The sequence below is a fragment of the Panthera uncia genome, assembly GCF_023721935.1.
Source record: "Panthera uncia isolate 11264 chromosome C1 unlocalized genomic scaffold, Puncia_PCG_1.0 HiC_scaffold_4, whole genome shotgun sequence".
Classification (NCBI taxonomy): domain Eukaryota; kingdom Metazoa; phylum Chordata; class Mammalia; order Carnivora; family Felidae; genus Panthera; species Panthera uncia.
Window position 1 is genome coordinate 12,738,249 of NW_026057585.1, and position 69,705 is coordinate 12,807,953.

General features: G+C 52.4%; 1 protein-coding gene across 4 annotated transcripts; it reads right to left on the reverse strand.

Annotated features, from left to right (window-relative positions):
• Nucleotides 1-6,434: 6,434 nt before the first annotated feature.
• On the reverse strand, nt 6,435-25,147 carry CSF1 (colony stimulating factor 1). 4 transcript variants are annotated; one of them, XM_049616623.1, is made up of 10 exons: nt 24,709-25,147; nt 21,381-21,503; nt 20,081-20,143; nt 18,079-18,249; nt 14,158-14,305; nt 12,231-12,974; nt 11,908-12,038; nt 11,267-11,319; nt 10,873-10,931; nt 6,435-7,502 (listed from the first exon to the last, which is right to left on the reverse strand). In XM_049616623.1, the coding sequence occupies exons 1-9, from the start codon at nt 24,745-24,747 to the stop codon at nt 10,886-10,888; spliced, it is 1,518 nt and encodes a 505-aa protein (XP_049472580.1). In that variant the 5' UTR covers nt 24,748-25,147; the 3' UTR covers nt 6,435-7,502; nt 10,873-10,885. The 4 variants fall into 4 exon arrangements, with proteins under 4 accessions (XP_049472580.1, XP_049472579.1, XP_049472581.1 ...); XM_049616622.1 differs by having other exon boundaries at nt 11,908-12,974; XM_049616624.1 differs by having other exon boundaries at nt 11,908-12,449; nt 24,709-25,145.
• Between the last annotated feature and the right edge of the window lie 44,558 nt (nt 25,148-69,705).

Below are 69,705 nucleotides of genomic sequence, written 5' to 3' on the forward strand. Positions count from 1 at the left end.
CCCAGTGTTGAGCTGGACTCAGGGCTGGATCCCACAACCCTGGGATCATGACCTGAGTCAAAATCAAGAGTCAAACACTTAACCCACTGAGCCACCCAGACGCCCCCCACCCCCTTTTTATAATTTCTATACATTTGTTGACATTCTTCATTTGGTGAGATATTATTCTCATATTTTCCTTCAGGGCCTTTTTTTAAGATTTTATTTTATGTTTAAAGTTTATTTATTTTGAGAGAAAGAGAGAAAAGGAGCATGAGTGGTGGAGGGGCAAAGAGAGAGGGAGAGAGAGAGAATCCCAAGCAGGCTCTGCACTGTCAGAGCAGAGCCTGATGTGGGGCTCAATCTCAACTGTGAAACCATGACCTGAGCCAGAATCAAGAGTTGGACGCTTAACCTACTGAGTCACCCAGGCGCCCCTTAAAGATTTTGTCTTTAAGTAATCTCTACACCCAACATGGGGCTCAAACTCACAACCCCGCGATCAAGAGACATATGCTCCACCAACTGAGCCAGCCACGCACCCCTTTCTTTAGTCCTTTACACTTGGTTTCCTGTAGTCTTTGAACACACTTAAAATACTTGACTTAATGTCTTTGCCTAGTAAATCCAATGTCTGCACTTCCTCAGGGACAATTTCTATCCATTGCTTTTTTCCCTTATGTCTGGACCAACTTTCTCATATCTTTAACACACCTTGTAATTTTTTGTTGTGGTGGTGGTTAGAACCAGACTTTCAAAACGATCTAATGCAGCAATTCTGGATATCAAGTTCCTGCTCCCTCCCCAGAGTCTGTTGTTGTTGCTCCTATAGAAAAATACTCCAAACATAGCACAGGCTTTGGGCCAAAATTTCTTCAAGACAGAGGATGTTCTTTGGGAGAATGGACAGAGAGAGGCTTTTGCATGTGGACATGGAACTCCTCTGAGGAAAACCTCCATGGACTGAGTGCCTACAGTGCACTCTGAGAATGATGCTCTTTGAGTCTCCCTCAAATATAGGCAGAAGGAGGGTTCTGTCCCTAGCCATTTCCCGGTCTCCCCAGAATCACTAGTGTGTTGAACCTGCAGATGTCACACTCAGTGATCCTGATTCAGCCTCGGTCGTGCCATCCCAGCCTGTGACAACCTCCTCCGGAGATCTGGCTGGTTGTATGGTGAGCAAATGCCCAGCCTCTTCGCCCAGGAAGGTCAGGATCAGGCAAAATAAGAATAACACCAAAGCTTGTTGCCCCCTAAAGTGATCAGTGCCCAGATGTCACCTTGGCCAAAAATTAGAGACCTGGGAGAAGCCCAAAGGGTGGGCAGGGAAAAAATACATGGGTCATAAAGGACCCAGCCAAAGGGAGTCTGTGGAGGGGCTGGCAGTCAGGAAGGGACTCTCCCAGAGGCCCAGGTGGTGGGCACATCACCCTGCAGGGGCTTTTTCTCTTTTCCTGGAGGATTTAGGATTAGCAGCAGGGCCGAGTATGAATCTGGTAGGAATCTGTCACAGGTCCTCCTGCCCTGTGCCAGACTAAACAATCCTGCCGAGGGAGAGAAGAAGAAGGAGGTTGCTAAGGCCCTGGGAGCCCTCCAAGCCTGCCAGACTGGAATGAAGTGTCCATTTGTGTAACAAGCATCTGCTAAATGCCTACTAGAGTGTGATGTGACAAGACCATGGGCTTTGAAAACAGGCAGATTGGGGTTGAAAACTAGGCTCTGCCGCTTACCACCTGCTGTGACCTTGGCCAAGCAGGTTTTAAGTGTCTCTAAACCTTAGTTTCTACATCTATAAAAGAGAATATTAGCACCCACTGACGGGGCTATTGTAGGATGGAATGAGATGACATTTTTATAGAGTGCCTCACCCATACCAGGCAATTAGTCAATGAAAGCTATTCATCTTGTTGGCAGCATTGGATAAAGACTATTCCTCTATGACTTCCTCTGCCTTGATTTTCCTAAGGGCCTGCACTGCCCTGCATCCTTGACCAGGTCCTCTGTTATAAGCTCTCACAGCACCTGTGTCTTTCTACCTCTGTTTTGGTTTCATAATTACTTACTTGTGTCACTGACCTATCTCCCCCACTGACGCTTTTGCTCATGATTTGGTGCTCGGTTTCTAGCAATAAATGGGGAAATGAATGAGTAAGTGAGGATGAGGCTGTGGCCTTCACAGACCTCACCAGGTGCGCACACACAAAGAGACTAAATAGCAGAGTGGCTGGGACAGGTGTCCAGGACCTCTGAGCAGGCCTGGGACCTGGGAGCTGGAGTGGCTGGAGTCCAGCATGGGGCTCTCACCCAGCTCTCCTCCAGGAGCTGGTTCAACAACTCCCTTGACCCAGCCTCCTCCACCTCCCCCACCTGTAACCTCTCCTGCCCCACTGTCACCCAGTCCCAGAGCTGCATCAGTGTGGACTCTGGACAGGGCCATGGGGGTCAACCTGTGGGCCTTCCCGTGGTCTCAGACCAGCGATGGGGCCATGGCAGCTGCAGCCCCTACAGGCCTCAGAATGAGCCTCTCTGTGGTTTGGTCACTTTGCCATGGGGCTTTCCAGGCTGACAGGTCCACCTTGTTCCCTCAGGAGTCCCAGCATCCAAGCCCTCCCCCTTTCCCAGAAACTGAGGTGGGAAGCCAGGGGACAATTTGCTCTGCTCTGGCAGAGGGGCAGTTCACTGCGGGAGGGGAGTGTGGGCTCTTTCCCCACAGCTGCCCAGCAGCTGACCTGGGCATTGCCCATGCCTTTATGACTTTAGCATCTTGTTCAAGGGGTCGCCAGACGCCCACCCAGACTCCAGGCCCCTACCAGCCCTTTCCTTGCCATGGCCCGCAGTCTGCATGAGGTTAACCTCAGGCTTCTTCCTGGTTGTCTCTGATTCACTTTCCTGTCTCTGGCCGGATAATGGTTTGGGGTTTGGCTGGGCCCTTCTGCTCACATACTCGAAGACAGAGTTCCTGACCCTGCCTGCCAATGGGTACCTACTGCCTCCCAGGGCCACTTTCCCCTGGGTCTCCAACCTGTATCCTGCCTCCAGCCGGAAATCCTTGAGTTACAAGGTATCCGAATCCTCACCCGGGTGGGAAACACCCAGTTCTACCACCTTGGGCTGAGAATAGCCAGGGCCTGGTAGCATCCCGCCTCCCTGGTGCCTGCCCCGAATGGAGCTGTGTTTAGCCTGGGCCCCCTGGGACCACTCAGCAAAGGCAGCATCAGAACACATTTTGTTTGGGGACAGCCCTTTGGAGTCCACCTGGTGCTCTGTGGTTTCTCCCTTCAAATCATGTATATACCTGGCTTGTATTCTGAAACCAGTTGTAAGGATGAGGAGAAACCTGAGGTTTGGAGAGGTTGAATACTTGCCCAAGTCTGTACTGTTAGGCAGTAAGAAATCCAAGCCAGCTACCTAAATGCTCTTGCTCTGAATCCAAAGTGACTATTGTTCCATAGATATGACCCTTCTCCAGCAGCCGCGGCAACACGTGAAACCCAGGAGAAGCCTGCTGAGGTTCCCGGGCCTTTCTTTCTGGATACCTCCTGGGGCTTCTGGAAAGGCAAGTGAGGGGCAGGGATTTTTGTTTGGTGGGTTGGTTGGTTGGATGGCTGTTTTTTGTTTGTTTGTTTTGTCAATCCTTGCCTTGAAGTATACATTCCATCCATAGCACAGTGATTAGAGAGAATTCTAACGTAACTTCATCTCCATCAGAAGCCAGAGAGAACCTTCTACTGAAAATCCCTTCTCTGCTTGGCTAATGAATTAGTATAGTTATCCAGTATACATTCCACTGGTTAATACCAGTGAGGCTCTAGAAAAGGGCACCCATGAACTCTGGTCAGAATTCGTATTATTATGCCTTCATTCACACATTCAGTATTAACCTTTTGACACGCGTTTATCGAACACCTACTGTGCGCCAGATACTCTTGGGTGTTGGGATGAGAGAGGGCTGTAGCACAGCTCCTGCTACAGTTCACGGCCTGGTGGGACAGACAGACCCATTAACAGGCTCTCAGTCTGTTGGAACACAGAGGAGGAAGGAACTAAGCCTGGGTGGGCCTCAGAGGCCTGGGTCAGGCTGGGAAAGCATCTCAGAGGAGGGGACTTTTAAGCTGGGCCTCGAAGGAAAAAATATGAATAAGTTTCTTCAAGAATCTTTTCTGAGGGGCTTTTCATAAATGATAGGAAATGCTTACGAGAAATGATGAGGGATAGGGTGGTAGCGGGGGCTAAGGGTATAAAGAGGGATAACAGAGACACCTGGGAACTTAGTCCCTGGCCAGGTTTCTTTGGGGCCAGTCCTGACCTTACAACCTCAGTCCCCTAAGTGCAGGGACCCAACCTTTTAGTCAGCACTGTCCAATAAGATCTCTGCAATGGTGCAAATGTTCTGTTTCTGTGCTATCCAACAGGGTAGCCACGTGTGTGGCTAGTGAGCCTTTGAAATGTGGCCAGCATGACTGAAGAACTGGATGTTTCCTTTTATTTCGTGGTAAGTCATTTCAACTTAGTCCCCATGTCAGACAACGCACCTCTATGTGCTTCTCACTCTGGATCACATTTGAATCATTTAAGATGCCTTGCAGAATTTCTGATGCCCGGTGCCCGAGCCTTTATCCTGTGATTCTGATTTTGTTGATCTGGGGCGGGGGGGGGGGGGGGGGTTGGGCATCAGCTGTTTTTTGAAAACAACTCCAGTGTTTCTCAGGTGAGCCAGGGTTGAGGACCATTGGTTGGAAGCTTTGTCCACCTCTCTCTCACAGGTGGGGAGGTTCTTGTTTCACAGGGTTAGTTCAGGGGAGTGGGCTGTGCCTTCAGTCACCCTGGCTTTCCCCAACACCGCTCCCCCAGTTAAGGCCACCCTGCCCAGTAAGAGGGGCAGGCCCTAAGACCCTTCGCACAGCCTGCCGGCTCTCCCCGGCCTCACCCACCTCCCAGTCGAGGCTGCGTTCAACCACCTGAGCCCCGCTAGGACAGAGCCCCCTGTCCCCTTGCCGGACAGCAGGGGTCAGTGGTCAAGAAGCCTGGTCCTTGCAGGTCTGGGGACCTTGGACAGAGCCCAACCAGCCATTTTCCCAGGCTGGGCGAGGCTGGGCTGGAGCGGGGGCCGCTGGCCAGGCCTGAGGCTTGGCTAGTTTCTGTCCACTTTCCCATTAAAAGACACGCCGATGCGTGTGTTTGGGACAGCAATAACGCAGGGGGTTTTGGTAACGGGACTGGGACCTGGGGAGAACCCTCCTTCCCCGTGTACCCTGGAAAAAGCTTTCTGAGCTGGGGCTGGCCCAGCAGCTGCTGCCTGCCTACCCCCGTTTTTGCCACCCACGCCCCAAAAGCACTTTTCCCATGACTCACACGTGGCAGCCTGTGCACTTCTTTTATTATTAAATATATAAGCAGCTTCCTATTTTTTAAATAGATATTTAAATGACTTTATATAAAATAATTCACCACTTCCAAGTATAAAAACAAAATCTCACAGTGTGTGAGCCAATGTTCCCTCTCGGCTTTCTCAAAGAAGGGATTCCTGTGCAGGTAGCCGGGGGAGCAGCCCAGAGGTCCGGGGCCCCTCCCGCACCTGTGTCACCAAGCGCCCACAAAGAGCTTCTGCAAGGAGTTGGATTTGCTTTCTTGACTTTTAAAATACTATATGTTTGGGGTGGGGGAGGAATGCCTTTTTTCTGTGGGTTTTTTTTTTTCCCTTTCACTTTTAAGTACATATACTCTAGCATCAAATACAGAGTCTGTGACTAGAAGGAGCCCCCACAGGGCAAGTTCCCCACTGCTCTTTCTTCGGCTGAGAGCGGCAGGGCAGGGGCGGTGGGGGCCAGCAGACCCCAACTTTCGAGGGCAGGAAGAAAAGTCATGGGCCTTGGCCCAGGGGCCAGGAAGGGTGGGATCTCTCTGCGGAGGGCCCAGGGCAGCAGAGAGGAGGGATTGCAGCAGCACAAAGAGACCAAGGGCAATCAGCAGCCCTGTCACCTGCTGCCAGTTCTCAGAACAGTGGCCACAGGCTGGCCCAGGAAGCTGAAGCCCTCAAGACAGAATTGGAAGCAGGTACCCGGTCCCTCTCCCACCCCGGCTGGCCCGGCCAGAGAGACAGTGTAGGGGTGAGAGCTGGGGGTATCATTGCCTACCCAGGTGGGGAAAGAGAGGGGGGGATGAGAATGGGAGCTGGGTGCCGCGCTGAGATGCTGGAGAGCAAGGCCAGCCTCAGGGCTTCCACGGGGACAGCCGGGGTGCCTGCCAGCACTGCCCTGCTGCTATGAGGGGGGCGGGGCCTGGTGCAGGGAAGGAGACGTGGGCCGGAGGGTCAGGGTGCAGACGCCTCCCCCCACCTCAGCGGTATACCCATAATTGCAAAGACCCATTTTCAGTCAGAGTTCACCCCGCAGCCTCCTTCTGGGTCTGCCTCTGCCCTCCCTGCCCGCCCTCCCACAGTCACTTCCCTCCTGGGAATGTCAAAGTGCAAGATGCAGAAACCTGGGCGAACAACGCAGCCTAAAGACCAGCTCTGGCTGGCAGCCCAGGCAGTTCTCCCACCCCATCCACCCTGGGGAGTCGAAGCCTGGGTCAGCAGAAGGTCAGGGCTTAGGGGCTCCCTCAGTCGACAGGCAAGGCCGGCTCGGGCACTCAGTGCAGGAAGCTGGCGAGAGGCTGGAGGGGCAGGAGGCCGGACAGATGTTCGCTCACAGGGATGGACGGGGCAGGCTGTTCAGCAGGCAGGTTCAGTATTCACAGTGCAATGGCTTCCTTCGTGAGGGGAGCCTCTGCGCAGCCTCCCGGAGAAGCTCTGGCAGGGCTGGAGGGAAAGTGGGGCAGATCCCAGAGCCTGGTCTTCCCCTTGGCATTGGAACCAAGCCAGACAGGTCCCGAGGGCAGGGCTGACCTCTCCTCTCTGCCTGGCAACCAGCAGAGGGCACTTGGGCAAGTGGAGGGTGCAGACACGCTCCAGGCTGTCAGTGCAGACCAACAGGCCCAGAGGCCTTCTCTTCCCGTCTTTTGGGCCGCACACCTTTACGGGAAATCCAGCTGACGCTGTCCCGCCCTGCCAATCTCATGCTTCTCTCGCTGGAGACAAGTCCCTGCTTGTCGGTGCTGGCATCATCCCTAGGCACCAGGCGGTCCTCTGGGCAAAGGGCTCTTTCATTCCTCGGTGCCCACCCTGCTCTCCCACGTCCTACAGGCATCTGGGTCCCTGGCCCAGGTGTGGCTTGGAGGGGAGTAGGAGGAGAACACAGCCCCTGAGGCGCAGAGGGTCCTCAGCCGAGCTTCCCAGCCTTCCTCCAGTGGATGGGAGCCGCGAGGGCCCACGATAAATATCAGCAGCGTGGAGGGCAACCTCCAGCCCTCTCCTGGTCAGTCCAGAGTCTGAGGGTCGAGGGCAGAGGGACTCCAGCCTCGCTGCTCTGGTCAGGAGCTCTCGTGGTGGGCAGGCCACATTGTGAGGAGAATGGCTGGGGAGGGGTGGTGGTGGACGCCCCCATGATGTCTCGTCCCATGGAGAGACTGTCCTGTGCGCCCAGCTGTAAGGGAGAGAAAGAAAGTCTGGTCAGCCAAGTGGGAGTGGAGGGAGGGGTCGCTGAGGACATGGGTGGGGGAGACAGCGTTCCTGTGGGCTGTCAGTGGTGCTACAGGCAGGACTTCCTTTGGTCCTCTCCCTCGCCTTCCCAGCCACCCCAGACACCGCAAAGGACCAGGCGGCTTTTCCTGGCAGCAGTCCAAGCCTCTGGCCAGACTGGCCTCACCTCCTACCTCCTCCTGGGGAACTAGGGACCGCAGGGGGAGGTAACGGGGCCGGGTAGAGGCCTGAGCAGGGCCAGGAGAGGGGGTTGGCAGCTGCTTAAGTGGATGAGTCTAACAGGGAGGTGGGGGGGGGGCACTTGAGTGTCCTTAGACTTCCCCTCGGGCAAGACCACCTCCCTGGCCTTGGGCCAATGAACCAACGATTCCTGCTAACTCTAGCAAAGAAGAATTTCTCATTCCCACATTCACACCATTCATCACAGACGGTCATCGCACACATTACTCGATACTCGGGACAGCAGGTCATAGGTAACCAAGAGGAAGAAGTAGAGGCAGTTTCGGAACAAGGAAACTTCCACCCTGCCACTTGCCGTGCTATCCCCTAAGTAACCCCACCTCCTTCCTGACGGGCCAAGGGACTTGCCTCCCTGGATCATCCATGGGAGTCAGGGCCTTGCTGTCTCCAACCCCACCCCCATCCTTGTCCCTTGCCCAGCATGCTCAGAATGCTTTGTTCCCGGAGCAGAAATCCCCTGGGCTCCATCCAACTTGGGATCCTGTGTGGGGCTTCCCTCCCTGACCATCCATAGACCCGATGGCAAAGTCCGTGACGGACAAGGAGGGCAGATGGGACCATAGCTTCTGGCTTCCAGCCCATTCCCGTGCTGTGGAGGGGGAAGAAGGGAGAACCAGAAATTGGACATGAGCCATGCTGGGCACAGCGGGGTCTCAGACCCGGCTGGGGCTAGAAGGGAAGAAGGACCAAGTGGGTGAGTCCGCTGCCCGTATGCCCTGATTCCTTAGAGTGCCTGTGTCTTCTTCTGAGCATCCGTCTATCCGTCTCTCTGCCTCTGTGTTTTCTCTCTCTCGTCAGAGTGGCAGGTAGGCTAGGGGCTCGCCCTGGATCTCCTGAGGCTCCTGGGGCTTAGGCTGGACCTACTGATCCAAGTGGTGGGATGAGGAATCTGGGGTGTGGTCCCTGCCCTGGATTCCCTTTCTAAGTGAAATCTAGAGGGGAGGAAGAGGAAAGTTGGGCAGGGCCTGAGAACAGGGAGGCAGGGAAAGCAGAGCAGGGGTGTAGAAGAGATGGGGCGGAGGGCCAAGACCAAGGGGGGAGGCTGGCAACCAGTCAGAGGGTGGTGCAGCCCTGAGCCACGGAGTCCCCAGGGACCTTGATCCCTCCTCTGCTTTACCAGTCTCGAGGGAGTCTGGGTCATCCTCACAGCCCTGCCAGTGTCCCACCTGACCCGCTCACCCATCTTAGCCCACCCCGCCGAGAAGGGGGGACCCCAGGATTCCAGATATGCTCCCTCGTGCTCTCTTCTAAATAGGCTCCCTCGATACTGAGTATTCCTTAGATTCCTTTTCTGCAAGGAGTGGCCCAGACCTGTCATCGTACCCATGGGAAGGTCCTAAGGCGCTCACGTGTATGTGCCATGGGGTGTGACTGGAAAATTGAATGGGTTACCCTAGTTAGCCAGCCAGCGAGCCAATCAGCAAGTCAGGCCGTTAGCCAGCTAGTTAGTTAGGCAGGCAGCTCAGTTTAAGTAGTTCCCAGCTAGTCAGTCGATCAGTCAAAGTCACCTAGCCAGCTGGTCAGCCAGGCAGCCAGACTTGATTAGTTAGCTGGTTAACCGGTCATCCGGAAGGCTGGTCAGTTAGAGCCTGGCCAGGGTCAGGCGGTCAGTCAACCGTGAAGCCAGTCAGTTATTTATTGAGTTCTTGGCAGATGAGGAGGAGCCCCCGCTGTAGTAGAAAAAGAAATGCAAAGAAAGTGGAAGACACAGTCCCTGCCCTCAAGGGGCTTACAGCCTTCTTAGGGATGCGGAACGTACATGTACACATAAAATAAGATTTCAAAGTGTATGAAAACAACATCCAAGTAAGTGCCAATTGATACAGGATTAACCAAATACCAAAGAGCGGAGGGGGAGGACCTGAAGAGCAGTCAGCGGGCGGTGGAGACAATCAGGAAGAACGGGAGGTGGGGGCGCTGCCTGGAATCGGGGAGCCAGGGTGAGGAAGGATAAGGGTCACATCTTTATCAACAGCGTGGGCGAGGACAATAGAAGGCGCTCATCAGTGTGCAGGAGGCACATTTGGGAGGACTATGAAGACAGCATTAGGACTTGAAACGATTTCAGTGGGCACTGGTGATGGGCAGAAACACTAATGCAATCTGAATCTGCTCGAAAAGAAATGTCCAGATCAAGGAAGGTTAACAGTCCCACTGTACTTTGAGCTGGTCAGACAACATCTGGAGCACTGTGTCCAGGGCTGGGTGCCACATTTTCAGAGGGACATTGACAAACGAGTGTCCAAAGGAGGGCGACCAGGATGGTGAGGGGTCTGAAAACCCTATCATACGAGGAATGTTTGAGGGACTTGTGCCACACTTAGCTTACAGAATTCTTAAAGGGGGCCTGGATAACTGACTTGAGACACTGGGAGGGCTCTCGTGAGAACAGGAGGGAGGACCATCGCGGAGCAGGCAGGGAAGCTCACTCGAGGCAGGATTTCCTCGTGGCGCTCCTGGGAGATGGCAGGGAGCTTGCCTGGGACTGGGAATATGGGACCAGCAGCTGGCTGACCCCCTGTCGGGGATGCAGAAAGGGGAGGCCTCTGTCGGGTGGGACACTGGCCAAATGACCTCCGAGAGCCTTTCTAAGACTAAGGTTCTGGGGGTCCATGAATCTAAAAGCAGGGACGTAGAAATGATCTCTGCTGCGGAGAAGGGTCAAATAGGGTGCAGACAGATAGAAACCTGGCAAGAGGTGCCAAGCTGAGAACGTTGGGTTTGAAGTGATTGGCGGTGCAAATTCCCCAGGAGGGTAAAGACCACGTACAAGAAGATTTTGGTTGCTCTGGGATGGAAGGTGGCAGCAAAGACTAGAAGCCAAATATAGAAATAATAAGCCGATGTACAGGCCACAGTGCCTAGCCTCCGATGGTGGGGGTGGGGGGAATGGAGGAGCCGTGCGGCTTCCTGAGGATCTTGAAAGGAGACAGTTGGCAGGATATGGGGACGGATGGAAAAGAGAGCAGGAGGGGAGGGAGTCAGGTGTGGGTTGGTGATTAGAAATGTAGGGAGATTAGAAAAGAGGGTAGCTAATTTTAAGGGGTGGAGAGAGATCCAAATCAGAATCTTACCTTAGAAACCCCTCTATACTGGGAGCTCCACCTGTCTGTCCTCATCCTGGGTCAGGGGGCTGCGGGCAAAGCACAGGGCTGGCATAAGACTTCAGCAGAGGCTGAGGAGTGAGGGAGCCCCTTAAGTTTGTCCACCAAACACCTGCACATGTGCTCCAGCCCTCTCAGACTTAGAAGACTCAGAACTGCCTAGCCCTAAGGAGAAATCAGGAAAAATCCCAGAGATACAGGAGAGAAGAAACGCCCTTCCTCCTCTCTGCCTCCCATCCTGTTCTGGGCTCCACTTCCTCAGAGCAAGTGAAAGGAAGTCTCCCTCAACTCTGGAGGGGAAACAGATGCCAAGACAGGCCCCCCTGTGCCTTCCAGAGCACCCCCACCTCCTGCAAACTCTCACCTGCCCTCTGGTCGCTCCATGGGAGAATCCACTGTCTGAGGCTCTCGATGGCTCTGGGGACAGACAGTAAAGATCAGGCTCCCTGAGGAGCTGGGGAATGGTGTGGGGACTGTGGCCTCACCCCCAGGCAGGGTTGCCCAGAGGAGTAGACGAGAGAGTTATCAAAGTCTCCCCCAGCTACCCTGATGTGGGGGTCAGCCGCGGGGCCTCACTCCCAGCCGCTCCCTGGGGCCTCACTTCTGGTGATGCCCCATCTCCTCTCCCCATGCAGGCTGCCTCCTATCCCAGGGGTCCTGGGGCCCGGGGCCCCACAGAGCTCCCAGCAGACACTGCCCTGACCTCCATGCAGTACCACTTTCCTCTCCTAGCTCCCCTCATGGCCGGGTTCTCTTCCCACTCTCGGCCCAAGAATATTCTCTCCTGGTCCCTTCCCGTTGACCTTATAGCCTGGGTCTCCCCTGTTTTTGAATAGACCCTCCACTTCAACCTGCCATCTTCTGTGCTCAGCTAGCCTCCTGTCTTGGCATCTGAAGAACCCAGGCGGAGCCCAAGTAATCCTCCGACCCGCTCGACCTGCTCCCCCACCCAGGCTGTGCCACCGCCCCCACGGGATGCCCTCCTCTCGCAGGGGCTCTCCTTACCCGCCTTCTCTGCCTGTAGAACAGGAGGCCGCCGACGGCCAGCAGGACCAGGATGATGCTGGGCACCAGCAGGCGGAAGACAAACCCGGGGAGCTGAGGGTCTGACGGTCCCTCCTGCTGCCTCTCATGGCCTGTGTCAGTCAAAGGAATGGAATTAAAGCGGGCTGAGGGCCTGTGCCCCTCACTTGCTTGTCCTTCCAGCTCTGTGGGGCTCCTCCGATCCCTGGTGCTCCTTCTGCCCTCCAACTCCCTGAGGGGCAGCACATGGCCCCAGGAGTGGCTTCCAGGAAGACTTGGCTGTGCAGAGAGGGCCGAGGGACTACCGGGGCTTCGTGGAGGCCGCGACGGGGTCCTGAGACTGCTGAGGCTTCGTGGGGGCCGCGACAGGGTCCTGGCAGAGCCTGGCTCCTGGTGGTCTCTGGGCTTGGCAGATGGACGGTCTGTCTTCTCAGGTGTATGACTCTGGGCCTGGCCAGTGGGTCTCGCAGGGCCCACCGTGGGCAGGGGTATGTTAGTCATGTCCTCTGGCTGCTGGCTCCTGGCTGAGTAGGACAATGGAAAAGATGCTGACAAGAGGTCACTGGGCCTGGCGGTCATCTTGGCCTGGATGCTGCCTCCTCCCGGCCTGGAGGAGGAAAGCTCTGCCCCTTGGGGTACGGGACCCTCACTAGCCTCTCCGGAGGCCTCTTCTAGGGTCCAATTAGTGCCCAACACAAAGTCAAGAATGTGCTCCATCCCAGGGGTGGGGGCCCCGGCAGAGGACTGGGGCTGAGGTGAGTCTCCGATAGGACTGGCCTCTACACCTGGGGGCTCTGGAGAGTCAAAGTTCTGGCAGGTGCTCCTGGGTGGTCGCTGCTTGGCAGTGCCCGGGTCCAGGTCCACCGTGCGGAGGGGCAGCTCACTGGGCAAGAGGGAGCCGCCCTCTGTCCCCTCAGAGTCAGCCCGGGTCAAGCGAGCCATGGGGGCCGTGGAGGGGGCAAGGGGCTGCTGAGGGGAGACAGAGGCCAGGTCACTGGTAGGGGTGGCTTTGGGGTACAGGCAGTTGCAATCAGGCTTGGTCACCACATCTGAAAGAACCACAGAGAGAGGGAGAGAGAAAGATGGGGGGGAAGAGATAGAGTCACCAGCCTTCAGCACAGGTTTCCCGGGGGGGGGGGTGTTGAGAGGGGATATGGGTCCAGGGTCCCTCATCCCCTAATCCCTCAGCTAGGGGCTGAGGAAAGGACAGGACTGGAGCCAGTGCTCATGACACAGGCCTTAGGCAAGGAAGGTACAAGCTGCAGGGTCTCAAAGGCAGAAAGCAAAGGTTTAGAGGACAGACTAGGGGCCAGGGTCAGGGAAGACCAGGGGACAGCTTTTCCTGGAGTTCCAGCTGGCAAGGCGCCAAGCCACGGTTGAGCAGCAGCTGGCCAGGTGGTTGAGCAGCAGCCTCCAAGACTAACACAAGACACCCTCAGGTCCCATAGACAGTGCTGGTTGGAAAGCAGCAAGGTGGTTTCATGCACAGCCAGGGGCCACACAGCCACAGCCACAGGCGGGAACAAACTGGGGCTGGAATGTGGCCAAGACTTGAGGCCTTGGGATTGAAGCAACGAGATTGGACTTGGCCATTGGCAGGTCACGGGGCCTCAGCTCCTGCCTCGGGGAGCAAGGTTGAATGTAGGAGGGCACACGTGGCACAGGACGCAGAGACGAGGCCACGTAGGGTACACGCGTGTGCAGCTGGGCCTGCACTGGGAGAGTTTGAGTGATGCTCAGCCTTCAAATCCAGCCTTTTCCCTTGAGGGGACATTCAAGGCATCCTGGGGACTTCTGGAGCCAGGGTATCCTGGTGATTCACAGCAGGGCTCCTGGTGCAAGGGCCCTGGCTCCCAGATGGAGCCTTGCTCTCTCCACGGAACCCCCTGTGCGTTCAGCCAGCCTGCAGAGCTGGAGGGGAAAGCCTCCAAGCCTACAGGGCCCTCCGAGAGGGGCCCCTTGCCCATTCCCTGATCTCACAGCCACCAGCGTGATCCTTCTCGATGTCTCAACATGCACACACATGTCAGAAAAGACATGTGCCTGGACCACCCAGAGGTACGTGAAGCCACATATGAACATGAGAAAAGCACATCTACACACACAGGAGCTCGCGTCGCAGCCAGGCTGCCTGCCCAGGGTCCCTCCAGCCCCACCCCTCACCTCCCAATCCCTGCTCTGTTCCTTACACCCTCCCCTTGACCCACACTTGCTGGCCCTTTTGGTGCTTACCTTGGCTGGAGCATTTCTCAAAGCTCTTGTTGCAGTTCTTGCTGAAAATGTTCCAGTCCTTTTTAAGGAGATTCTTTGTTTCATTAAAGACATTCTTGATCTTTTCCAGCAACTGGAGGGGTGTCTCATGGAAAGTTCGTACACAGGCCTGGAAAGACAGTAGGGCCCCCCACACTTGGTGAGGATGGGCCATGTCTCTAGCTTGTTTGCCAAACGCCCTTGGCCTTTTTCACATCTGTCTTCTTTTCCTCTTTCATTTTCTCCCTCCCCTCACCCCTGCTGGGTAGTGGCACCAGCCCTGAGATCTCCGGATATGTCATTTATTCACAGATCTGTTGAGCACATATCTATGTGCCAGGCATATGGCAATTACCTGGGAATCATGCAATGAGCATGAGAGAGGTGGTCACTGTCTGAGTTGGGACACTGAATCTAGCAAGGCATTGGCATTAAACACGTTACAAGTGCAGGGAGTCATATGAAGAAGTGTGGAATGATCTGAGAGTGCACAACGAGGGGAACCAAATGAGGGCCCAGGGTGAATTTCCCCATGGAATCAACTGAAAGATGAGCAAGGGTCAACCAGGAAAGGAGGTGGGGTTGGAGAGAGTGGTCCAGGTTGTGGGAACAGAGTGTGCAAAGGTCCTGAGGCAGGAAAGAGCCTGAAATGTGGAAAGACCAAAAGACGGCTAGAGTGGCTATAGTAGTGCCACCTAGGAAGAAGTTGGCAAGAGATGGGGCACCTGGGTGGCGCAGTCGTTTAAGTGTCCGACTCTCGATTTCCACTCAGGTCATGATCTTACAGTTCATGAGTTCGAGCCCCATATTGGGCCCTGTGCTGACGGCACGGAGCCTGCTTGGGATTCTGTCTCTCCTTCTCTCTGCCCCTCCCCCACTTCCACTTGTACAATTTTCTCTCTGTCTCTCTCAAAATAAATTAATTAATTAAAAAAAAGACTAAAAAAAAAAAAAAGAAGTTGGCAAGAGATTCATGCAAGAGAGGTCAGCAAGGGCCAGGTGCTTCGGGCCCTTGTTGGCCATGTCACAAACCGCTAACCTGATCCATACAGCAAAGAGAAAACATCCGAGGGGTTGTTGGGGAGGTGGCTGGTGTCACAGTGAGACCCAAGTTTTAGAAGGGTCATCCCGTGGTGTGGAGCAGGCCACGGGGCTGTGGGTCCTTCTCCAGCATGAGTATGCCTTGGAAGGGGGGGCTGAAGCTGCCCCAGTCCTGTCTATCGAGCTGTCCTTTTCTCTTCTGCTCATAGGACCATGGCTCCTACACCCACTGGGGCTCTGAGAAGCTTTACACCTCCTGAGCTGCTCCTTCTCAGTCGTCTTACCAGGCTCCCTTCCTCCACCAGACTCCTAAATTCTGGCATTCCTCAGGGCTGTCCTGGACCTACTTTCTCCCTTTCATGCCAGATGAGCCCCCACATGCCCGTGGCTTCATCCGTGGTCTACTTACCAATGACTTCCAAATACCAAGTTTTTCCTTAAACTGAGCTGCACAGGCCCTTGATAAATGTGGACCAGATGAACAAATGAATGAATGAATGAATGAATGCACGCATGAGAAAACCTGGGCTCAGCTCTGTCACCCACCACCCACGTGACACGGGCCAAGTGGATTATCCAGTTTGGGCTCATTTCCTCTTCTACAGTGCCTTCCAGCCTCCCACCAGGGCTGCTATAAGAAAGAGGGAAACTGCCTTTCTCTTCCTTTCTTCGTAAACCTCTGTGTCCTTCGTACCTCACCTCGTAACTGCACAGGGAACACGGCAACATCCAACAGAAGGTCCCGATGCCCACCTATCACACAGAGGCTGTGCCTTCTCTCTTCAGGAGCTCTGAACCCTCACCAGCCTTCTCCTCAGGAGACTGGCTCCTGTAAGCCTCAAAGGCTCCCTCCCTCCTCAAGTCCACCCTGCTGCGTTCATGCCGGGTGTAGGAAGTGTGCATGCAGGGTGGTGGCTTGTGACAGTGCAGATTCCCAAGCCCACCCACAGCCCCAGGGAATCAGACTTTCTAGGGGTACATACTGGGAATCTGGATTTTAAACAAGCTCCCCAAGTGATACTTAATGAACCTTAACATTGGAAAACCTCAGCCTTAATACCTCTCGGGAAAGATGTTTCCTCCCGCAATCCCACACTCCCTCTGGTGACCTCTATTCCTGTGCCTTTATGGAGCCCCACTCCCCCACAGTGCTGCCTCTACTTCCTCTCCGTTCACCCTCATCTGGCACCTGCCTCCAGCAGCAGCCGCACACTGCCAGAGCCATCGGACGCCTTTCTACCCTCGTCTTGCTTGACTTCTCAATCCCGTTGGATAAAGGCGACTACTTTTTCCATCTGGAGACAGTCTTCCACGGGCCCAGTGAAATCAGTCTCCTGGTTGTCCCTCCACCGCTCAAGCTGCTCCTTCCCAGTCTCCTGGCCGGGTCCCCTCCTCTGCCTGGCTTCTGGGTGCTGGGGTTCAGGGGTCTGTTTCTCCTCCCACAGTGGGCCATGCTCTACAGTCTCTTGGCCTCACAGATGACCTCCACACCACCTCCTCTTACACGAGTATCTTGCCAGACAGACTCAAGACCCCGTGTATCCAGCCACCTGCTCCGCATTTCCCCTTGGCTGTCTCACAAGCGTCTGGAGTTTCATGTGTCCCAAACTGAGTTCCTGCCCTTTCCCCAAACCTTCTCTGCCTGATCTTCCCCTAACTGCTCCAGACAAAACCGGCCTTGAGCCATCCCTTCCCTCGGCTCCTTATGGCCACCGCATCCCCAAATCCTGTGCGTTCTTTCTCCAAACTCTACCTGGGAGCACAGCCGCTCGCTCTGCCTGCACAGCATCACCGGGGTCCAAGCCCCGCGCTGCGTCCCCCGCCCCCCAGTGGTCCAAGCCACTAGAACCTCTGGCCCCGACTTGCGCCCCCTGCTGGCCTCCCAGCCTCCATTCTTGCCCCCTGCGGTCCTCACAGTGAAGTTAGATTAGGTCATTCCTCTGTTCCCCAAAGCTTCCCTCAAACTTCAGACAACATTCCACATCCCTAAGACCCCAGATGCGCCCCCTGCTGGCTCCCACCTCCTCCCCTCTCTCCCCCGCTCTCTTCCACACTTCCTGGCGACCACCCTTTCTTTGTGGTCCTGAATGTGCAGTCCTGCACACCTCAGGGCTTCGGGCCTAGCATTCCCTGTTCTGGAATGTTCTGACCAGCCTCACAGCTTCCTAACTCTTCCTCATCTTTGAACCTCAAGCGAGTATATTCGTACTCGGAAGGCTTCTCCTTCTCTTCTTCCTCACCCCCCTTTTGAATTAGAATGCTGTTTCTTTCTCAGAGCCCCACGCAGCCCTCCTTCATGGCGCCGCTCCCTCACCTCCTTCAGGTCTCCCCCTTGCCTGGCTTTCTCTTCAGCAATGCACTTACTACCATCCTACATACCACGTATTTGACTTGCATATTTTGTTAACTCTCTCACCCCCCCCGCCCAAATGTAAGCTCCATGAACGTGGATACGGGTACTCGTCTGGTTTGACTCCAGATGATTCCTAGTGTCTAGAACAGTACCTGGTACACAAGAGGCACCATTCACCATTGGTCGAGTGAATGAATAGTGCTCATGTTTCATAATGCTATTTACTTGTGTCATTGCTTAATGGTTGCCAACCTCACTTAACCGTAAGCTCCACGAGGGTGGGGGCCACGGAATTTTTCCTCACGAAGACACGGCCAAGGCCTAGCACCGTGTCTCCTGCCCGGTAAGTCCTTAGCAGAGGTATGTGGGGTGAATAAATGAATGAGAGAGAGAGGAACCATGACACAGGGTGAAGCAAGTGAATATACTATGTGCACAAGGACAGGGAGGGTACCACCAAAGCCACCCTCTACTCTTGCTCACTGTTCCTGGCTCCAGGACCCTCCTACCTTGTCCTGCTCTTCATAGTCCTTGGTGAAGCAGCTCCTTAGCCTCAGAGAGAGCTCCTGGAGGGTCACGATGACATTGGCATTGGGAGTATTGTCTTTGAAGCGCATGGTGTCCTCCATTATGTCTTGCACTAGGAGAAAGGCCTTCTTAAGGTAGCACACGGGATCTTTCTGAAAAACAAGAAGCTGGAGTTTATGGTCTGGCTGATGTGATCGGGGAACCCAGGCTCTTTGACAGGTGCCCCCATCCCGGGCAGACGGAGGGCTGCGGCCTGCCCTTCGCCTGCCCCCGAGGGGAGGGCCACGCCACCCCAGTAAAAAGGGGGGCGCTGACCTCAGCTGGTGTTTCAGTCTCTTTCATGGGATCTGGAGCTGCCTGGACTTGAGGTAGAGGGAAGGAAATGTGGGTTCTGATTAGAGACATCCTCAGATTTCTGGAAGGTGAGGCTTTCATCAGAATGGGGGTGTGTAGGGGCGCCTGGGTGGCGCAGTCGGTTAAGCGTCCGACTTCAGCCAGGTCACGATCTCGCGGTCTGTGAGTTCGAGCCCCGCGTCGGGCTCTGGGCTGATGGCTCGGAGCCTGGAGCTTGTTTCCGATTCTGTGTCTCCCTCTCTCTCTGCCCCTCCCCCGTTCATGCTCTGTCTCTCTCTGTCCCAAAAATAAATAAAAAACGTTGAAAAAAAAAATTAAAAAAAAAAAAAAAAAAAGAATGGGGGTGTGTAGGTAAGGTGGATCCTGGGGAACTACTCTGTCTCTCTTTGGCTTGCTTTCACCAAAAGTTCTTTACTACACGGCTCCTTCAAATCCTCCAGGCCACAGGGGGAACTAGAGACCGCCTGAGGACCCAAAGGATAACTTCCATGTTTTGTGTCCCTCAGAGAAGGTGGTTGCCTCAACAGACACTCTGCTTCAGCACCGGATTCCTGGTACCAGTCTTATCATTTCCTAGCTAAGGAAACTTGCCACATTTGTTAAGGCGTGAGTGAGTGAAATACTGAGGTTATTCCTCGGACCATGAGGTGGTCTCCAGTTCTAATAGACATGTATATGGGTAAGGTGTGCAGAGGTTCAGAGATGGGAGCAACTCTGGGGCGTATCATGGTGATTTTGCAGGCGCAAAGATGAGCAGGCGTGGAATAAGGGGCAGTATGGGGGCAGTTGAAAAGACATCACAGGCACAGGAAGGGCTTGTGCCAAGGCTTGGAGGCAGGAAGGGGCAGGGAATGGGGGCGGTGGGCCCGGACTGTGTGGTGTAAACCCCAAGCTGACCAACCTGGGCTTTCTCCTGGAGTGAGGGGCAGGGGCGAGGGGGTGCTGACAGGTTTGGAGGAGGGAAATGAAGGTAACAGGTTGGAGTTCTGAGAGCTCCCCCTAATGGCGGGAAGATGGTGTGCATTGGAAGCAGGGAGGCTCTTGAAACTGTCCAAGCAACTGATTGGGTGAGGCTCCCGCAGAGCCCAGAGCAGCTGGGAGGCAGAACCGGCAGCACTTGATGGCTGGTTGGGTGTGGGGTAGGAGGAAGAGGGAAAGGGCTGGACTGACTCCCTGGCTGCTGTTCAGTCTGTTGGATGGAAACGACATCCTTAAGCAAAGCATGTGACCCAGAAGTCATCTTGGTTTGCTTTGGCCCTAGAGCCAGCCTGCCTGGGTTCAAAGCAGGCCCCCCACCACTTAGAATCTATGCTCCCTGAACCTCCCTGAGGACGATAACCGAGACTGGTATATCACATAGTCGTACTGTCAGGATTAAATTAGAAAGTGTCTGGTGCATAGTAAGGCCTTGATATGTGCCAGGGCCAGGAGAAGGGAGCAGCAGGGGACTTGAGGCCCGGATCCTGCTCGGCCCTGGACCCTGGCACCCCAAACTTGAGCACCAGGGATCCTCACGCCCTCACCATGCCCAGTTATGGGATTTCTCCTCCCTTCATGTTCCCACATATACCCACCTTGGGAAGCACATATAGGGCTGGCACAGGGGCCTTATAAATAACCATAACTCACCAACCGCTCCTGGTCTACAAACTCAAAGGCAATTTGGCACGAAGTCTCCATCTGACTGTCAATCTGTAAGAGAGAGCAGGCCAGGGGTGGCAGGGCGTCTGCAGCTCAACTGAGCTCACCTAAGAATGAGAACTAGAGTTTTTGGGTGGATCAGCGTTTGGTGCTCATCTACCTCCCCACCAACCATACTGGGAAAGACAGAGGCAAGGGAAAGACTTGTGCCTCCCCCATGCCCAGGGTGGGCTGTAGAAGAACAAGGAGTCTCCTCATTCCACCCCCACTCCACAAAATCTGACAAATACCAGTTAGTTAGAAGGAAGAACTATCTAACAGAGGGTACAGGGCATAATCTTCCACGACAAGTAGTGAGCTCCCTGTCCTGGCAGGGATTCGAGTCGCGGCTGGACAAGCTCTGGGGATTCAGGATCTACAGGGGCTGGGGCTAGGTGCCCTTAAAGCCCTCGCTGGCCCCCAGAGCAGTGGCTCTGGGAGTGTAAGCCTCAGAGAATGCTATGGTTCTTGTTCTACCTGGATAGCTGCAGAAGCTACATGCAGGAGGAAAAGTGTAGAGGTAAGAGAGGCAAGAGGCCCAGCCTACAAGCCCCGAGCTCAGGGCCCTGGAGCTGGTCTTAGCCAGTGGTGCCCCACCCTGTCTGGCTGGCCAGAGGGATGGTAAATTCTCTTCTGAGCAGGACAGCAGCCATGATGGTAACCTGATTCTGCCCAGCTGAACCATGTTTGGAATTGTTGACAACTCTGCCAGCCAGATTAGAATAAGACACGGGTTCCTTCATGGCCTGGGTGAGCAGTCCATCCCAGCCCCAAGGCTCAGGCAAGAGCCAGGAGAGTGAGGGTGGAGGGCTGGGAGCTAGGCAGGAGCCTTCTCTCCAAATCTGACGGTAGCTCTGGTGCCAGGTCGGGGGCATATCCGAGAGGCTGGGAGTTAGAGGCGACACAGCAGGCAGACTGGGATGGCTCCCCAGAGGAAGCATCACACTGAGGGAGAGCAGGCTTCGCAAGCCTTTTCAGAGTCTATGGTTGACATTCTAGGCAATCATTAACCCAGGCAACTGGCTGGAAGCCCACCCTGTCCACTGTCTGCAGGGGAGTCAGAGAGGGCTGCAGGCTTGGGGGTGGGTCAGAGACCCTGACCCTGAGAAGGTCAATGAGAGCTAGGTGGGAGCCATGAATCATGTCCTGTGCAGCCGTATTTCTCTGCCTGCAACCCTTGCCTTTGACCCTGCTCCCTGCCTCAGTTTCCCCGTGGGGAGAAGGTAGATAGGCACGGCCACACACTCACCAGCTGCTGCAGGAACTGCAGGTGTCCGTTCCCAATCATGTGGCTACAGTGCTCTGACACCTCCTCGGTAATACTCCTGCTCACCAGGAGACAGACCAGCAGCAGCAGGCGGCTCAGCCATGTCTGTGGTAGAGAGTGCATCATTACTCCCAGCCCTCACTCTCCCTAGGAACCCCAGTGCCCTGCTGAGAGTGGAGAAACAAGGAGCTCACACCTACAATGCTGCAGGCTCTGCCCCTTGCCCAGGATGCAGCGTTGCCCGGAACTTTTTCAGGATTTCCTACGTGGCACGCACAATCTCGCTCTCCTTGATAACTACCCAAATGTCACCTCCTCCAAGAAGCCTTCCCAGATTAACCCAAGCCGAGCCTGATTACACACTGACCCTTTAAAGAGGACACGGGAGGTGTTCCTACCAGTCTAAATTTCCGTGACACTGGAAACTCCTTGAATGCACGGCTTGCATCAGCCCATTGTTGTGTCCCTGCAACTTCAAACACCGAGCCAGACATCTTGTGGGCTGCCCACTCCTCTCAAGCTCATGTTCGAGCACCCACTTTCAGACTTCCAGCCAGACATTTTCCCTAGGCCCAGCCCTTCCTCCCACCTGATTCCACACAGGTCTGGCTCTGCTACTGGAAAAAACCAGGGCCCCGAACTCAGTTTCACTGGGAACCTATCCCACACTGGAGACCTTTTGGAGCCCTGGGTGTGTGTGTCAAAAAGGAGTCTGACTGCTTAATCAGAGGTAGCAGTGCCAGTTCTAGGCCATCCCTGGTTGGCACCTGCTTATCAGAGCTCCAACAGGGTCTGCATCCATCCAGCTAGCTCTCATCATGGCCAGGAAGTTTTCGGAGATCTTTCCCTCCTTCAGCTCCCACCTGGCCCAGGAGCTGCTCACCCCTCGAGGGACGGGACTGGTCCCTGACACCTCATCGTTCCCCTTCCTTCCTTTCTCCCTCCTCCTAACCAGGGTCCCCTCAACCCTCCCCCTGGCCCAGGTCTCCCATTCTCTAGCCAGAGGCAGAGGGACTCTTGAACTTTCTTTCCCCAACTCAAGGTTGCCCCTGGCAGCTGATGTCTCCAGATTCAGGGAAACGCTGTCAGGGTGGGGTGAGAGCTGGCACCTTCCTGGGCTCTGGGCTCTGCCTCAATAATCCAGATGATGAGACAAAGACTGCAAATAAATAGCACATTGGAAAAACAAGGAGGCTATGAAACAGCCCTCAACAACATGCTGATTTACATATAATTAAAAGCCCAAATGTTTGTTAGCTCCTACCAGGGAACAGAGGCCCTGGCTGGGACTACCAGGGAGGGCGCAGGGAGAAAAGGCCTCTGTGAGGCCATGAAAAATGGAGAGAAGTTGATGGCAGAGAGAGGGAAGGGGAGGCCTGGAGGGAAGAGGCACAGGATGGCCCAATGCCACTCAGTAAAGGGATCTGGTGAGGGTCCTGGCCTGACCTGGTGGAGGGAGAGTGGAAAAGGGGGAGGACAGTCGGCGGGGAGGGCTTCAGGCTCTGTTGGGCAGTTGAAGAGGTAGCCCTGGGTGGGAATGGCTGCCCAGGCCCTCCAGAACCTTTAATTCAGGACCCATTGGAAACTGGGCCATGCGGAAGGTGTGGCTCTGTCCCAGGCCGCTGCCCCTGCCGCTCTGAACCCCCAGTTTTAAACAGTGTGGAGGAAAGAGCCCGTGAGAAAGGCGGTATTCAGGAAGACAACCTTGCCACAGGCACTTCAAGATATTGACATCGGAGGACAGCTTAACACCCAAGGGCTGCCTGGCGTTTGGAGATATTTCAGTGATTGGTGTGGGGAGGTGCAGCCACCACGTGGGAAGCTGACTTTGAAGGTGGCCAGAGGGGGTCCCCCCTGCCCCTGGGGCCCCAGGTTTGCCTCAGAGGAGGAACTGAATGGGCACCCAAGGGTTAACATTCTAGCTCGCATCTAGCTGGGCTGGCTCTTCTCCCCCTCCATTCTTCCTCCCACCCACCCGCCTTGGCCTCTGGGACAGCCACGAAGGCACCTCTCCTGCAGGCCCACAGACATCTCAGCCCCGCTGTCCATCCTCACCTGTCCCATCCTTCCCATCAACAGGGGCCCTGGAGGGACCTTGGCACGACCAGATCCTTAGACGGCTCTTGTCTAAAACCAGTCTACGTTTCCCTCCACCTTTACTTTCCTCATGGTCTCCCTCCAGCCCTTATCTTTGTCTGGTTGCCTACCAGCTCCCCCTCCACAATTTCCCCCCTCCTGACACTGTCGTCAGTCTCTCAGTTGGGCTCTTCCTCCCCTGTGGATCTGCTCTTCCCCCTTCCTCTCAGCCCCACCTGCAACCCCTTCCATTCCCCTCCAAGTATTTGCTTCTCTCCCAGCCAGTTTCTCCTGCCATTCTCCTTTAGGGCTCCTCACAAGTAAACCCACTGGGAGAACACCTACTGTTCATTAACAGTGCCACCCTGCACTTTCTAGGAGCTGCCCCACCTACTGCCCGCACTTGGGGCCGGACATTCCCCGTGCAAGGCGGAGCAGCCCCTACCCTGCCCAGGGCTCTGCACCACGGAACCCTCCTTCCACCTTCCCCTTTCTCTGCCACCGCCGAGCCCAGGAGCTCCCCGGCTGAATGAACCAGATTTTGCAATAAAAAGATTCGGAGCTAGCCCCAGGCAGCTCTGGAGTCCGGTCCCCCCAAAACAGACTGGACTCAAGTCCCCCAACACCTCCTGCTTGCATGCTGGGACAAGTAGCGGCTTGCCCGGCTCTTTCCTTTTGCCAGCAGGTTCCTGGGCACAGACCCTGGAATTCTGTGAGCTGGATGACCTCTGAACTTCTCCAACGCAGAAGCGCCCACTCCCCAGCAGAGCCTGGAAGCATGTGTGGCCCATGGCGAGGGTGCCCACTGGGAGGGCGCCACACTCAGCGCGCAGCCACTGCGCGGGTCTCTTGGCGGTGTCGGCTCAGAGATGGGAGAAAGGCAGGGGCTGACACGGAGCCGGCACAGAGCCTCTGCCGGTGGCTGTGAACCCCTCTCTCCCGCCGGCGGGTGGCTCAGTGCGCGCCTCGGAGCAGTGGGGTGAGCAGCCTCCCCTTTCCGGAGAAGTACCGCAGCCCCAGGAACCGCTGCAAGGCGTCACGGGTCCCAGCCCGAGTGCGCCCGGGACGCCAGGCAGCCGGCACGCAAAGATGGGAAGGACCCCGGAGCCCGTGGTCGCGGCGGGGAGCGTCGGCGGCCGGCGCGCCAGGGCAATAGGTTCCGAGGCGCCGCACCGCGCCTCCCGCTCCCGCCCCAGCCCTGCGGGCGCCCCGCCGCCCCGCGGCCGCCGCTTACCGTGGAAGGGCAGCGCCCGGCGGCGCCCCGCGCGGTCATACGGGCAGCTGGGTCCCGGCCGGGCGCGTCGGCCGCCCTCGCTCGCTCGCTCGCTGGCCGCCGCAGAGCCCGCGCCCCGGCCGAGGGCCGCGCTGCAGTCCCGGGGGTGCGGAAAGCGGGCGGCGGCGCCGAGAGCACCCAGGCAACTTTCACTTTCCACCAGCCGGTCTCCACTGGCCAGCTCCTCGGCACAGCCTTTTAAGAGGACTTGTGGGGGCATGTGGTTTATGGGAAATCACCTTGGACAAGCGCCAGACACACACACACACACACACACACGCACGCGCGCGCGCACGCGCGCGCGCGCACTGACACAGACACACACTCCAGAGCCCCACTGAACCGCCTCCCCTCCCCCGCCCCTCGGGCTGGTCTTCCCCGTGGTCCTCCCAGTCGCCCTGTTTTGTGCGCGGCTCCAGAGCCTTCAGCAAAGTTAACTCGGACTCCGCCGCCTCCCGCCCTTCCGCGCGCCCGCTGCGGACCGAGCCGAGCCTTTCCTTCCGCGCTCTCCAGGCAGATCCGGTGCTCTCTGTCTCTCTCCCTCTCTTTCTAATATTCGTCTCGAGGGACTTTCCCTCCAGGCCTGAAAATTCCCAAATCTGAGCAGGAAATGGGCTGAGAGCAGGGGCAAGCACTGGAGCCTGGGGCCTCCCCGGGCTGTGCACGCTGCAGCACCTTGTTGCGATGCAGTCCGCGGGTTTGCAGCAGCCCTCTTCTTCCTATGCAGCCCCCTAGCCTCGCGTCTCTCAGGGTACAGATAGGCAGGGAGGCTAGCTAGCTACCTGGCCAGGAGGGGAGGGACTGTGTCCTGTGGCACAGAGCTGGGAGGTTCTGCTCTGGGCCAGGAGACACTCCGGGCACTTGACCTGCCGGTGATGTAAATGCTGGCTGAGACCCATGCTCCTCTCCTATCTGACTGCCAAAACCTGGGATGATTGGCACCTGGACCCTAGATTTCTGATGATGCTTTTGGAAATGCATTTCCCGAGATGCTTAATCATGTTCTGCCCCTGCATGAGAACGAATCTAAACGAAGCCTCATAGAATGCGCCTATTAATTATCATGCCAACTTCAGGCTCTTTTTCTTTCTTCAATTCATTATGATTCACTGTTGGAATCTTCTGGAAGGCCACCCATCCATGATATACGGTCTCAAAGGGGCATCTTTTGTCGCTTTCCCCAGCCCCAAGCAGTAATTTTACACCCTCATCCCCTTGCTCCTACTGGTGTCTCTGAGTGGAGTGCTCTTCTCCCGCTTGTCTTTAAGGCAAACTCCTCATCCTTCAAGCCTGAGGTAATACCACATCCTCCATCAGCAAAGCCTTCTTTGACTCCCCAGGCACATGGGTGGTTCCCATTTCTGTGTTCCCACCGGACTTGGCGCCTTCATGTGGGCCCTGATAAGTTGTTATTCATTCATTCTCTGATGATTCTAAAAAGTATTGAAGGGGACACTGAGAGTTTTATTGTGCCCCAAGTCTCACCGAGACTTCCTGCAGGCTGGTCCCTTGTTCACTTACCTCAAAACAACAGTGCCTGACCCATAAGAGCTACCCCGTTAACGGTGATTGAGTCAAATGAGACCTTTAGAGAACAATTCATTCATTGGACAAATGTAGCACCCTGTGGCTCCTATGTGCCAGGCACGGTGCTGGCCCCCGGGGATATGGAGATGGACATACCAACATGCCCCTGCTTTCACGGGCTTAGGGGCAGTCATGTGGAGCTGTGCTGGGTCCTCAGAGCCTTGAGGAAGGAAGACAAGAGACAGAGCCCTGCCAAAGGAAGGAGGTTAAGGATTTACTTCCCCCAGGCCTGTTTTGTCAAGTGTCCCTGTACCAAAAACACACAAAACACAATAACACATTCACTCCATAGTGCTTGGGACTGATAAGAGGTTAGAGGAAGTATAAACCTCTTGACTCGTTGAAAGGAAGTCAAATTTCACCTGCTCCGTCCTGCATCACCCCAACCCTGCCTCAAGCTCGCTGAGGCTGCCTTCAGAACCTAGCTCTGCCTCTGGAAGAAGGCAGCCTTCCTCTCTGTTGGTACAAAGCTTGGGTCCTCATTCTCCCTCAGCTGAAATCGTTTACACATCCAGGCTTGAACCCTGACTCTACCACTTAGACATTAATTTACCTTTCTTATGGGAATGGCGGGGATGGGATGGGATGGTGCCCATTAAGTGTTTAGCCTGGGGCCTGAAGGTAGTAAGGGCCATTGCTGTAGTTACTGTTATTATTATTGTTTATCTATTCACATGGGCCTTAAGCAATGACACAGCAGTGGCACAGAGGACCTGGGAGTCTCAGAGCCAGATTTGAGTCCCAGCCCTGCCACTCATTTGCTGTGTAGCTTGAGACAAAGCCCTTAATTCTTCTGAGCCCTTCTTTCCTCGTTTGTGCAATGATCATAGTAAGCCCTTTCCCCAAGGAATGGTTGTGAGGTCAAATGGGCGTCATATGGAGGTCTCTAGGGCAGCAGACAGCACAGAGCAAGTGCTTAGCTATGAAAGAACACTTTGGAATGGGGCTGTGGGATGCTGGGAAACTGTCTGCACGGAGCTGCAGAGGGATGAACAAGGCCCTGGATGACCTTGACTCCACAGCGGGACCCTGCAGCTGTCTCATGTCTGTTACCTTAAAAGGAAAGGCTGTGAATCTGCTTGACTTCAGATGTGCTTTACCACCAGGCACAGGGAAATTGAGGCTGGAAGCCCCTGTGGTGTGCCTGATGGGCTCACTATCTCCAGTGCTCTTTCCTGCACTGCGTGGATACTCCTGCCCCCTCTCCCCGCCTGTCTTGCTGGGAGACCTTGGCGGGCATGTCCTGGCTGTGTCTCGGGGCCAATCCAACAGCATGATGTCCATGTGCGCATAGCGTCCTAGCCGTTCACACCAATGAAGGCCCGTGTGTGGCCATCCACCGGCAGCAGGGCTTGGAACCACAGAACCAGGAGCGTTTCCGGCCCACATTGCCTCAGATGCGCAAATGAGAGCCCAGATGGGCAAAGCCACCTCCTCCAGAGTAATGCATGAATTGGTGCAGGCTGGGGTGGGGGCTTCAGGAGTGAGGCCTGACGTGAAAGAGCTCTGGGGCCCGTGTGCTGTCCCTGGTCAGATTTACTGCTGTTCTCCGCACTGGCTTCCGGTGGAGTCACGTCCGGAGCTGGGTCACTGGGGAGGCATGGAGGGATTTGGAACAATCCAAGATTTGGGTTTCAATGATTTCCTAATGCAGCATCATCAAGAAGGCAACACTCAGCTGACCCTGGAGGAGGGCAGAAGGGAGTACAGGAGGGACCCTGTTTGCCAGAGGAATGAACCAAGGGTGGGAGGAGAGCGATTGAAAAGGGAGAAATGGAGATGGACGGCAGGAAGTGGGAGGAAAGCCTCATTTGCTTGTTGTCGAAATGTCATTTCTTTGAAATTATTTGACAGGGAACATCCCCTTGAGACCTTTTCCAGGGAGTTGACTTTTATCACAAAGGGCTGGCTTGCTCGGTCTTTCTTCTTTCCCTCTCTTTCTCCCCCTCCCTCTCTCCTTCCCTTCCTCCTTCCTTCCTTCTTTCTTTTTCCTCCCTCTTTCTTTCTCCTTTTCTCTCTTTCTACCTTCCTTCCTTCCTCCCTCCTTCTCTCCTTCTCTGTCTCTCTTTCTTCCATCAAAGTGGTCCCATGGTTCTTAGGAAGTGGACTGGAAGGTGGAGAGCAGCAGCCTGGGGAGCTTGGGGCTGTAGAGGGAACACTGTTTTCCTGCCCCATGCCTCCTGACAAGGTGTTGCTTAGGGCCAGAGTGTGTAAGGACACACTGGCTAACCAGGTTAGGGATGCCAGATATCCCATCTCCCATCCTGCCCCACATAGGTCTTTTGCGCTGCAGGCTGACCGTTAAAATATGTCTACCTTCTTTTTAAGAAAGTGGGGTGAGAGCGTGAAAGGTGGTAGAGCGGCCATAATGGATCGATCCTTGACTGGGTTTCTCATCAATTAAATGGGAACGGTAGCTCCCAGCCAGCCAGCTTCTCAGGGCTGCTGTGAAGACCTTGTATTTGATAAACTAACAAGAGCCAACTTAGATACTGTGGAAAAATACCCAGGTAGATATTAAGGCCGCGTCTTCTCCTGGCTGGGGGAGAGCCAGCTGTCTCCCTTGTCCCTGAAGCTGAGGAGACACCTGTGCTGGTTTCATGGCCATGCCACCAGGAGTCTCGCCCCTGGAGAGCAGGCACTGCTGGAAAGCTGTCTGTATCGGGCCCCCGCTCTGCCCTCTGCTTCTTGCATCTACCAGGCTGGGCACTATCTCCTGGATGTGGGCAGGGGGAGCCCTCTCAGATTGCTATCATGAACTCCTCAGAGCTGATCAGTGTAACCTAGAAATAAGAAAGCGACTTGTCCATAGTGAGTTTTAGCTTCCCAAGTGTCCTCCCTACCCTCTAGCATCACAGCACTTTAACTGAGGAAACTTCTAGAATGAAATTTTGTTCTAACCCTCATTGGAAAAAGAGAATCACAAAGAGGATGATGTATCGTCTCGTGTCCAAGCAGCAAACAGGCCCACTTCTTATCTTTGGTCCTGTGTGACTTCAGAGCAAATGAGGCAGAGCATTACCTGGAAACAGGAAGTAAAAACCTACGCCATCCGTATTCATCTATTAACACCATAAGCATTTTCATTGTTGAGTGCTTGTTGCATGCTGGATCCTGTACTCATCCAGGCCAGCTGAATTACATGCCCTCTGCGCACAGACTGCCAGGGACAGTCCAGCACGAGCCAGGATGAGTGACAATGGGGAAAGGTCCAAGGTGCCCCAAGGGCCAGAGTGGCTTGGCTGCTGGAGGTCACCGAAGGGAGTCAGAGACCTGGAGAGAGAAGAGCCTGAGGGTTGGAAGAGTTCAGGTCCCCGATACCCCTGGCCACAGACCCCTGTCTTCCACTTTGTGTTACTGAAGGCAATTCCTTGCGTTGGTTTGCGTGATGCGAACTGGGACATCTAAGAGGAGCCCTCCTCACATGAGGGCCAGGCTGGGCGGGATGGGGCAGCCCAGCGTAGGGGCGTGAGTGGGGAGCCCAACACAGGGGTGTGAGTGGGGACCCCAGCGTAGGGGTGTGAGTGGGGAGGGAAAGCCTTTCCAGGGTTGCCCTGTGTGAGGAGAGGAGAGGCATGAGTGAGTCCCGCTCCAGCCTGCAGCGCTTATCTCTGTGGCTGCCCTGGACTCCAGGCCAGGGGCCCAGCCCAGCCCTACACCCTCCAGCTGGGTGGCAAATCTTCCTGTTGGCTGGTGCTGTGTACTTCTCCCCAGGAAGTAGGAAGAGTCAGGGTAGCCATCATGGGCGGAGAAGCGGAGGATGGCGAGCACAAGATTAGCTCTGTAGTCATGCCTCCTGGATTGAAACCTCAGCTCTGCCTCTTCCTCAAGCTCTATGACCCTGCATAAATTACTTAACCCTCCTGTGCCTCAGTTTCCTCATCTGTAACATGGGGATAATAATGGCCTCTTCCTCATAGGGCTTCTATAAAGTTGTTATTATGTGTAGAATGCTTAGAACATTGCCTGGACTATAGTGGGTGCTCTACAGGGGGTAGAATTCCTTAGGCTGAGAGGGCATCAGCTCTACTCAATTAAAAGAGGACTCCAGAGTGGCTGTGCTAATGCCTCCTTAGCAGTGCCCTGGCCAGGAAACAAGGGAAAGGGGGGGGGTGGGTAGGGTAGGGAGGCATGAGGTGGAAGGCTGCTTCCACCTCAGGAAAGCCCCTTCCCTGCTGTGAACGTCCCTCTGGACCCTGTGGTGGTGGCGAGAGCCCTGCTCTGGAGGCCAGGAGGGCGCAGGGCACAGGCTTAACCTTGGAGCTCAGAGGGATGGACGGGCCTGTGCTGCCGCTGCTGGGTCCTGAGCACTCGGAGTTGCTGAGAGGAGCAGGAATGCAGTGTTGCTTGGGAGCCTCTCCCCTCTCCTAACCACAATTGGCCCACATAACCGCAACCACCAATGGTCCATTCATTGGAAAGCCAGCAGCCCGACACAGCTCCCTCCTCCTCACTCACATTCCTGCTCGCAGCTGGGCGCCTGGGCTGCCGGAGGAGCCCAGCCGGCCAGGCCTGGAGGCCCTTGCTTTCTCTCCTCCCAGGTACAGGCATTGGGAACAGAGTCCAGTCTGGGCCACAGTGTGGCACGAAGGCTCTTCGGGGCTGTTAGGTGAGAATTCTCTTCCCAGAATTAGACACTTTTCCTAGAATTCTAGTGCTGTGCTAGAAGCTGGGCAGGGCCCAAACTAGACGATCTGGGCCTCCATCCGGTATAGCAGAAGAAACACAGGATTTGGCTTCAGCTCAAGTCCTAGATATGTAATTTACCAATCGGGACTTTTTGAAACTTGCTAGAACCGCCCCCCCCTCAGCCTCTGTTTCCTTATCTATAAAATGGGCATTATAATCATTGTGACCTCACGTGATATGGTGATAGGATCCAATTAGACATGTCCTGGAAAATACTCTGCACCCTAGGAAGACTCATGCAGATGTTGGCTGTCATTACCAAGGACTTTGGGTTTGAAACCAGAGAATCCACATTCAGATCCCCAATCTGCTACTTTCCGGCTGTGACATCTGGGATAACGCAGAAACTTCTTTTGAGCCTCAGTTTCCTCATCTGTTAAGTAGAAATAAAGCTACCTGCCTTAGGGAGCTAGTGAAAAGTCAGCAGAAGATAAAAGCAGACGCTTGCTGCAGGGATAAGGGCTGCACTCAGTGTTACTTACAATTAGTCATAGGAGTAGTGGTGATGATATGGCCGGAGGAACTCGCCACAAAAAGTAACCCAGGCTCACACACGTCTTGCATTGCACTCAGCTGCAGCTCCCCATGCTGTAATCACTCAATAAATATTTGCTGATTGATTGAGGATGATGACTGGTCCTGGACTCTGGTGCTGACATCCCTTGAAAATCTGGAAAATTCAAACCTCCCGGCGCCAGGCCCTGGGCCTGCTCCATAGGAGATGGAACCATCTTGTCTGGAGCCCCCCTTCTCTTCCTGCACAGCCGCCTCAGGTCAGATAGTTGCTTCCCTTAAAGCACATGAAACACTATTTCATGAAATTATATTTTCGCTTACGCAAGAACGCTGTCATGCCAAAGCTATTTTATTGTGAAGAAAGCAAAAAGCCATGGACGATATATTTTTAGAACACAACAATAGAAATTGTCTTCCAGTTCTTCCTTGGATGTTAAAAATAAAAGATCATGGGCCATATGCCTGATTTTTTAAGCCAACTTCAAATAAGGATCTTTTTAGAGTTGAGTTCTGGGGGGATCCTGGATTGTGGGCTCATGTCATCTTGGACGCTGAATCTTGAGAGAGTTTCATCCCTTTCTGCGAGTGGGAGCCAGGACCAGAAAAATTGCCACCTCCCTCTGAAATCGCTGGCATTTCTCCAGACGTTAATTCACTCATTCGTTTAACAACGGCCTATGGAGCACCTATCAACCACCGGGCCCTTGGCACTAAGGCTAAAATCGTCAAACAAGACTTGTCCCTACCCTTAGAGAGCTCTTGGGCTTGTAAACACGGGGTTCCTACACAGAGCACAGTGCCGGACAGTGTCAGGAGAAGGTGTGTGGGTGGGAAGAGAGTCAGGAAGGCTTCTAGGAGGAGACCTTTGAGTTGCATTGAGAGCAAAAGAGCATCAGGTACAGAAATGGGGAGGGGACATTGCAGAGAGAGGAAAGACATGCACAAAGGTCAGGAAAGGCAGGTAACAGCACATCAGGCTTTGGGCAGTGTGGTTATTCTGTAATGGCTGGAGCCAGGGAAGAAGAAGACAGTGGGAGAGAGGCAGACCAGCGCCATTCGTCAGGTGCCTATAGATCACACATGACTTTTGACTTTACCTTGAGGAGTCACTGAGGAGGGTGTCACTGGAGGGTGACAGGGTCAGATCCATCCATTCAGAATGAATGTTTTCGGAGCTTAGGACGTTGTTCTTAGTTTTGAGGGGCCCGTGAAGAGGTACATATTGTATTGCATGGACTCTTATCCTCAGGAAATGCAGCATCTAATCGGGAAGTGAGAGGATCTGGGGTGGGGAGGTGTCAGAGACTTAATCACATTTATTATCAGCGAAAGGAAAGGAGCCCAGGAACTAACCAGATAGAGAGACAGAGGGCACTGAAGGAGCAAGGTCCCCGGGGAGGGCAGGGGTAAGATCAAGGACGTAAGGAAAGATTTGAGGGGTCAGGAGAAGGGATATTTCACTTTTGAGGTCAAAGATGTGGGTCTAGCAGAAGGAAAGGGGCTCAGGAGACTAAGTGTTGTTGAGAGAGAAGTTCGGGGGACCAGTGGTGGGTCCAGGTGGGGAGGGAAGGAGGAGGGTCAGAGGAAGTTCACTGCCTCATTCAACAAGACAAATGGTTATCAAGCGCTGCTGGGAGAGCGGGGACAGAACCAAGCCACTGTGGTTGCGCCTCCAGGAGCTCTTGGTCTCTTTCTGCCCAGCCTGCTGCCTCACCTCACCCCTCCCAGGTCCCCGTCCCTGGAGGCATCTGAAACGTCCCCTCCTGAGGACGCCTTCCCATTGCTCTCAACAGGAATGCTTTCTCCCTCCGCTGGGCCCCGAGGCTCTTTGGTCTCCGTCTCTCCAATGTTTGTGTCTCCCTTTTGTGTGTACACTTCTCATCCTTCCTCCAATTAAACTACGAGCTTCTTAAGGATAGAGACAGCTTTTTATCTCCTGCAGAACCCACGTATACCAGGTGCTCAGTAGAAGTGTGTTGAATGGACGAATTAGTGAAGGAATGAGTGAATGGACTACAAGAGCCCAGGTCATTCCTCAGCTGGAAAAGAATCCCCCCCTTCCCTCCCTGCTAAGCTGAGTTCCTCCCTTCCATCCCACTGCTGCCTGTCCCAGGGCTGGCTGCTGGGTCACATGCTTGTCACAGGCCCTCTGCACTTGGGTAAGGTCAGGGCTCTGGCAGGAGGCCAGAGATGCTGGGTTTGAACTCACTCTGTCAGTGAGCCCAGGTGTGAGCAGGACCTGGGGGCTGCACAGGCTCACCAAATGCTCCCGCGGCCTGCTGACCAGGATGCTGGAGGAGCCCTCAAGCCTTCCTCTCTCATAGTCTCTCTTTTCTCTGCTTAAACCCTCGGGTCCCTGCAGGTGACCCTGTCAGTGGGCTACCTTGCTTGCCTAGTGGGACAGTGGTTCCATGTACCACTCACCGCCCCCCCCCCGCCCCCACCTTGCCTGATGGCAGGCCTTCCTCAGGTTGGTCCCAGTCTTCTGCTTCAGCCTCAGCTTTCATTATTCACCTTCAGGCCCCACAAAAATTGGATACCCATCCACTCGATGAATCTTTTACTTTTTTAAAGTTTTGTTTATTTAAGTAATCTCTACACCCAACATGCGACTTGAACTCCCAACCCTGAGATCAGGAGTCGCACACTCCTTTGACTGAGCCAGCCAGGTGCCTCCGACTTGATGAATCTTTATTCAGCGTTTACTATGGCCCGCCTCAAGGTTCATTGCTGGAATTTCCAAAATAAAATACAGTCCACTCTCAAGGAGTTCACAATCCACGGGGAGTTAGGTAAGTAAGCCAGCTCCAGGGCCCTGCCCCGTCCCATAGTTAGTGCCAAAGGCGGAAGCCCAGGTTGCCATGGGGGCAACTGGAAGAGGAGGTTGAGAATGGCTAATGGGAAGGGGGCATGCCAAGGGAAGATGAGAAATGAGGGGAAGGGTGTTTCAGCCAATTGGGAGCGGTAAGTGCGTGGGAGTAGAAGGGAGGGTGGTTTGGTGCAGCTGAGTGTAGGCAACAGGGGGGCTGATGGCAAGGTGGGCAGGGGCTGGGCCATAGAACTGTCACTATGCACCCGTGCCCACTTGTGGAAATAAGTTCCTCCTTAAAGCCCTCTAAGCTGCCACCTCCTCCAACAATTCCTATTTCTACAGCCCACCAGGTTTCGTCCTTTTCAGAACCGGATGGCATTGGGTATCCTTCTGAGGGCCCTTTGTCACGTTCTAGTTTATTTCAGCCTCATATGTGCACCTGCTCTACCCCTTCCCCCAGACTAGGACCTCCTCCAGGGCAAGGACATGTCACTTTAATACTCTCCACAAATATTTAGAGAGGACCTGCTCTGGGCCAAGTCTAGGGTACTGGGAATGCAGCAGAGACCTCCCCAGACAAATTGAATTGAAATACCAAAGTCCCCACCCAGATCTCCTCTGTCCCTTTATCAGGCTCACCAGTGAGTCACCAGGAGGTTGCTTGATAAGCAAGGAACCCATCCAAAGGGAGGGAGGTCATCTGGTGCCACTTGCTGTGTGACTTTTAGCAAATCCTATAGCCTCTCTGATAGAGGTAAAATAACTCCTCCCTCAGGGACTTAAGTTGTTAGGAGCAAGTACACAACAAATGTGGACGTGCTAATTGAACTTTATTTTTTTTTCAGACCAAATTACTATTATTATTATTATTATTATTGTATTTCTTGTTGAATCTTTTAAAACTTAAACTCAATTAGTTAACATACAGTGTAGTCTTGGCTTCAGGAGTAGAACCCAGTGATTCATCTCTTACATATGACATGACACCCAGTGCTCATCCTGAGATGTGCCCTCCTTGATGCCCGTCACCCATTTAGGCCATCCCCCCCCCCCCCCCCCGCCTCCAGCAGCCCTCAGTTTGTTCTCTGTATTTAAGAGTCTCTTATGGTTTGCCTCCTCCTCCATTTTTATCTTTTTTTTTTCCTTCCCTGCCCCTATGTTCATCCGTTGTGTTTCTCAAATTGCACGTATGAGCGAAATCATATGATATCTTCCTTTGACTGACTTTGTTTCGCGTAGCATAATACCCTCTAGTTCTATCCACCTTGTTGTGAATGGCAGGATTTCATTCTTTCGCATCGCCAAGTAGTATTCCATTGTATACATATTACCACGTCTTCTTAATCCGTTCATCAGTCGACGGACCTGTGGGCTCTTTCCATAATTTGGCTACTGTCAGTAGTGCTGCTGTCAGCATCGGGGTACACGTCCCCTTCGAATCAGCATGTGTGTATCCTTTGGATAAAAGGAAGTACTAGGTGAACTTTCAAGCAGCCTCTAAAAACCAGAAGTTTGGGAGCGCGGTGCTTTCCCACTCTTCCCAGCCAAAGTGCATCTTTCGAGAGGTGCTCCTCCCAGACCAGGCCGTCCTGCCTGGACAAGGCCCACTTGCTCAGCGTGGTTCACTGCTCCTCTCTGGTTTGCACCCATCTTTTTCTGGCATTTCTCATCAACAAGGAAAACGTTCCAGCACTACTAGGAGGCCTCATGTGCAGGGTTGTGATTTCTGAGCCTGCAGTGCATCCTCTGATTCTAGAGGATTTACTTCTTGGTTTCTTTAACCTCTGGGTGGAATTGCACCCGAATTTCAACATCAGAAGAATGGGGCTTCTAGAGACATGCTCACATGGTGGAGTTTCTGGAAACCAGAGCCTATTTGGTGGAACTAAAAAAAAGTGGTATGTCCCACCTAAAATCATCCTTAACTGTGCTAACCCAGAGACTGCTGGATCTTTGGTTCTCATGGAGACAAGCAGTAAGGAGCAGGGGCACAGGTTTAAGTTTTGAGAAGACTGCCAGAACCTCAAGTCCTCAGTGGAGAACATTCTACACTCAGCCTTCAGATGAGTCTTCATGTTTAGGGGTGCCTCTTACTCCAGGGAACAGAATTTGGGGGCTCTGGGTCTCAGAGTCAGGCCAAACTTCCAAAGAAATGGCCTAGTGCCCTAAGGGCTCTGCTGGCCTCCTGGCTGCCCTGGCTTTCCTTCGTTTCCATTTTCCTCTCCTTCCCTTTCTTCTAGGCTGACCTCCACGATGTCCATGACTATTCTGATCTTCCTTCTCTTCGGCGATGGGAGAAACGAGGAAACAAGAAACAGAGAACACTAGATGGTGGTCAGGGCCCTGATGAGAACGAGGTAGGGGCTGTGGTAGTGATGTTAGGGTGGCCTTAGAGGTGCAGTGAGGATGGCCTCCCAGAGCGCATGACATTTAGGCCGAGACCCCTGTGACAAGGAGCCCGCTGCATGGCAACTGGGAGAAGAGAATTCCACGGCTGGGGACACATCAGCTCTGGCTCCCGCTTCTGCCCTTGGCCCAGTTTCGAGCCAGCAGCACAGTCCGCAGTACGAAGAGGACCAGGAGGAGGGGCGGGAGGAGAAAGGACAGGATAGAAAGGAAAATCCGGGTGTCTTCTGATCTGCAACTTGGGGTGCTGCGGTGGCTGTGGGAGGTGCGGGTCTCCTCACCCTGCTGGTCCTCAACCCCTCTCCCAGGATAGACCCCTTTTCTCAACATCCCACCCCAAGAGCCCAGCTCCCCTCTCCCCTTGTCTCCCACCCCAGTCTGACTCAGAGCCCCCGGGGTCCCAGGCTCACAGCAGCCAGAGGTCTCCCTTCCTGTCATCTGGCAGGTGAGCAGAAGGGTGGGGTTCTTCTTCCTCCCTCGCAGGGGACGCTAGAGCTCCGGACACAGGGAATGGGGGAAGCTTCCTGGAGCCACTCCCAGAGGCAGACCCTGGAAGCGGAAGAAAACCTGGGAGTCCTGCCCTCTGTTGCCTGGTTCCCTAACTTTTTGTTGGTTGAGAAAATGCTTATGTGCATATGGATTCTGGACTCTGCTCCAAGTCTGCTCTCTTCCTTTCCTTTACACCTAAGTTTGCAGCTCCTCTCTCTCTCACACACACTTTGTAAAAATTTAAGTTGAATTCTTTATTTTGAGAGAAAGACAGAGAGAGAGAGAGAGAGAGAGAGAGAGAGAGAGAGAGAGAGAGAATCCCAGCAGGCTCCATGCTGTCAGTGCAGAGAGACCGATGCAGGGCTCAAAGTCACGAACCCACGAACTGTGGGCTCAGGTTTGACCTGAGCCAAAATCAAGAGTCAGATGCTCAACTGACTGAGCCACCCGGGTGCCCCTCTCTCTCTCACTTTTTAAACATCTTTATTGAGGTATAATTTATATAGAAAAAACTGTACACAGTTAATGTGTACAATTTGATGAGTTTGGACACACGCATATACCTGTGAAACTATCACCGCAATTAAGGTAGTGCACACATCCACCGCTTCCGGAAGTTTCTTTGTGTCCCTTTGTGTTTTGTTTTGCTTTGTTTTATTTCTGTGGTAAGAACACGTACCAGGAGATTTGCCCTCTTAACAAAATTTTAAGTGCACCACATAACACTGTTAGCTAGAGACACTGCAGCCTTCTCTTATTAAATGTTATGGCTCACACAGAATTCTGTGGCACGGCCGAGCCCGGGAACTGGGCGACGTGACATCACTCTTCTGTAGAGAAGAACACATTCTAAACTCCAACAACTTTGGGAGTTTGAGCCAGCCTGCCATGGTGACAGCTATAGTAGGTTAACTCTTGCCAGGTTCTATGTCAGAGGGATGGGTTTCCATCCATCCCCGTCCCTGCCCCCGTTCCAGGTTACACCCTTCTGCGGGCCCGGAGCCCTCCGTCCCTTCCTTCGGTGCTCACTTCCTTAAGAAGCCTTGCCCGACATCGTTTCCGACTCTGATGCCCTCACTGGCTCTGGCGTCCCCCTCAGAAGGTGTGCCTCAGCACCAGCCCTGGCCGGTGCATCCCCCCCCCCCCCCGACCCCTACCAGCCTGGGAGGGCCGGAAGGGCACCTCCTCTCCCCTTCCTGGCCTTCACTCCCCCCCCCTCCCCAGCTGGCTGGAAGAGGGTTTCTGGGGCTGCCTGACTCACCAACGACTGGGGCTGTCAGGCTGGCTGTCATGTGGCATGGTGGGTCCTAAGCGGGTGGGCGGGTGGCAGGGGTTGGGGGATGGTGTGCTCCCAGCCTCCCTCCCCACTCTGTGTTGTCCTGTGTTGCTGTTTTGGTGCCCAGGAAGCTGGCTGGGGAAGGGAAAGTCTGACCCCTCTTCCTGTCAACAATGACTTTCTGCTCGGAGCTGACCCCTCTGGGGTGAGTCACCGGGAAGGGCAATCAGTCTCTGCTAATGGAGGAGGAAGCATCAGTGTGAGAACTTTCCTTCCACAGCCCAAGGCTGCCAGGGGCCTGAGGCTAGATGGGGGCCTTCCAACTGAAAGAGGGGCTTACGATGGCTCCCTGGAGCCCCCTAAAATGGGGGCGGTCTCTAGTCAATCTGGTGTTCTTAAACATGGCTTTGACCATGTCAAGCTTGCTTATAATCTTTGGAGGCTCTTCACTTCCTCTAGAATAAAGTCCAAAGGGCTTAGGTTGGCCCCAACCTCCCTTTTTGACCTTATCGCCTTTTACTCCCCTCATGCCCTCGGCTCCAATCGAAGTGGCCTCATTCACTCCTGAATGTGATGGTGCCCACGGCCACCTCCACACCTTTGTCTTTGGCACACCCCTGCTGTGCCAAATGTCTTTTCAAATGTCTTTTCCTTTCCAGATGTGTCCATACTTTATTTTATTATTTCAAAACAATTTTTTTAGTGTTTACTTATTTTTGAGAGAGACAGAGAGAGTGTGTGAGCATGGGAGGGACAGAGAGAGAGGGAGACACAGAATCCAAAGCAGGCTCCAGGCTCTGAGCCACCAGCACACAGCCTGATGCGGGGCTCAAACTCACGGACCATGAGATCATGACCTGAGTCAAAGTCGGACGCTTAACCTACTGAGCCACCCAGGCACCCCCAGATGTGTCCATACTTTAAACCCCACTTCTACTCTCACATCATCCATCCATCCATTCAAAAAATATTTGTCGAACACCTTTATGTGCCAAGAGCTGAGGATTCTAGCACCAACAAGCTGGACAAGGTAAGCATTCACAGACATGCCAGACTTGTGGAGGGTACGGAGACATAAACAGGCACCTGTAATGTAGTGAGGTGAGCTCAGGGTGCTAAGGAAACACCTGGGAGGAGTACCTGGCCTCGCCCTGAGAAGATCACAGAGGGCTTGCTGGAGGAGGTGACACTGCTGATCTCTTTAAAGGTTTTTTTTTTTTTTTTTTTTTTTTTAGTAATCTCTACACCCAATGTGGAGCTCGAACTCACAACCCCAAGATCAAGAGTCACATGCTCTTCCGACTGTGCCAGCCAGGTGCCCCGACATTGCTGATTTCTTGGAGAGTGAGGAGGAGTTTGGTAGGCAAGGGGACCAGGGAGAGAAGGGGGCAGCAAGGATGTTGGGACCGGCAGAAGAGAAAAGTAGGAAGGCCCAAGGCAAGGGACGGTGCATTCTAGGAACTGAAAGTTGGTCATAAAGTCTGGACTAGAGGGTGCCAGGGGGCATAGTGGCAGAAGAGGTTCAGAGCTACCCAGTGGCTCTGCATGGTTTGGACATTATCCTGAGAGCCATGGGAAGCCGATGTAGGGTTTATAGCAGAGGCTTACAATGAGCAGACTTGCACTTTAGATGGTCCGGAGTCACTACAGCGAAGGCCACAGATGGGACGAGGGCAAGCAGCAGGCCTCGGACACCGGTCAGGAGGCGATGTATGTGGTCTGGGCTGGAGGCATGGTGGCTGGAACCAACTGATAGCTGGGGATCTGAGGCATGGGGTGTGAGTGTTCAGCTCTGAGTGTTCAGAGCTCCTTTCAGCCGACAGGACTTGGTGATGGCTTAGCCGGGGAGGGGGGTGGGGGGGGGAGGAGAGGAACCAGCATGGCTCCCAGGTTTCTAATAAAGCTTGGGGGGAGACTGTGACTGAGAGGGGCAGTCTGCGGGCAGGGAGATGATGAGCGCAAACTTGAACAGTATGGGCTCCTCTAGGGGCAGTTGAGGGCAAGCAGGTGCCGTAGTGGTGGGCAAAGCTAGATATCTGGAGAGAGGTCTGTGTGGACGGATAGACTCGGAGGCCCTGGCTGTATATGGTCATTGAACTGGGAGATGATGAGATGTCCCTCTTCTGTGAAGCCCGCCCTCTCCCTCCAGCTTACGGCCCCCAGCCCTAGCCCTCCCCTGACGTTGTACATGCTGCTTTGTGGTATTTAGCTATTCTCCAAGTATGTATCATCTTCCTGATCAGAGAATGATCAGAGGTCAGCCAGTTAGGAGACCCTTGCCAGGTCCTCATAACAGGGGTGAGAGTCTGAACCCAGAAAGAGGGGACAGATACAGGAAATATTTTTAAAGGGGTTTTAGTGGGCCTCATGACTAGCTGGGTGCATGGGGTGAGGGAGAAAGAGGAGTCCCAGCTACCCTCAGCTTACTGGCACAGGGGATAGTTTAGACGACAGAAAGAGGGACAGGTTTCAGGAGGGGGAAAACAGGTTCAGTATAGGACCCACTCAGTTTGTGATACTGCCTGCAGAAGGAGTCTCCAGCTGTAGAAGTCCAGACGTCACAGGGCACTGGAGTCTGAGGCCAAGAGGGGAGTGTGGAGTTCTACACGAAGCAGCCTCATCCATCCCTCTCCCTGTTCCAGCCACACTGGCCTTCTTTACAAGCTCATTTCTCACCTACCTCAGGGCCTTTGCACCTGCTCTTTCCTTAGCCCCAAAACAGTCTCCTCAGACATTCACATAGCAGATATGTGGCAGATATTACATGCAGATCATTCAGGTCCCTCTGGAATAGCCCCTTCCCCCATCACTTGCTGTCTGCTGCTTGTTTCCATGTTCACCATGGTATGGATCACTCCCTACCCAACATTCTGTCATGAATTGTTTTACATGTTTTTCTGTCTCTACCCCTGGAACTTGACTTCTCTCAGGGCAGGGGTGCAGTCTGTCTGGCTCACCCGTAGTACCTGCAGTACCCTGAGGTGCCAAGATGGCCAGGGAGTGGAGAGTCCCTGCAGGAAGAGGGGACCCAGAACACAGAAGGCCTCAGGGAGCTCCAGCCTGGAAAAGCCCCTGGGAGCAGGCCACTGGTAGCAGCTGCTGTGGAGAGTGGGGCCGGGCCCCAGACACAGGAGGAGTGAGCTGGGAGCTGGGGAGGGCAGAGGAGGAGAGCCGGGAGAGGTTCTGGACGCTGTGCCAGCCTCTGGGATGGAAACTGGGGGTGGGGATGGAGGTGAGGGGCACCAGCTGTGATGAATGATGATCACAGCCCCCTAACTGTTTTCCTGGCCCCGCTTTGGGAGTGAACTCCCCACGCAGAATAATCTCAAAAGCATAAATCAGATCATGTGTCCCCCCCCCCCCGCCACCGGCCCCCGCTCAAAAACATTACTGAGAATAAAACCCAAACTCCCTAATGTGATAAACAAGGCCCTTCGGGCCCTGGCCCTGCCTTGTCCTCTGACCTCATCCCCCCACACAAGCCCTGCTCACTCCACTCCAGCCACACGGGCTCCATGCCGGTCCTTGGGCCAAGCACCTCCCTGCCTCAGGGCGTTGGCACTGCTATTCCCTGTGCCTGGAACTCTCTCTCCCAGAGGGTCTCCTGACCCTCTTTTTCCCTATAGTCAGGTCTCTGTCCAAATGTCACTTCCTCCGAGAGGCTTCTCTTGAGCATCTTAGATGGAGCTTTCCTGTCTTCTGTTGTCTTACGCTGCTGTATCTTTCTGCATGGCAGAGCGTTATATCTCCTGTATTTTAAATATGTGTTTATTTGTCAGTTTCTTGTTCACCTTCCCTGCTAAAGTGTAAGCTCCAGGAGGACAGGGATTTTTGTCTGTTTTGTTCACTGCTACCTCCTTAGCACACAGAAGAGTGCCTGGCACATAGTAGGCAAAGAAAAATGCTGTGTGGAATGGATGTTTGAATAAATGAATAACTGAATGTCTAAAGCAAATTTGCAATGAGTCCTATGTGCTGTGTCTCTTCATAGCAGCTTTGCAAAAGGGACATTCTCCTCGTGCAAAGAAAAAAGCCTAGGCTACGAGCAGTTGGGTGACTTGCCCAGACTGAGCTGGAGCCCTGGCAGGTGAGAGCAAAAGGTGAGCACAGCCCACATGAGGCTCTTCTCGCTCTGCCCTGTGGACCCAACACGCCCAGCCTCCCCCACTTTCTCCTGGTTTAGGTGGGGAGATGAGAGGAAGGCTGTGAGGGGAATAAGAAGGGCCAGGGAGAAGTGCTGGGGGAACAGGAGAAGGAGGAACCCAGGAGGAGCCAGGAAGGGCAGGGAATGCCAGGGAGGGTTTGAGGGTGAGGCAGCCCCCCTCCCATGGGAACCGTGGGACTGTGAGAACCGTGCACCCCGCAGCGCTGAAGGGGAACCTTGGGTTCCCACAGCCTACTTCTACCGCCAGGGGATAAACAGGGACTTGCCTCAGGAAGGTATGCATCTGCTGATGAAGGGCTGACCTGGTGGAGCCTTCTTCCCTCCATCCCTCCCAGCAAAGCTGCTGGGAATTCCCCACTTCCTGGTAGGAACTGTAGAACCTTGGGGGGATTTTCCTCAGCCTGGGAATTTGGGACACTGTCCAGCTTTTATCACAACTTCTTCACACTCTGCATAACAACTTCTCCCCCCACTTCCCCCGCAGATACATTTGGAGAGGGGTGGGGGTTGAAGGGAGAGGACAGAGTCACATGGAGACCTCTGCACCTGCTCCAGGAACAGACCCTTTCTCCTCACATCTCCCCAGACTTAGGGAACGGTCCCACCTTGTCCTCTCCTTCAGGCGACCCAGTGGCTCAGGGCACAGTTGCAAACACGCGGCCTCCGAAACCAAGATGGGGCCCAATCCCAGCTGAAGGAGGAGTCTTCTGCTGGTGCACCTCAGAGCTCCACTTTCCCAATGAGTCACTCTAGCCGGGTCCCTGTAGTTCCTGACCCTGCCTCTGCCTGCTGGAAGCATCCCTTCCCTGTGCGTGGCCATATGCAGGAAAGAGTGGCTACCGGGTGGGCTGGGAGTTTCATTGTGAGCCAGCCTCAGAAGGTCCTCCAGGACGAACTGTGACCCACTGGTGTCTGGGTCTAGACAGCAGTCACATGAATCGTGAGCACTCGTCTGGTCTGAGACATTTCCCAAGCCAACTGTTTACTCACAGGTCCCCAGAGCACCTGCTACTTCTGCGCAACTCTTTCTCGTAGATCATTTCAGTGAATGTTGACCCTGCCAGGCCTCGTACAAGGCACCAGGGGAAAGAAGAACAAAAGATTGAGGAAGACACAGCTCCTACCTTCAGGGAGCCTGAGGTTCATGCTAACAAATCACATAGGGTGTTTTTATGACATGCCAGGGTTGGGCGGGGGCGTGGGGACTCAGATAAAGAAAACATCTTTCTGGGGCGCCTGGGTGGCCCAGTCGTTTAAGCATCCGACTTCGGCTCAGATCATGATCGCGTGATTTGTGGGTTCAAGCCCCATGTCAGATTCTGTGCTGACAGCTCGAAGCCTGGAGCCTGCTTCAGATTCTGTGTCTCACTCTCTCACTCTTTCCCTCCCCTACTAGTGCTCTGTCTCTGTCTCTGACTCTCTCAAAAATAAATAAACATTAAAAGAAAGAAAAGAAAAGAAAAGAAAAGAAAAGATCTTTCTGAGCTCAAGGAACTTAGGTCCTACCTGGGGTGACAGGTATATACACTGGTCACTTCACTACATTGGTGGTCCTTTGCCCAACTCAGCCTGCACCTCAAGGTTTTGTCATTGCCTGTCAGCTAGCCAGCATCCCCACCAAGACACGAACACCTTGAAGGCAGGGGCTAGACTTGCCTCTTTTTTCTTTTTTTAATGTTTATTTATTTTTGAGAGAGAGACAGAGCATGAGCAGGAGAGGGACAGAGAGAGAGGGAGACACAGAATCCAAAGCAGGTTCCAGGCTCCGAGCTGTCAGCACAGAGCCCAACTCAGGGCTTGAACTCACAACCTGAGATCATGACCTGAGCCAAAGTCGGACGCTTAACTGACTGAGCCACCCAGGCCCCCCTAGACTTGCCTCTTTGTATCTTCAGTGTCTCACACAACTAAACAGATTTGCAAGATAAGTTACACAAACGGCTTCTAAACAGCTCACTGTATTACAAGACTGAATATACAAGCTAAATAGAGATTTGGGCAATTTCCTGCCTTTGTTGTAGAGGAAGGGATTAATTCTAAACAGTGGGGAGCAGAGAAGGCATCAGGGACAAGGTGTGACCTTGTAGCAAAGCCCTACATGGATGGAGGAGGAGAATGGGAAGGACATCCCAGGCTGAGGGGACAGCAGATGCAAAGTCCCAGAGTCAGGAAGGAATATGACTTATGACAGCAAATGTAAGATAGCCTAGCGGGACTGGCACATGGTGCTTGGAAGGAGGAGCGAAAGATGTGGGTGGCAAGGAACACAGGGCAGGGTCAAGAGGAATCCTGAATACCATGCTAAGGAGTTTGATCTTTGTTCTGTAGACACAGAGATCCTCTGGGAAATATTAAGGACAGGCATCATGGAGACCAAGCAGTGTTTTAGGAAGATTTTATGGATGACTATAAAGGGTCTATGTGGAGAAAGCACTGCTAGGAGTGTCTTCTCTTTGGCCTTGGCCCCTTGAGAAGGGGGAGAAGCTAGGGAAAGTCAGGGTGGGGGGTATGTGCAGAGAAATCATTTAGGAAGCCATTGTAATGTTGGGAGACAGATGACAACGATATGAATCAGAACAGGGGCACTGGCAGTAGACGAGGCAGAATTAGTGACCAATTGGATATGGAAAGTGAGACTGAATTTTCTAGTCAGAGTAATGGAAAGAACACAAGCGAAAGCGTAGGCTCTGGGGATTGGGGGAGGAAGATGAGGCATTCTGGCTCGTTACTGACTCCTTGGGCACCTTAAGTAACATTGAGAAGGACTCATAGAAGATTTTCTCAGTTCTGCTGCATATTGACAGCAGCCTATGTACTCCTTCAGCCTAGAAGGACACAGAGGAATCCATTTTGTTCAAAGCTCACACAAAAATCTCTTTCTACTATGGCAATGTTTCACAGTCCCCTCCTAGTTTTAGCCACCACCGCCTCCCCTCTTCCCACCCACCACCATGACAACCCACGTGGCCCAACAAACAGGGATGTGTTGCCAAGAAGCAAGACGTGTAAAGGACCTAGGAGGCCCTGCCATCACTGTGGATGATGTCACAGCCCATGATGCACCCCAGCCCACACCCTAGCTTCTTAGTTGCTTGGTGTCTCTCTCTGACAACCTTCAGTCCCACTGTATCATGGCCACCCACTCCTATAACCACTGCCCAGACTTAGTCAGCACCCAGAACTCCCCTACGTCTGCAATTAGTAACCCTGACATCCTTCTATCCTCTCTGCTTTCTAATATCTGTCCTCTGACCCCATCAGAAGCACTTGTCCGTGGCCCCCTCTTCCGCCATATCCTTCCTCTTTCTTCACCTTCCTCTCTCATGGCTTGGACTGTGCGGCTCAGAATTTCATTCATTCTTCCCTGTAATGTAAATTCCCCTTTGTTGCACCACCCCGCAAAAACCCAACTGTGAATCAGCCAGCTCTCCTTTTCCTCTTAACTGTACCTATGTTGGGGGTGATTTCTGCTGCGGAATACCACACCAGCAAGCTGACTGGATCCACATCACTGGTGGTCACCAAGCTTGACCGGGTCCTCAGCACTGCCCGCTATGTTTTCCATGGGCAACATCTATTCAACTCCTTGTACACCCGCCTTTTTAAACCTTATCCCCTGTTCTCAAACCTTGCACATATATACCTCCATCTTATTTCTCAGTGGATGATATCACCTCTCCCTTCAAAGACAAAACAGGAACCTCAAAGCAGGAAATCTTTCAACATCTTGCCATCCCTTCTATCAACCTGCCTGTACCCTCCATTTGCCTCCTGGTATAATGGAAGGTGCATGTCCTTCTATGCAATCCTGCCCCTGATTTACTGGATCTCAACCCTTCCTTTCTGCCATCCCCAGGATCTTTCCTGTCCCCTCTTTCTCCTCATCTTCAGCTTCTCCCTCTCTACTCATGTCTTCTCATCAATATTTGAACAAGTTTAAGTCTCCGATATATATTTTTTCAAGTCTCTAATATCAAATTAAGCCCTCCTTTGACCCCACCTCTTTCTCCCACCATCACCTTCTTCTTAATAAGAAAAGGAGAACATCTCAAATCTTCCTATAAACGGCTCTCACCAAGACTACCAACAACCTGTCTGTATATTCGATGAACGCTTTTAGCCTTTGTGTGTTTGATTTTTCTGCCGTGAGTCATTTCTACCACTCTCAGCTCCATGACATTCTCCTCTTTTTCCTTCTTTTTGCTCCTCTACCCAAACCCTAAATGCTGGAGTTAATTGGACCCTGTCCTAGACTCGTCTCCTCTATGTATTGACTCTAAACACCTCTACATTTCCAATGCTTCAAGTCCTTGGTGCTGGCAATTGTCAAACATATGCCTCTGTCTAGACCTCTCTTCTGAGCCTTGGATCATGTATACAATGGCCTGCAGGCTTGTCACCTTTAGTAAGTATAAAAATATAGGATGACCAGTTAAATTTGAATTTCAGATATAACAATGAAAAAATGTTTTATTATGAGTGTGTCCCATGTAATACTTAGGACAGATTTATCCTAAACATTTGCCATTTTTCTGAGATTCACATTCATTCCTTATTTTATTTGGCAAGCCTGCATGACTTGGCATCTTTATCGAGGCCCCACAAAAACCTCCACTCCACGTGTCCACAACCGAATTTCTGTGGGACAGACTTGACCATACATTGTGTCACACAAGCGAGAAAAGCAACGTTGTCCCTGACTCCGTTGCCCCTCTTTAGATCCTGAATCCTTCTAAGTATCCCTAAAATCTGACCACTCCTCTCCAGTGACAGCCATCACCTTGATGAGGCCACCATCATCTTCCACTCACCACGATGTCCTCTCCAGTCCCTAATGTGTGATTGTCACAGAGCAAGCCAAAATATCTTATTTACATGCACATTTTTACATGGCCCTCCTGGTTTAAATTCTAAAGTTTGAAATCCTTACTGCCACCACCATCACCACCCCCATGCCCTGTGTGACTCAGCCTTTGCTCACTGTCCCTTCTCTATATGGACCACTTTCTTTACACTCCATAGCCACTCTGAGCTTCATTCAATTCCTTGGAAGTGTTGAGCCCACTCTTGACTTGAGCCTTCCCACATGCTATCTCCCTGCCTGGAACAATCTTCTCTCCCTCTTTTTCCTCTTAGCTCTTAATAATCCTATACGTCTCAGCCCCCACCCTTAGCTCCCTGTACTCAATCTTGTGCTTCTCTTTTTTGAGGGGGCACTCAGCATTCTCTCCTCACCTGCTCGTGCCTGGTCTTCTGTTAGACTGAGCTCCCCAAGAGCAGGACATTGTCTGTCTCCTACAATGTATCCAGAGCCTCTAACACAGTCCCTAGCCCAGAGAAGGAATTCAATTAACATTTCAGGGATGAAGGAGAGAGTAACCTTTCTCCCCATTCATCCTGGGAGGTCTCCTCTTATCTTCCTGTGAGCTCTCAGCCCAGAGCACTCCCCAGGACTGGAATGGGTTCCAGATGGGTTTAGAGTGTACCCACCACTACATCCCCCAGGGGGGTATCTCAGTCCTCCAGGTTTAACATCAGCAATAGAGAACCTGCCAGAGTTTTCTCAAAACTGCGTGTCAACAGAAGAAAGGAGAAGGCAGAGTGGCCAGAGATAAATAATAGCAGGTAGACTCCTGAAGGATGATGGCAGGCCCAATGCTGGTAAACTGAGGCAAAGACCCAGCCACCAGGGCAGCCTTGTCTCCAGGCCTGGCTCCTGAAGTGTGGCCTCCAGCATGGTGACCAAAGTCCAGCGGAAGCCCCCCGACAAAGGCTGTATTGAGCTTGGGGATTGCGGAGGGCTCCCAATGGCACCCATCCAGCAGGCTCTTGCAATTGAGGGACTAGAATTGAAGAAGCAATCAAGGCTATAGAGTCACCAGTAAGCAAGTGACCATCAAAGCTGCACAAGTGGTGAGACTCCTCCAGGGAGACCACAGGCGTGTCCAAGGGGACAAGACCAATGGCAGAATTGGGGACATCTGGCTTAATGGGTTCAAGAGAGTAAACTATAGAAGAAGTCAAAAAAGAGGAATTGGAGCAGTAGAGAATCATGAAGGTGCAAAGGCTGGGAGCCCAGGAGATAACATTTGAAGAAGCAAAGGTTGAGCAATAGTCAACTGCTCTAGGGAGAGTTAGCTCTGAGAAGTGGAAACTGGGGTTGGAACACGGGACGTCGGTGGTGACCTTTGAAGACAGATGTTAGCTTCTCTCTCTGGTCCCAGCCCCTTCTCCCTTCACTCTGAGTGCTTTCCCCTCCTGTCCATTTCTTTAAGTGGGAAAACCGTTTATGATTTGGGGAGTGGGCGGGAAGGAGAGAGTCGATCCCAGTCAAGCAAGCTCACTGCTTCTGTGTCATCTCCAGAGCCTGTGGCTGTGCTGAGGAGGGTGGTGGTATGGTCCTCACCTTTCAGAGGCTGACGGTCTAGTGGAGGTGTCCAGCTCTGCCCCTTCTCAGGCCAGGGGGCTTCCTGGACAGTCCCTTTTTCTTGAGAAGGTTCCTACAGGCTGCATCCTTCTCTGCATGTCTCCTTGCCACCACCCACTCTTTTGCCTGAAGTTTGCCTTCTATCTCCCCCCTTCTCAGGGCCCCAGAACCTGCCTGCACAAAGGGCCACAGGCCCCCCCAGTTCTCCACGTTATTCTACCCACCCCCCCCCCAGGACAAGCCTACAATATACTTCTCTACTTACATCTACTTCAGAGAAACAGAGCAAAACAAGCAACCAGTCCAGCCTGGGTTGGGCGATACAAGGTCTGATAACTCTTACAGCTGTGTGTGGTTCTTAGTGTCTGCTCCCGGTCCCTCCAGGGAGCTTCCATGGGCCTTGACCTCATGGCTTTGTTCCTGAGGGTAAGACCTCCTTCTCCTCTCCACCCCAGTTCAGATATGCAGACCCTGCTTCCCAGCCCACCCTCCCTACCAGTACCCTCCCTTCAGTGGGTACTGAAGCCTTTGGGTCTAAGGGACCCCCATTCTACAGAGCCTCAGACTTATTTAAGAATGTCCCAATGGAAGGCATTCTCTCTTAGGAGAAGACAGGACAGATTAATCTTTCATACGAATGTCTATCTATCTATCTATCTATCTTTCTATCGAGCGTGCATGCCTACAAACAGGGGAAAGGATGGAGACAGAGGAAGAGAGAGAGAATCCCAGGCAGGCTCCTCTGTGCTGTTAGCACAAAGCTCGATGCAGGGCTTGAACCCACAAACCATGAGATCATGACCTGAGCTGAAACCAAAAGTTGGATGCCCAACCGACTGAGCCACTCAGGTGTCCCTCATACTAATATCTTATAATTAATGCCTTTATCATAACAGTGCCAAGAAACTTCCAATGGCTCCCTCTGGCCTGGGATCTGAGTGGGAAATCTTTCGCCAGTGCTTTCACTCCTTCAGGCCAGGCTCTGGGGGAAGAAAGTACCTTCCTCTGGGAGATCAGCAGTGAGAGTGTCCACAGATTTCTCTGCTCCAGAGGCCCCACTGACCCTGGGCATGTCCCCTGCCCAACACTGGACCTCCAGCACACAAGGTATGAGTTTGGGTGAGGAGGACAGGTGTGCTGGAGTAAGGAATGAGCTGCCTTGGGCTTCTGTGTGGCCAACTCCGGATGGCTTCCGCTCCAGCCTCACCCATTTCCTTAGGCGTCTGAACTCTCTAGGCCAGAAAGGGCCAATAGGCTCCTTCTCACTCGCCAGCTTTAACCAGCTGCTGAGGGCTACATGGAGAAGGAGTCTGCAATCAGAGGCTGTGGGAAACGGTGCTACCGTCAATTAACAAGGGAGGCGGGAGTGGGGTCATGTGTGCCACGCATTGGCCAAACTTGATCTATGCTCTCTCAGCCCCCCACCCTTTGACTCAAGCAACCCCCGTTTCCTGGGAGCCCCTCCCTTCTTCTCTACTTGTCCAAATTCTCTCAAGACCCAGAGTCTTCAAGCAGCAGGGCTACTCGGGCGCCTAGGTGGCCCAGTCGGTTAAGTATCCGATCTCGATGTTGGCTCAGGTCATGATCTCGCGGGTTCATGAATTCAAGCCCTGCATTGGGCTCTGCACTGAGTGTGGAGCCTACTTGGGATTCTGTCTCTCTCCCTCCCTCTCTGCCCCTCCCCCTGCTCGTTCTCTCTCTCTTTCTCTCTCAAAATGAATGAATAAACTTTAAAAAAATTGCTTAATAAAAAAGAAGCAGGGCGATCTTCCAGCCCTCAGAAGCCTCTTTCCCATCTGCACTTTTTAAAGGTAACGAGTGTTAAAGGACATTTGGTTTGTTTTTAGTTTCTCGACATGGCAAATAGAGCCGCTGTAAATAATAAACAAACAAACCCTAAAAAAGGTAATGACTTTTCTGCTCCTTTGACATTAACCCCAGGCTGCCTTGTCAGGGGAAGTTCATTCTGGATGGTTTCTGTGTTCTCGCCCTAATGAGACTGTGAGCTTCTGGGGGGCAAGTCTCACTTGCACTACTTTGTTTCTTGTGACGAGGTAAGCCCAGAGCTCAGAAGAGTTTGCTGAGTGGAAAACCTGTTTCTACACAGGAAAGACCAGACAGATCCTGGCCCATGCGGACTGACAGTTGGCTGTCTGAGCTGAATGCACGGAGCGGTGGGGGGAGGTAGACCCGTGGGTTTAGTCAGATGCGAGGCCTTTCCCTAGAAGTCAGTTTCAAAATAGGGGCGGACCCATCCGGTGAGAGGAGGTGGGGAAGTTCCAGCTGTGCGGAAAGTGTGAAGGTTCAGAAGTAGGAATCATAGAATCTTCTAGGGAAATCTTAATAGGGAACAATTCTAGTCCGTATTCTTTTTCATCCATGAGACCACTTGCACTTTGCCAAGTTGCTCTCCATTTTCTCCTGCCTGAGCACCGTCTTACCCCAAACCATGTGTCCCCCTGCCCCCTGCTGATAATCAGTCCGTTAGTTAGCTGATAAACCGAAGATGTTGGTGGTGCCCAGGGGTTGGTGGCCAGCAGTGTGCCCTGAGAGCTGTCAGTTCAGGGATGGAGCTGAGATGTCAGCCTCACAGAGTGCTGATTTATGAGAAGATATTCTCCAGCCCCTACACTGGCCCTGTTGTGTAGAGGCGCTGTGTGTGTTGGGGGGGGGGGGTGGTGGGCTGGTAGAAGGAAAGAATGGAAATAAAAGACCAGATGCCTGGTGTCTATGGGCCGCAGATAGGACCCTCCCCCACCGCCTCCTATTGTGTTTGGTCACCCATGGTTTGCTATTTAACCACTCTCACTGTGGTCTGATTTGTGTGTGCTTGTTCGCTCTCCCCTCCTAGTTTGCAGGCCCCTGGAAGGCAGACACTGGCTTCTATTTCTGGTGTCTGTCTCCTCCACCCCAGCCCGGCTCCTAGCACCACGCTGGGCTCATGGGAAGCCTGGAGCCGTGCCAGTTGCTGGGCTGACTGGCGGGCCGGGTGGAGGGTAGCAGGGGTTAATTAATCCTAGAAGGAAGGCCTCCTAGAAAAGTCCCAGCTGCCTGCTCCCCGAGGGCCCACAAAACTCTGCGTGGCACCCTCCGCCAGCTCAGTGCCTCTGGTGCCTGATCCTGCCTCTGCTGGCTCTGGCTGTCCTTCCTCCTCCGGCCTCTCCTGGGAGATGTCTCTGGCCTCCAGTTCTGAGTATGTCAGCTGGTTCTGTGAACTGGCCGCTCCAAGGCCCATCTGAATGAATTTAGCCACTCCCAGTTTTACAAGCCCCGTTCCTACAAACAGCTCCCACCTTGCCTTCCTGCACAGCTCATGCCTCCGCTCCCTCCATCCCTCAGAGGAGAAAGCCTGAGGCATCAGCCTGTTTCTTCTCCAGGCCCTCACGCACGCACCCCCCTCACTGAGCCGTATTTGCTGTGCCCCGACTCTGGCCGTGGGTGTGGCAGTGACCTGGGTAGCGGTAAGAGCACCGCAAGGAGGGCCCCTGCCCTCCTGAAGCTCCAAGTGCACCAGGGTGACCAGAACACATTGCGAAACTCTGCGAGACGACGCTTGCTTGCTTGCTTGCTTGATAAGCACCACATGTGTGCAGAGAGCACTTGTCCCAGCCCCGCCCGGGCTTTCCTGGGTGGGCTGGGGTCTGGGAGGGACCCATATAAACAAAATGGGAAGAGGATTCTTCCAAGAGCATGGAGAGCCAACCAGTTCAAGCTACTCACCCAGCTGTGTGACGCTGGACAAGTCACCTAACCTCTCTGGATTCGGGTTGTTTCTCCACACACCAAGGCTCCCTGATGTAGGACTCTGACAGTGCATGGCACAGAGCTGCAGCCCAGCTGCTAGACAGAAGGTCTTTGAGTGCTCACTGAGGTGGGGGCTGAGGTCCAGGTCACCAGGGATGGGCGTGGGGCCTGGGATCCTAAGTCAACTTCCCATGATCAGTAGGTGCAGAGGGTCAACCCGAGAGGCCATCGGGGCCAGAACCGCATCCTCCAGGCTGGAGACCAGGTGCCCAGTCCTGGGCTTCACCTCACCACTGTCCCTGGACCCCCCCTTCTGCAGCGGCAGTAGGCAGGGAGGCAAGGAAAGAGCCCTAGCTGGGAAGGGGGTGGGGGGCTGCAGTAGCCACATGGGCAGCAAGCAGTACAAACAAAGATGAGCTGTTCCCCCCAGCCTGCCGTTGTTTATTTGCAAACAACAGCTTTTGGGCCAGCTAGTGTTCTCTTGCCGCCCAGGCCAACAGAGGCTTGTCTGTGTGCCTGCCCCACCCCCCCGCCCCGGGCTCTGTCTCTGGCCTCCACCAGGGCCTACCCCAGGCACAAATCCCCCGGCTCTTTGTAGCAGCTCCCCACCCGTGGAATCTGAGCCTCGGACTGGGCAGTGGCAATTCAGGAGGCAGTTTAGAAGGGAGGACTTTGAGGAGACTCAACAGCACGTTAAGCAGTCAAAGTGTGTGTCCTGTCACATCCCAGATGCCTGACTCTGGTCATGCTCAACATCTCCCCACCGCCACCCCAAATCCGCAGGGCCGTGATCCATCAGTGCTGGGAATCTAGGGCTCTAAGCCCCTCTGAATTGGCCTCCTGAGGTCCTAAAGCCCTGAACCCAGGAGATCAAACCTCCCTGAAGTTTTGGCAAAGTCAGGACCAGACTCTGCCCTGTGAAGTGTCCCTCTGTGAGGTCAGACAATCCCCTTTCTAGCAATTCTGTCCTTTGGGGTAAGTACTTTCTGTACAGGGCCTCATCGGGCAGGCAACTAGCTTTGGGAGGGGCACAGCACATCAGGCCCAACAACCACAGAAGAAAGTGGATAGGGTCCAGGGGCCTGGGCAGAGGGGACACCCTCAAAAAGAGGGGGAAAGGAGGTGGAGGCTCAGCAGGAGGCCTGATAGGAATGTCCAGCTCCCCCTTGGTGAAAGGGAGCCCTGGGAGATGGGTGCCCTGGCTTTGGAGTGGAGGCTTAGGGGTGGGAGAGGGTGAGAACAGGTCTAAGGATGTCAGAGGGGATAGAGGCTGCTCCTGTCAGCTCCAGGGACCACCTCCTAAGGAGAGAGGTACTCTTTCTTTGCCCCATGCCCAGTCCTTGTCTGCTCTCTGCCCCAAAGGACAGGGACATCAAAAACATCCCAAAGCTGGGGCGCCTGGGTGGCTCAGTCGGTTAAGCGTCCGACTTCCGCTCAGGTCATGATCTCACAGTCTGTGGGTTCAAGCCCTGTGTCGGGCTCAGTGCCGACAGCTCAGAGCCTGGAGCCTGCTTCGAATTCTGTGTGTGTCTCTCTCTGTGCCTCCCTGGCTCACACTCTATCTCTCTCTCAAAAATATTTAAACGTTTAAAAAATCCCAAAGCTATGTCAGAGCAACACCCCTTTCCTATTCCTGAGGCTTAGGCCATCTCTGCAGGTTTGCCCCCATCCCAGGACTGGCTGGGAGGATCCAGAGAGGGCTTGGCTCTGGTGAGAAAGCCAGGTTGACCCAGAACCCCTCCTCAGCAGACCTGTGGGCCCAGTCAAGGAAGGAGGTGTAGTGGGGGTTGAGGAATGGGTGCTGGAGGTGTCAAAGACCTTGGGCCTCGGGAGCCTTGAAGTCGGGCAGCTGAGGGTATAATCAGGAGCCCCAGCTGTGTGGCCTCTGAACCTCTCTTGACCTCTCTGAACTTCAGTTTCATTTAACTGGGGATAATCCCTATGAGAAAGCAGTGTGTGTGTGTGTGTGTGTGTGTGTGTACACGCACATGTGCACGTGTGTGTGAGAAAGTGCCTACCACAGAATAGGTGTTTGTATGTGTTTAAAACCTCCCTTGTGACTCAGGCAGGCAGCAGGGTTCTATGGCTGACTCCTCAGCCCAACTTCAGCAAGGAGCTCAGGATCCATCCAGGAACTCCTAGCCTGGGCTCACAGCCTTGGGCTGGGACTTTTGCACAGGACTCAGCCCTGGGTGGGCACAGCTCTGCACGGATACGCAGAGGAAGCACCTCTGTGTCTTATTTGAAGTCACCCTTAAAAGGCGATCCAGGAAGGGGAGACTGGGTGGCTTAGTCGGTTAAGCGTCCGACTTCAGCTCAGGTCCTGATCTCGCAGTTTGTGGGTTCAAGCCCCACGTCGGGCACTGTGCTGACAGCTTGGAGCCTAGAACGTGCTTTGGATTCTGTGTCTCCCTCTCTCTCTTTCCCTTCTTACACACACTCTCTCTCTCTCAAAAATAAACATTTTTTAAAAAGGAGGTTGTGGGCACCTGGGTGGCTCAGTCGGTTGAGCATCCGACTTTGGCTCAGGTCATGATCTCACGGTCCATGAGTTTGAGCCCCACGTCGGGCTCTGTGCTGACAGCTCAGAGCCTGGAGCCTGCTTCAGATTCTGTGTCTCCCTCTCTCTCTGACCCTCCCCCATTCATGCTCTGTCTTTTTCTGTCTCAAAAATAAACATTAAAAATAAATAAAAATAAATAAATAAAAAGGAGGTTGAGGGCATCACCAGGCTGAGGTGGCAGTGTTCTGACCCCTGAAGTAGTGCAGTGCTTATGGATTTCCACTCTCTCACTCCCCCTTCTCTCTACACACACATACACACATACACACACACACACACACACACACACACACATAGTATGCCCCATATGTGAGTGAGGTCAGGGTCAGGTCTCTGAGTCCACGTGTTTTGCCTGTATGCTGTGAATATAGTGGTCTGGAAGGGCAAAAGCAATCCTGAGGGTGGGAAGGCAGCACCCCAGGGTGGGCGCAGCGATGGTGGGAAGGGTGTTTCAGAGCTGACGGCATTCCCAGGAATCCCAGATTTTTGCTGCGGCAGCCGCCGAGCCTCCCTGCCTTCTCCCCCACCTGTCACCTCCCTGACTCAGCCCACCTGTCTGCCCAGGGCCTCTGAGGAAGTCCCCAAACATCCTAGTCCTGGCCACTTCCTACTTAATTTCGGACACCCAGATAAGGAGTCTTGACGTGTATCCAAAAGAAGTCCCAGCAGATATAAAACACCAGGCCTCAGGGGCCCTCCAGCCTTGAGGGAAGGAAGGGGTGAAGCTCAAGGCCAAAGTCAGGTGGGGTGAGGGAGCTGCTGTCCTGAATCCTGGGGACAAGATGTGCACATCTGCCTCGTGGGTCAGACCAGCCAGAGGCAGCCGGGCTTTGCCACTTGCGTGCCAAGTGCCTGTGGTCACTATGTTACTCTTTCTGGGCTGCAGTCCCTACCTCCTGGGGTTGTAAGGATGGAATGGGATCGGGGTGCAAAGCGGATGACCCAGAGCCTGGCCCGGAGTAGGTGGTCAGTAGCTCTAATAACGCAAATGACCTCAGTTCATGGCCACTCCCCCTTCCAGGAGCTCAGGCCAAACACCGAGGAGCCAGCCCTGAGTCCTTGTTCTCTCACCTCCGCCCCACAAAAACCATCAGCAAGTCCTTTTGTCTCTCCCTGTAGCCACCATCCCACCTCCTCAGTCTTTCCTCAGCATAGTCGTTAGCAGGAAAACACCCTCGTGGCTCCCAGTTTGTGCAATGGCCCCAAGGTCGCTCATGACCTGCCTGCCCTCACCTCTCTGGCCTCTGCTCCCACCACTCTCCCTGTCACTGCCCCTGCCCCTGCCCCGGCCTCACTGACCGCCCCCATTCCTCAGCGTGCAAGGCATGGGCTCCCTCTGCCTGGGAGGCATGGTCCCTGACACCTGCAGCTGGGTGTCCCCTTCCCTCTGAGGCCCATCTCGATCACTGCAGGTAACACGGCACTCACCCAAGCCCAGAACCCCTTCACGCCCTCGCCCTGCTCCTACACTGCTTAGCACCTTCTAGCATACCATGTGATCTACTGATTTCTTCTGTTTAATGTCTATGGTCCGTCTACTCTCACTAGAACGAAGGCACGCAAGGGCAGAGGTTTTCATTTTGGTGGCCCAGGCACCTAGAACTCAATAAATACCCGTTGCGTGAGTGATGAATCTCATAACAACCCTGTGACGTGGTAAAGGCAAGCGATTTCTTTTAATGACAGAAAACCCCAGGTTTTTTATAGTTAAGTTAGGATCATTTCCAGGTGCCTGGCGTCATGGTGGGGGTGCCATGGGGTGAAAATAATGGCTTCCCTATCCCCTCAACACACTCTTCTTTTTGACTCTCCTGCCCTGGGCTGCTGCCCCTTGCGACATTCTCGCACAAGCACAGGTGCCAAACCATAGTCCTTTGGTTCCCCTCTGCACAGCTAGAGCCAACTGGAACTTTCCTGAGTTTTTACTACTTCCTACTATGGGAGGAAATTAGGGAAATTAATAGAGAAAACACAAGAAACATAAAAACGTTCTGGTTTACAAAGTGCAGGGATTCTGGTCTAGTCTTCAGAGCATGAAGGTTGTATCTTGTTTCCAGTACCTTCTGTGAGGTCTACATCCTTGCCTCAGGTGCCTGTCCTGGGTCCCCTCCTTCCTGGCTGCCAAACTCCCACTCTCTACCCGCTTTCCTCCTTAGCCCTCCTGCCCCTGGAGCTCGACACTGAACCCCAAGATTTCCCAGCCATGACCTAGTGAAGGCCAATTTGGGGGGACAGTTCTGTCTTGTGTAAAAGGGGAAGGGTGCTGCCTTGGCCTTTGAATCCTGTTGGGAGGTGCAGTAGAAATATCAGTGCGATGGGCTTACAACCTTTAAACGAACCTAAAATAAATGGGACGCGTGCAGGTGGAGTCAGGCCCTGCCTGCCCTAGAGGCAGAATGACAAAGGGACCCAAAACAGGGGGCAGAGGGTGCTGTTGACACAGCTGGTATCTGCAAAGGTCACCTTTGCCAGGTCAGGTCACCCTTGCTGGGGGACTTGCAATCCGATCATAGACAAAAGAATTTTTTTTTTAAGGTTTTTATTTCAATTCCAGTTGGTTAACATACAGCTTACTTTTGATTAAACAAAGACCCTTTGGTCTCCTGACTGGTTGTAGATGAGGCTGAGAGTGGGGAGCTGGAAGACAGGGACACAAGGCTCAAAGTGGGGTCATGCTTTGCTTGGCATAATGAAATTCATAAAGTACCTACTATGTGTCTGATGCTGTGCTCAGTATTGGGGATGCAGCAGTGAGCAAGGTAGACAGGACTTTTGCCCTCACAGAACCTCCTCTCGGTGACACAGACACTGAGCAAATGAACAGTAATTAATCATTATTAACCACAGAGGCAAGAGCTTAGAAGGAGAGGCACGGAGTGCCATGAAAATGTATAATAGGGAACCTGACTTCATTCAAGGGGATGGGGTGTGGGTGTCAGGAAGGCTGCCCTGAAGTGCCATTTGAGCTGAGAACTAGTGGCAAGATACTGTTCAGTGATTTTCAGCAAGTCAAAACCGGGCTCGCCACATGTTCCTGTGGCCTCCGGGAAGCTGGGCAGAGAGTGTGGCTGGGAGGCCCTTGGCAGAGGCCGGGCCCTGGGGTCGGGGATGAGATCCGGCAGTGGTGCGGTGGGGAGGTCTTGAGGGGTGCAGACGGGGCTCTGCCCCACAGTCCTTCCAGACCCCACCCATCCCCCAGCACACACGAACCAGTGGGGACTGCGAGATCCTGGCTGCTTAGCCACCCATGGACGCAGCGGGGCAGGGCTCCATGACCTCACTGTAATGGTGTCCTACGGGCCCCGCCAGCAGGAGGAGAAAACAAACACTGAAAAGTCCCCCAGCGCTCCCAGATGTCTGCTCAGGAAGACTCAGGGCTCCAGGCTATGGGCAACATGCCCAGCTCAGGAGGCCTGAACGGAATTCAAAAGTGCTTGTTTCTTACTGAAAAATTCCAAAGATTGCTCAACATTCCTTTGACCCCAGGAGCTGGGGTTTGGCAGGAGGTGCTGGAAGCTAGGGACCCAGAGCCTGTGGGCTTGCCATATGGCTCAGGACTGTCAGGGAATAGCCCCTCTGGCCTGCTCCCTTGGGGGCAGGAGGGGCTATAGAAACACCCCTCCCTCTCCACACACAGGGGCACCATTGTAGAGTGGACTTTGGTGGGGCTGGAAGGAGGATGGGGAAACCCACAGACCGGGGTTCCGATTCTTGGGCTCTGGTGCAAAGGCCTGTTTTTCCAGCTCTCAGGTGCCATTGGGGTAACTCACTAAGGTCAACTTTCTGTGGCCCCCGGGAAGATGCGTTGCCTCTTCCCAGCTGTCTGTCTGAGAAGCTTGGTTCAAATGCCCCCCTCTTCCAGGCAGCCTGCTCCCTGCCTGGATTGGAAGTGCCTGATAAGGCACTCACCACTTTATGTCTCACAGTATAGTCGTTTCTCTAAATGTCTGCTCTTCTCTAAGGAGGAAATGCTCTGGAAGGCAGGAGACTTTCTGGGTCATGTCTGTATAATTCTGCAGGACTTATAGATGCAGAGATGTAGATGCCAAGATGTTCACCACAGTGTTGCTTACGAGAGTGGAAAATGGCAAGTTATCTAAATATTTAAGAATAGGGATTTGATCAAGAGTAGGGATTCCATATAGCTAAGCAGCCATTGGCAATTACATATCGGAAAATATTTAAAGGTAGGGGAGAATATCAGAACGAAGAAACTTCCATCCTGCAGACGAACCACTATTCACATTTTAGCGTGTTTCCTTTACCTCTTTTTTTTCTACATAGATACACAAACACGGTAAAATCTTACCAAACGTGATATGTGCGGGGATAAAAATTAAATGGTGTTAAGTGTGGGGTTGTGTTATGGAAAACAATAATCGGGGGGAGTCTATATTATCACAAAAGGCACAATACGAAGATGTTAAAAACTATACTGCACTCGGCACTCTACACTGAACTGAGAAAAGCCCCAAATGACCTTGAAGCAGTCACTTCCTAACCTCACACACCTCATCCTCAGAAGGGAGGAGCAGTGGGCGGCCAGTTTGAGACTGAGGCCAGGGAGAAAGGAAACCTACTGATCACATCCAGTTTTGCACGCTCACGGAATGTGACATGTATTTTTTAATGAAATGAGAATCATACTGTATATAAATATGTGTTCCATATCCTTTCTTATTTAACATTGTCTTAATCAACACTCCATCTTATGAACTATTATTTTTAACCTGGCCATTATTGTAAATGCTCTATTTTTCAGGAAGTCTTATCTTTGGGGGCACCTGGGTGGTTCAATCAGTTAAGCGTCCCACTTCGGCTCAGGTCACAATCTCAAGGTTCATGAGTTTGAGCCCCGCATCAGGCTCTGTGCTGACATCTCAGAGCCTGGAGTCTGCTTCCGATTCTGTGTCTCCCTCTCTCTCTGCCCCTCCCCCCTCATGTTCTGTCTGTCTGTCTGTCTCTGTCTCTCAAAAATAAGCATCAAAAAAAAGTTTTAGTTTTGACTCCCCCCCCCCCTTATTCATAGGGTGCAATTGCCAGGTCCAAAGATATAAATATTTTTAAGAGTATGGAAACGTATTCCCAAATTTACCTCCAGAAAAGTTTTTCCAAGTTACACTCAGCAACAATGAGTGTTGCTTGCAGCCCTGTCCATGGGTGGCTTAGTCATTGTTCAAGTGAGTCGGCAGATCTGAGAACTATTTCCAAAGGTGGAATTGATGGGATTTGATGGTGGCTGGAGCATGGGGGCATAAATCAAGAGAAGGTGGAGTAGATGACATTGAGGTTCTCGTCTCTGATGCACGTAAACATGGGAAAGCCTTCGGCAGAGAAAGGGTACAAAGGAGGAGGATTGGGATCTGCAGAATAGAAATTCGGTTTGGGAATATTGCGTAGTTAAAAGAAACAAACAAAAACCGCGCAAGACCCAGAAGATAAACAAGCGAAAACATTTCCTCAAAGGAAAACATGCAAATGGCTAAAGAATAACAAAGTGTCAACCTCATCATTCCATTAACTAAGATTCATATGGTTGAAAATAATAGAGGTAAGTTTTACAAGTTTAAAGAGGAGAGTTTAGGGAAGATTCACAAAAGACTGGAAGAGCAGAGATATAGCTAGCACCGGATCTGCACACATTGACAAGATTCACTCGATCTCTTTCTCTACAGGTCAACCTTCTTCCCTCTCGGACTGGCAGGAAGCATGGCTTTCAAGAACGCCCACAGCTCACCTGTCGCAGCTTTGCCTCCAGAGAACTACTAGGACCTGCTCTCTCCCATCGGGAGGTCAAAGATCCCAAGGAAGGGCTCTTACTCACCCAACGCGGTCCATTCACTGAAGCCGAGGGTGAGCTTTTGTGACTGGCCACCTTAGGTTGGGTACCCTTCGTTGGGCTAATAAACTAGGAGCAGGATTTGAAGGAGAATGAAGCATGTACATGAACCACGTGGTCAGTCGGGAAAGAACTCTGCTCAGAAGAAGGAAGATGCAAAATAATGGAAAGTCACTGGATTCCCAGCATATCCACGTTCCATACAAATAATGTCTGCAAATTGTCCTCTCTTACCGTGTGCAACCATCCCCTTTCCAACAGGATGTAGCTCAAATTCATCCTGCCTCCACATCGCGCTCCAAGTCTGGAGCCTACCAGATGGAAAATCTCTTTTTTCCTCTGGTAGTTTTTAAGATTTTCTTGTGTATTCTTGACGTTCTGCAGATTTAGAACAGCATGGATAGGTGAGCATTTATTATTTACTCCACTCAGTGTTCAGTGGGGTCCTTCTGTCCAAGGATTCTGGAGAATTTTTCCCGATTATCTCTTCAGTCTTTTCCACCATTCGCTCCTTGTTTGGAACCTTTTCTTGGATGGAGCCTCTCAAACTCATTCTTTTCCATGTCTGGTAAGTACCTTTTCAGAAGTTTCAATTTTTCTTTTTTTTATCTCCTGTGCTGAGTTCTGGGTGAATTCCTCAGCTCCATCTTCCAAAGCACTAATTATTTATTCAACTGTGCTTGGTCCAGAGCTTCCCCTTATCTGTTGTTTTTATTTCAAGTACAGGATATTTTCATTCCCGGGGTTTCTAATATTTCCTCTTCCATATCCACTTACTCTAATTCACTTCTTCCCTCATCTTTTGAGGATCCTAAACACGCTCGCTTTACAATCATTTTCATCTTGCTCTACTATTTTCTTTTCATCTGGAGGGAGTTTATCTCCTGTGGATCGCTTTTCTTGGCAGTCTTTCTTCACATTTGTTTCCTGTTTCTTTTCTGTTCTCTATCCATGGAGATGTTTACCTTCTTTTGAAATGTGGCTGCGTCCTTTTGTTTTCCTCTTTTCACGTGTCTCTCGTTTCCTGGAGAGGCAGCGTGGAGTCCGGGGTGAGAGCTCAGGTTCTGGAGACGGCCTGCGTGCAGGTCTGGGCTCCATGACTGAGTGGCTGCATGACCTCAGGCAGGTTTCTTCACCACTCCGAGCCCTAGTTTTCCCTACCTGTATCTGAGCGATACTAATCGTACCAGTTGGGAGGATTGAATGAGCTGGTGTATAGAAAACTCTTAAACAATGCCTAGAACACAGTGAGTGCTTACTACACATTAGATGTCACCTCTGCATGTTTGAAGAAAATGGGCGAGTCTGGGTGTGGATAGGAGCGGGGCTCGAAGCATTAACTTGAGGACCCTCTGACGGCACGTCCAAGTCCAGGATTCCTGAGTGCGTTTGCTCCTCTTGGTCAAGTCTCCTCATGGCTCGTCATGATCTTGCTCTCTTTGGGTGTGTGATTCTTATAACCACCAGCCACCTCCAACACACCTCATGTACGATGCTGGTGGAAGCAGGGTAACCGTTATAAACACTACCATTTAAAATGCGTGAAAAGGAGGTGACATACAGCGGTCACTAGCCCAGCATTTAACCACATCCAGCTGGACAGGGATGATGAGGTCAGAGCTGTGGTTGGTGAATATCACTGCATCTTGGCAAAGAGTGAGTTCTCTGGTCACGAGTCTGACTCGCAGGTTTTGCCTGTTGGTAAAATTTCCCTTGCCCACATTCACAAGATGCCTTTTAAGCAGGGTGTTGGAGAGGATTCCTCACCTCAGGGCTCTCCTGCCTCACAAACTATTTCCCGCTGGTCCAGTTACCTGGGAAATACCTCATGACAGAGTTTTCCAGATTTCCAGTTTTCCAGTTTTCCAGGATGATAGAAATCTCCTGGGGAATTTGGTGGGAAAACAAAACAAAACAAAAACAAAAACTGATTCTAAATCACACCCCGCATCTCCTGAGTCTCCAGGGGGAGGTGCTTAACAATTATACCAGGTGTTTCTTATCATCATGAAAATTAGAAAAATAACCACCTTGGTGGTTGAGCAGTTACACACCTCAGTTTGGCAAACTTGGGCTTTTCCAGCACTTCAGCCCTGAAAACTTTAATCATGTGACTGCGAGTTTCATTTTTGGGGGGGGTCCCTGTTGGCCAATAACCAACCCCAGAAAGTTATGAGGCATGAGGAGAGTGTATTGGATCCCACCCATGTGGTTCCAGCTTCTTAGAGCAGCTCTGGAAGCTCTGCCCTTCCCCTGGGGCTCAGCAGGAAGCACAGAGGGAAGGCATGGCCCGGCCCGGCCCGCCCTCAACGTTGACCTTGCTCTGAGATTTTCACATCACACTAGGGTGGGGTGGGGGAGAGATTGCCAATTCCTCATCAGGCAGGGAGTGTACCACACGAGGTGTTTGGCTGGTTTGTCCTCCCCAGGTACCACCCTCCCAATTTCCAGGATTCTAAGCTTCTTCCCCAGAGCAGAACCTCCAGTGCGACTCAGAGAGCTAGGCTTTCGCTGTTGAGCAAAGGGCATGACTCTATGGCCTTGGCCATTTGGGACCACTGGCTATCAACAAAAAGGCCTCTCTTGGGGGACCTGGGTTGGCTCAGTCGGTTAAGCATACGACTCTTGATTTCAGCTCAGGTCATGGTCTCGTGGTTTGGGAGATCGAGGCCCACATCGCGATCTGCGCTGACAGCATGGAGCCTGCTTAGGATTTTCTCTCTCACCCTCTCTCTCTGCCCCTCCTCGGCTTGCATTCTCTCTCTCTTTCTCAAAATACATAAAAACTTAAAAAAAAAAAAAAACCCTTAAAAACTGTAACTATCTATCCAGTGGTTCCCTGAACACTTGCTTCTTCTGGGCTTATGATTTGTCTCTCTCATAGCACCTTCCCAAAGACTATGAGAAATCACCGACACTTCTCTTCTCCTGGTATTTTTGTATCAAGTCTCCCAAAGTAGAAGTCTGAATGACACATGGTCCGAGTCCCAAGTGCCACTGGAAAATAGTCTAACCAACTGCCTCGATAACATAAAAATAGGGAAGGCAATGTTCCTGGCCTGGGATCTACGGATGCCTGCACCCCCACTCCCCCACATATGCCACTTCCTTAACCAATCTTCATTCAGCCATTTGGGGGCTCGTCAATTTCCACACCCCAGTTCAGGTTCCAAGTTCCGTATTAAGATTCTTGTGGTGGTAAGGGACAGAAACACAACTCCAACTAATTTCTATGACAGAGACTTTTACTGGAAGGTCCCACAGCCTGAAGGGCAGGGATGCAGCTGACATCAGTGACCAACGCCAGGAGACTTTCTCGCTGCCCTTCTGCCCTGCTTTCCTCTGCAGGGCAGCGTCATTCTCTCCGACAGGTTTTGTGCCAACCGCAGAAACGAGGCCCTGGCAGCTGCTGTGACTCACATCTCTCTACACCAATATAGAAGGACGGGGCTTATATTCTCTAATCCTAAAATTTTTTAATGACAAAGAAAGGCTCCGAATGGCTTGGCCTGCCTGAGGATCAAGCTTGATTTTGGATCATGTGTTTATAAGGAGGAGAAGGTGCACTTCCCAGAAGAGTCTTTTCTAGGTAGACAGAACAATAGGCGTGCTCTGCCCAGAAAATCAAACACATATGAATTAAAATGGCATTAAATAACCACTGGAATGAAATGAAATGAAATGAAATGAAATGAAATGAAATGAAATGAAATAATGAAATGAAATGAAATGAAATGAAGATACCCAATGCAGTTTTCTATTGCTGGGGTAACAAATTACTACAAATTTAGTGGCTTAGAATCACCTAAGGTATTCTCTTACATTTCTGCAGTCAGAAGTCCCACACATCTTGCTGGCTAAGATCACCTTATTGGCAGGGCCGTGTTCCTTCTGGAGGCTCTAGGGGAGAATCCATTTCCTTGCCTTTTCCAGCTTCCAGACCTCTCCCACATTCCTTGGCTGGTGGCCCCTTCCTTCTCCAAATAGCAACATGGGACTGAGTCATTCTCACACAGCCATCTTTCTGGTTTCCTTCTGCCTCCTTCCTTCACTTCTAAGGACACTTGTGATTACATTGCGCCCATCTAGATAATCCAGGATAATTGCCCCATCTCAAAATCAGCTGATTAGCCACCTTAATGCCCCTTATATGGACCATATAAGATAACTTAATCAGGCCCCAGGGATTAGAGGGGGACATCTTGGCACAAGGGTTGGGAGACGGTATTTTTCTGCCTACCACAGCTGGTAAGAGTAGATCCTCTCAAATTCTTCTGGTAAAGGTGTACATTTGCATAAAACTTCTGGAAAGTAAGTTGGTGGTTTGATAAACTAGGCCTTAAAATGTTCATATTGGGGGTACCTGGGTGGCTCAGTCAGCTGAGCGACTGACTCTTGGTTTCAGTTCAGGTCATGATCCCCGGGTTGTGGGATCTCCACAGAGTGTGGAACCGGCTTGGGATTCTTTCTCTCTCTTCCTCTGTCCCCCTCCCCTACTCTCTCTCTCTCTCTCTCTCTCTTTCTCTCAAAAAGAGTTCATATTGGTTCATTCAATGATTCTAATAATCTGTCCCAAAGAAATAATGCTAAATATGTGTGGGGGTGGAATTTATACGTGAAAATGTTCATTGCCACTTACACCACCAAAAAATTGGAAACAACCCTAATGTCCAGTGGTGGTAAGGCTAAGTAAACCATATTATATCCATATAAGGAAACATTTTGTTGACACTAAAAAGTTTGTTTCTGAGAAGCTTTGAATGAAATGAAAATATTTGTATGCCCTGATGTTAAGTAAAAAGAGGAGGATGTCTGTACTCTGCTCAGTTTTGCTGTAAACCTAAAACTGCCCTAAAAAAAAATAAAGTGGGGCGCCTGGCTGGCTCAGTCGGTGGAGTGTGCGACTCTTGATCTCAGGGTTGTGGGTTCAAGCTGCATGTTGGATGCAGAGATCACTTAAAAATAAAATCGTTAAAAATAAACAAATAAAATAGGCTCCTTAAAAAAAATGTCTAGAGGGGCGTCTGGGTGGCTCAGTCGGTTAAGCATCCTACTTCAGCTCAGGTCATGATCTCACAGTCTGTGAGTTCAAGCCCCCAATCGGGCTCTGTGCTGACAGCTCAGAGCCTAGAGCCTGCTTCGGATTCTGTGTCTCCCTCTCTCTCTGCCCCTCCCCTGCTCATGCTCTGTCTCTCTCTGTCTCAAAAATAAATAAAACATTAAAAAAAAAAAAAAACGTCTAGGGGTACCTGGGTGACTCAGTCGGTTAAGCGACCGACTCTTGACTTCAGCTCAGGTTATGACCTCATGTTTCATGGGTTTCAGCCCCAACACAGGCTCTGTGTTGACAGCATAAAGCCTGCTTGGGATTCTCTCTCTCTCCCTCTCTCTCTGCCCCTCTCCCATTATCACCAGCGCACGCACGCACACTCTCTTTCAAAATAAATAAATAAACTTAAAAAATAACAATACAAATATATTTAGAATATGCATTAAGCATATATGTTATAAAGCTTCTTGGCATTCTTTAAGCTTAATCTTAAGTATATCAGTCTTTAAAATTCAGAAACCTTGTAGGGGCACCTGGGTGGCTCAGTTGGTTAAGCGTCGGACTTGGGCTCAGGTCATGATCTTGCAGTTCGTGGGTTTGAGCCCTGCATTGGGCTCTGTGCTGACAGCTTGGAGCCTGGAGCCTGCTTCAGATTCTGTCTCTGTCTCTCTCTGCCTCTTCCCCACTCGTGCTCTGCCACTCTCTCAAATATAAATTAAAAAAAAATTTTAAAAAAAGAGTCCGACTCTTGATTTCAGTTCCAGTCATGATGTCACGGTTCATGGGTTCAAGCCTCGCATCATGCTCTGTGCTGACAGTGCAGAGCCTGCTTGGGATTCTCTCTCTCTCTCTCTCTCTGTGCCCTTGCCCTGCTCATGTTCTTTCTCTCTCTAAAAAAATAAACTTAAAAAGAATAAAGTCTATTAATTTAAAAAAAGGAGTCAGGTCCTGACCTCAAAGTTTGTGGGTTTGAGGCCCACATCCCGCTCTGTGCTGACAGCTCAGAGCCTGGAGACTGCTTCGGATTCTGTGTCTCCCTCTCTCTCTCTCTGCCCCTCCCATGCTCACGCTCTATCTCTCCCTGCCTCTCTCGAAAATAAATAAACATTAAAAAATAAATAAAATAAATAAATAAATAAATAAAAAACCGAGATGTACAAAAAGGCCTGGGAAAGAAAGAGTTAACGGTGGTTGTTACCCTATGGTTAGTGGGATTATCTGCAGGTGAGTTTTCCCTGTATATCTAGCTTTTTGTTTCTTTTAAAATTGCCCCTTAAGTGCACACAGTGTGGTTGGTCATAATCCCACAGACATGGCCACTTCTTTTTTTGATTTTTTTTAACGTTTTATTTATTTTTGAGACAGGGAGAGACAGAGCATGAACAGGGGAGGGTCAGACAGAGGGAGACACAGAATCCGAAACAGGCTCCAGGCTCTGAGCTGTCAGCACAGAGCCCGACACGGGGCTCGAACTCACAGACCAAGAGATCATGACCTGAGCTGAAGTTGGCCGTTTAACCGACTGAGCCACCCAGGTGCCCCAGACATGGCCACTTCTATTTATTCATTTATTTGGTCTGTTTGCTGGTTATTTTAATAATGGAATAAGTGCCCCAAAACCTAATGCTGAAAACAAAAGCAACCCTAAGCATACCCACCCCTTCAACACACCCTCTCTGCAACTCTCCCTATTCAAGATAACCATGAAATCAAATCCCATATTTCCCTTTGCTGCCCTTTTTATATAGTTTTAGTGCATCTATTGTGGGACAGGACTGCCAACTCCCTTTGCAAAGTCCTTTCCTTTCATTTTTGCCTGAGCTAGTCTTGAGAGGAGTGTTTTTAGTCTTAGACAAAAAGAATTCTACACTTGAGCAGGGAGTGTTGATAGAATGGTAACTGACAAAACACCATTTTAACTGTTTATTCTTCAGACCATCTATAATCATTCCAATAATAGTCATGCTCGGTTCAGAAGCTGCAGTTCAACACCTGAGTGTGTGGTGGTCAATTCCCATGCTCCTGGTGAAGGTAGGTGTTGAGGAATGTGGGACCCAAGCCTTTTTTGTGGGGAGACCCACTTTCCCTGGTCTTATTCTTCAGTCCGTGCCAAGATGGTACCAGGCCATATCTGCCTCATGAAACACAGTTGACCCACGTGGAATCAGATGGAAAAGTTGAAGGCCAATAGCCCAAGTTTCTTCGGGTCAAATTAATTCCAGCACCCCCACCCCCCGACTCCCCGCTGTTGACTTCCATGTTCAAGGATTTCCCTTTTATCTCCTAAGCACTTGGTAAATATTTCACATGGAGACTCTTATGAGCATCAGCTCTATGTCTTCAGATAAATAGGTCTTAACCGAGGTCTCTTGCCAGAATCATCTGAGAAGCTGGGGTTGCCTGGGACCAACCCCATTCCAAGAGATTCTGTAGGGCTGGTGCAAGACTTTTAAAGCATTCCCCCTGGAGGCCAGCTATGCACTCTTGGTTAAGAACCATCGTGTCAGACAAGGTCTAGCTATGACTCCTGCCTGTCTGTCTTCACCAAACTCTTCAAGGCGACTCCAGCTCCCCAGTTACCTGGCTTTTAGCCCTATGTCTCAGGAAACAGATGTCTATCTTTTGTTTTCCTCATGCCTTGCAGCAAATTGACATTCACCTTCTGACTATCAGGAAAAGGGCCAACTGTCCTTGAGAGATGATGGTGTTGGCCGCTTTGCATATTTTGGCCACAGTGGTTTCCTGCAGACTTTATTTATTTATTTATTTATTTTTGAGAGAGAGCGAGCATAAGCGCACACCCACATACACACATAAACACACACACGTAAGTAGGGGAGGGGCAGAGGGAGAGAGAATCTCAAGCAGGCCCCACACCCCGAGAGGAACCCAACTCAGGGCTCTATCTCATGACCCTGAGATCATGACCTGAGCGGAAATCAAGAGTTGGACTTTTAACCTACTGAGCCACCCAGGCACCCTCCTGCCGACATTTTAGATCTCTCTTTTTCTGGCCAATCTTTGCCTAACTCTCTCTTTTTATCTTTCTGTCCCTCCCCATCCCTCATTTCAGATTACCCTGCAGGTCAGCTTTGTTCTTTTCCCCACGGAATAGGCCCCTGCAGTGTTCCATCCTCCACTTCTGAGACCCAACAGACAAAAAGATTTCTCTCTCTAGGACTAGTTTGAAAAATTCAAAAGAAAGAACCTCATTTGAGAGACAATTCAAGTAATGGTTAAGAGCAAGGACCCCACAGCCAGAGTTCAAATCCTGGCTGTGCGAACACAGCAAATTATTTAACATCTCTGTGTCTCAGTCTTCCCAACTGTAAAATGAAGATGATAATTGTAACTTCTGCGCTGAGCTGCTGGGGGGGGGGGGGGGGGGGGGGGGG

Excerpts from the sequence above, each read along its gene's own strand:
- CSF1 (XM_049616622.1), bottom strand. The coding sequence starts at position 24,747 with ATGACCGCGCGGGGCGCCGCCGGGCGCTGCCCTTCCACG. Across the intron at positions 12,975-14,157 it reads TGAGAAATGCTCCAGCCAAG|ATGTGGTGACCAAGCCTGAT; the intron begins GTAAGCACCAAA and ends TGGTTCTTTCAG. Across the intron at positions 10,932-11,266 it reads ATGGAGCGACCAGAGGGCAG|CCCCCTGACCCAGGATGAGG; the intron begins GTGAGAGTTTGC and ends CTTTGCCCGCAG.